The sequence below is a fragment of the Sus scrofa genome, chromosome 6 (genome assembly GCF_000003025.6).
Source record: "Sus scrofa isolate TJ Tabasco breed Duroc chromosome 6, Sscrofa11.1, whole genome shotgun sequence".
NCBI lineage: Eukaryota > Metazoa > Chordata > Mammalia > Artiodactyla > Suidae > Sus > Sus scrofa.
The window spans coordinates 78,409,209-78,479,621 of NC_010448.4; the positions used below are offsets into that span (position 1 = coordinate 78,409,209).

The 70,413-nt window shown below is 51.5% G+C and overlaps 3 protein-coding genes and 1 long non-coding RNA gene across 5 annotated transcripts; 3 read left to right on the forward strand and 1 right to left on the reverse strand.

Annotated features, from left to right (window-relative positions):
* On the forward strand, positions 4,251–14,103 carry PLA2G2F (phospholipase A2 group IIF). Its single transcript, NM_001244874.1, is given in 5 exon segments — positions 4,251–4,464; positions 5,138–5,190; positions 8,484–8,628; positions 9,508–9,617; positions 11,751–14,103. Coding segments are annotated over 5 exon segments (615 nt in total). The 5' UTR covers positions 4,251–4,369; the 3' UTR covers positions 11,963–14,103.
* Positions 20,576–27,804, forward strand: LOC102158352. The gene is made up of 3 exons (XR_002344932.1): positions 20,576–20,696; positions 23,842–23,934; positions 27,486–27,804. It is a non-coding gene; the product is annotated as an uncharacterized LOC102158352 (long non-coding RNA).
* On the reverse strand, positions 23,960–37,354 carry PLA2G2C (phospholipase A2 group IIC). The gene is given in 5 exon segments (XM_021095474.1): positions 23,960–25,316; positions 34,321–34,401; positions 34,437–34,453; positions 36,473–36,534; positions 36,536–37,354. Coding segments are annotated over 5 exon segments (561 nt in total). The 5' UTR covers positions 36,749–37,354; the 3' UTR covers positions 23,960–25,128.
* UBXN10 (UBX domain protein 10) lies at positions 46,219–54,917 on the forward strand. 2 transcript variants are annotated; one of them, XM_021095475.1, is made up of 2 exons: positions 46,219–46,520; positions 53,667–54,917. In XM_021095475.1, exon 2 carries the CDS (start codon positions 53,682–53,684, stop codon positions 54,522–54,524), a length of 843 nt encoding a protein of 280 aa, XP_020951134.1. In that variant the 5' UTR covers positions 46,219–46,520; positions 53,667–53,681; the 3' UTR covers positions 54,525–54,917. The 2 variants fall into 2 exon arrangements, with proteins under 2 accessions (XP_020951134.1, XP_003127717.1); XM_003127669.3 differs by lacking the exon at positions 46,219–46,520 and adding an exon at positions 47,626–47,844.

Here is a 70,413-nt window from a genome sequence, read left to right on the forward strand (position 1 = left end):
CCTATCATGTTTATTCAAATAGAGAACATCTTACTTCTTCTTTTCCAATCTGAATGCCTTTTACTTCTTTTCTTGTCTTATTGAACTGGCCAAAACCACCAGTACAATGTGGAATAAAATTTGTGAGAGTAGAGATTTTTGTCTTGGTCCTAATATTTGAGAAGACAGTAACCAGCCCTTTTCCATTAAATATGATATTTGCTGCAGGTTTTTTGTAAATGCCCCTTTTCAGGCTGAGGAAGTTCCCTTCTATTTCAGCTTACTGACAGTTTTGTTATTTTTTAATCAGGAAGAGATATCAGATTTTGTCAAATGGATGGGTTTTTTATTTTTTTGCATTTATAAGATGACTATAGTTTTTCCTTAGTCTGTTACTATGGTATATTACATTGATTGATTTTTAATATAAAATCAAACTCTCACCCCTAGGATAAACCTCGCTTGATCATTGTGTATTTTCCTTTTAATGTCTTTGTTTGCTAACATTTTATTAAAAATGTTTATATTTAAGTTCATGAGGGATATTAGTCTTTAGTTTTTTCTTGTAATGTCTTTACCTGATTTTGGTGTCAAAATAATAGTGACTTAATAGTATGAATTGGAAAGCATTTCCTCTACTTAAATTTTCTGTATTGGGAGTTCCTGTCATGGTTCAGTGGTAACGAACACGACTAGTATTCATGAGGACACGGGTTTGATCACTGGAGCCGCTCAGTGGGTTAAAGATCTGGTGTTGCCAGTGAGCTGCAGTGCGGAACATAGACGTGGCTTGGATCCCATGTTGCTGTGGTTGCAGCACAGGCTGGCAGCTGTAGCTCCAATTCGACCGCTAGCCTGGGAACTTCTATATGTCATGGGCGTGGCCCTAAAAAGACAAATAAATGAATGAATAAATAAATTAATTAAATTTCTGTATATAAACTGATTGTGTCCTCCCAAAATTCATAAGTTGAAACTAACCCCCCATATCTCGGAATGTGACTGTATTTGGAGAGAGGGTTTTAACTGAGTTTCAGTGAGGCCATTAGGGTGGTCCATCTGACTGGTCTTTATGAGAAGAGGAAATTCAGACACACAAAGAGACAGGAGGGATGTGCATGCAGAAAGGAAAGGCCCTGCGAGGACCCAGCAAGAAGGCGGCCATCTGCAAGCCCAGGAGAGAGCCCTCAGAATGAAACCAACTCTGACAACACTTTGATCTTGGACTTCTAGCTTCCAGAAGTGTGAGAAAATGAATTTCTGTTGTTTAAGCTACCCAGTCTATGGTACTTTGTTATGGCAGCCCTAAAAATCTAGTATAGTTGGTATTATTTCTTCCTTAAGTATTTGGTTACATTCACCTGTGACTTCATCTAGACCTGGACTTTATTTATGAAAAGGTTTTAAATTACATGCTCAATTTGTTTAATAGCTATAGGGACTGTTTCCAGTTGAGTGAGTTTGTGTCGTTCAAGGAAATTAACCAACTTAGTCATTGAATGCACTACCTTGCAACCACTTTAATACAAAGAAATTACAAATAAGACAATAAAACTACCAGTTATTCTACTGTTTAAAAATAACTATTGCTAGTGTTTTGTTGTATATCCTTCCAGATAATTTTTATGCATGTGCCCACTAACACCTCTTGCCCCCCCACCTTTTTTTACAAAATTGCTGTTACCCTTAATACCCAGGATTTTTGGCATTAAATCTTTGAAAAGGTAATTATGGATGGTTAATAATTTGCTTAATTAATTCCTTAAGGTGCTTCTGAGTCGGAGGGGGGAAGCACCTTAACGAATGCCCCAGTCACTATTGTGTTTCATCTGTCTCTGGGAACCATGAGTAGTTCTTCAGGGTTAGGGTTCGTATCTCGGTTTATAGTCCCAGAAGTGGAATTACTGGGTGGACCAGTTTATTATTGACATTGGTACTGAGCATCCTGTGCTTGGAGGAGGGGAGTGGGGGGGGAAGGAAGCACCAATCCACCCCTCAAGGGACCAGTCCAACCAGCACTGTCAGTGGGAATGTGTGATGAAAATATGGCACAAGGCTATTCCAAGGCTCTTAGAGCACCCTCTCACCCCACCCCCAGCCTCCTTGGCATTGATCTAAGTGGCTCCAGGTTACCTGTATATTGGTGGTTGTATTGTCAGTATGTGGACCTGGACTGGGCCTTATTTCCTGGTTCTTCCTCCTTTGGAGTGAGTGATAGCATTAAGAAGCATCTGCAAAAAATCAAGCAAGAACTGAAGCCAAGCTCTGCAAAGGCAAGTGAAGGCAGAGACCAGGCCTATCCTCCCATCATCATGCTCCATTGCCAGGGAGCTTTGAGTCTGACATGGTAAAGGCAGGCCCTGTCCCATGGGGAACCCCAGGTTTTGGGGAAGAAATTACAGTCCCCTATTCTCCAGGATCTCTGGTCTGAGGGCAGTGTCAAGACCCCCAGACCAAAACATGTACAGGTGCCTAGAAAGGACTGTATAAACGACTGCCAATCCACACCTTCCCTGTAAGGATGTGTGAACGGATGCAGAGGGGCTTTTCTAGGATAACTTTCTGGGAAAGAGAAGGGCCTGGACCACAGAGAGGAAGTTGGGCAGGGGAAATGTGGGTGCTGGGAAAGGGAAAATGGTACATGGGTTGTTGCCCAGCCAGTTGGTTTGGTAGAACCAGAAGTGGAAGCTGGAAAAGCTAGGGGTAGGAAGGAAAGCCCCAGGGCACTCTCTTTTGTCCCTTGTCAGAGAGTCTGGGGACATTGGTAGGGAAGGGCCAATGTGAAGTGGGGAGATGATTTGATGTTTTCATTTCCAGTGGTACTCTTCTCATCCCCTGCCTTGTTTCCCTCCCACCAGAGGGAGGAGAACAGGCCTCTGCTTGGTAACAAGCAGGTCTTTGGGCACCTGCTATGCCCCCACAGCACACAACACCTGTTATTACCTGTGAGCAAGACTTTCCTCAGTGATGCTGGTTTTATCCATCCTACCGCAGAGGCCAGAGGCCAGGGAAGGGGACTATCTTGCCAGGATCTCAGAGGCAAGAAATCAGGGTGCAGGATGTGCAACTGCCCACACAGCAAGGGGCTCCTGGGGCTCCTGCCCCCTCTACTTCTCCCCAGCCCCGTCTCTCCCCCACACATGCTACCCTCAACAAGAGGCAAACGGCACCTGCTCCCTGGCCACCAAGATCTCAACCAGAGGTGACTGCCTCCCACCCCCAGCCTCCGCCATGGCACATTTGACTATGTCTGGAGACATTTTTGGTCATCAAGTCAGTGAGGGTGGGAGGGAGGAGAAGCAGTGGGGAGCTCGGGGAGGGCGAGATCACTGGCACTCGTGGCATCTCTCGGGGAGGGATGCTGCCAAGGATGGCCCCCACCAGAGGCTGTCAGGTCACGTGACAGTGGTGCAGGGGCAGAGTATCCCCCCTATTCCAGATAGGCAGGCTCACCCTGCCAGATGTGAGTTGGGGGCTTCCTGCTGGATGCTTGTGTGTGGGTGTGTGCGTGTGCGAGTCCTAGCCAGGTGTGGGCACCAACAGCTTGCAGATGTGGGTAGAGAGTTCTCTGCAGATTCTAGAGAAAGCCTTCCTCTCCTTGATCCAACCCCACTCCGGCTCCTTGAACTCTTCTTCTCTTAGGCTCAGCCTCCCGGCTTCCATGTTCATCTCTGCATTGTCTAGATTAGCAAGTATCAGCCAGGATCCCTCAGCCTCGATATCTGATGGGGTTCCTCACCCCCCTCATCCCCAGGTGATGTCTGATCACCCTGCCTGCTTTCAGTAAGAATCTCACTAGGTGGGTTTAGTCGGAATCCCTTCCTACCCTTGATGTTTCCTCTTAGTAATTTCCCATCCACTGGCCCCACCCTGCACCTTGGCTATAAATTCCCACTTTTCTTTGTTCTATTTGGAGTTGAGTCTAATCCCTCCACCCCGCTGCAAGACCCCACTGCAGTACTTCCTACACGAGCCAACAGCCCCTTTGAATAAACAGTCTGCCTTGCTGTGCTTTAACAAGTATCTCCGAATAATTTTTTCTTTACAATCGCTTTCAGATGGGAAGAGAGGGAACTTTGGGCTAATTTTCCTTCAGATGCCTGGGGAAGGGCCAATTTCCGGTAAGGTGCACCAACCCCCACGCCCCCGGCGGCCCCGAGCACCCTTGGGTGGGACATCGCCAGGCAGCCGTGGGCAGGCGATGGGAGGGAGGGAGGAGGTGGAGCCTCCTTTTTCTAGGCCGTGTGTCACCAGCCTCCTGCCCAGGGGCATTGCCCCGGCACTACCCTGCCAGCGCGGCAGTGAGAAGCTGGGGCCTGTTCCCTGGAGCCTCTGGAGCGCATTTCAGGGCTTGCACGACCTATGTCGCTGGCTGCTCAAAACCCAGAATATGGCAGATGGGGCTCGGGCCAACCCCAAAGGGTTCAGGAAGAAGGCGCTGGTTAGGCGCCCCTCTGGGTGGAGAGGTCCTTCGAGAACCTCCAGGTACGTGGCTACTTTCCTGCGGGGAGGCCCTCGGTGGAGAGGAGCAGGGAAGGGGGTGGGGAACTGGCCCCTAGAATCCGTTTCTCCAAAAAGGAGTGCTCTGAGTCTCTGATGGTAGCTGAGACAGATCATTGCACTTTCAGCACTAGAAGGGCCCTGGGGATCATCCAGCCAAGCCTTGTAGGCCCTTGAGGCCCTGAGAGGCTAAGGAATCTGTTGGTGGTCACACAGCCTTTTAGACATTGAGCTCCAGTGAGAACCCAGAGACCAGGTCTCTTGGCTTTGGGTGTAAGAGCCCACCACCAGCTTGTCGCATGACTCCCCGATATGGGGAGGGAAAAGAATTGGTTCTGATTGGTGACAGTGGTCCAATCCAAGGAGACACGGAGCTCCCTGTCTTGGAAGCTGATTCCTGCCCAGGGCGGAAGGGCAGGAGCCTCGTGGTGCCTCCTGGCTCTGCCGTCTTGGGGCTGTTCCTCCGGGAGGTGCAGGCAGACGGGAGGTGCTCACATCTTCCTGGAGGAGGTAATCACAGGGCAGGGGCAGCAGGAAATGGGGCATCAAGGGACGGCCTTGACCTTGCCTGTAATGAGGCCCAGGAGGGAGCCGCCGGTCAGGAAGCGCAGGCAGGTGGAAGGGGCAGACTCAGGACTGGGGTGTCTTCCTTTCTCAGATCTGGCCTGGGGATGAAGAAGCTCCTTACCGTCACCCTCCTGGCCAGCAGCGGTGAGTGAAGGCGCTGGGAAACTCCTCCCCGCCCCATCCCAGCCTTTCTCCCGTGACCTACCCACTGACCGCTACACCTAGACCTCGGGGGCTGTCACTCCCCTCCCCGGGTCTCTGCTTCCGGGCTCAGCCCCTGTGGGGCTGCCTCTCTTCTTGGGGGCTGTTTACTTCTCCAGCCAACTTGTCAACACACCTGGGGTGCGAGGCATTTACTATTTACGAGCCTCAAGGGCGCAGGGCCTTTGGCTGAGCAAACATCATAAAGTGGTGCTGGGGGCGGGGCGTGGGCACACGGCCACGCGGGGGCTTTTGTGTGCACAGGCGCACATGTGGACCTGCAGACGTGAGCCAGGGAGCTTGCAGGTGGAGAGCCCCCGCGCATCTGTGTGTGGGTGTGTCGGAGCACGTGGTGATGGCTCTGTCTGTAACACACATCAGGAAGATGTGTCCGTGTGTGTTCCTGGAGTGTGTATGTGAAGTGTATGTGTGTAGCAGTGTCTGGCTGTGAGTTGTACCAGAAGATGATGGGGCAGATCCGGGGGCCTTCTTCCTTCTTTCTAGGGGGGCACCCCACCCCCACCCTCACCCCGGACTGCCAGCCAAGACTCCAGACACGCACACAGGTGTCCTGGTGGCAGCTGCCCTGTGTAGACAGAAGATGGGCTGAAGGTCTTGCTGGCATCCTGTCCACCTGTTCAGCATCCCCTGAACACAGCCAGGTGTGAGGCAAAGGAAAAAAAAAACACCAGAAATAAAATAACTTTAAATGTGGGACACAGATGTGAGAAACGGTCGGTTGAATTCAGGCAAAGTGATCTGTTATTTAGAAAATAATCTGTGCGCTCAGCCCAGACCATGGGCTGGGGAGGAGGCGGCAGCCTGAGTGAACACACAGTTTGTTTCTCCTGCTCAGAGTGTGAGTGTGGACGTGGGCACTCTGGGTGCTGCTCATGGGTGAGAATGTGTGTGTGCGTGTGCACATGCCTGTGCGTCTGGGTGTGGGGTGCATGTGTGAGCTTATGTGGTATGTGTGGGCATGTGTCTGCATGTGAGTGTGTACAGTTGTATGATGTAGGAGGAGAGTGTGCAGGGAGTGAGTGTGTGTTTATGTCTGTGTGTGTGTAAGAGTGCGAGTGCGTGCAGGCACCTTGAGTGTGTCCATCCTGCATGTGGATGGGTGAGTTTTAGGTGGGAGCTGAGGAGTGGGAGTTCTGGGACCTGTCCCCCCAGAGTAACCCCTTCAGGTCTGGGGGGGATGCAGCGAGGGGAGCCTTCAGGCTCAGGGGGGCGAGGAGGCCAGGACCTCACAGCGGGCGATCCACCCCCATGCCCTGTAGGGGAGTGTCTTTCTCAGCTGTCCTCAGATCTGGGAATCAAGGTCAAAGAGGCTACATAACCTGCCCCAGGCCCCACAGCGCTAATGGAGAAACCTGTTTGCAGAGCTGGGTCTGTCTGACCCCCGGGGCTGCCTGGCACATGTTTGATCCCAGCAAATAAGAACCCTGCAGAGTGGAAGGGTGGCAGAGAGCTAACGTGCAGGGACTGCTCCCCCACTCTCCCCTCCTCAGTGTACATCACGGCCAAACTTCCCACGTGTGGCTCTGGAGACAGACTCAGGCCCACAGGATGCAGGGCCCTTCGGCCCCTGCCCTGGGCCCAGCGTAGTTGTTCACAGGCTCTAAACCACCTCTTAGAATCACCTGCCATCTCTGCTTTATTTCCTCTCTCGTTTGCTGCTTACTCTCTGTAACGAAGAAAATCCCCAAGCCAATCGACAGGGAGACTCGGGTGCAGCAGGTGCCAGGTCAGCTCTGACGGGGAGGGGAGGGCAGGCCTGGCTCAGGAGCCCAGCAAGCCCTGAGAGGGGGCACCATGGTGGGGCGAGGGTCTGGTGGGTGCCAGGCCCCCAGCTGGGCTCTGGCCTGCCCCATCTCTGGAGATTGGGATTCTTATTCCCATTTCACAGATGGGGGAACAGGGCCCCAGGGAGCTTTAGTTCTGGGGCTGTATCTATCTGACTCCAAAGTCTGTGCTCTTCCCGTGGAGGCACACGGAGGTGGGAGGCCCCCGCTCTTACGGGCGATGCTGGCCCGCCACATCTCAAGAAGCAAGTCGTCTGGACCTTGGGATTCCGGCCAGCCTCTTGCTTCTGAACTTCTTGGCTTCCTCCCTCTCCCAGTGCATTTCCTCTTTCAGAACATGAGAGAGCAGCGGGCAGGGTGCTGCACAGGGCTCCTGGCCCTGGGCGTAGCTGGAGGAGCCGTGGGCGAGGGAGGCAAGCGGGAGTGGGAGCGGAGCTGGCGTCCCAGCTCTGGGGCACACAAACCTGAGTTCAGGTCTGGGCTGTGCCACTGCCAGGCTGCACGACCTGGGCAAACCCGCACGTTTTCGAGCCTCCATTTGCCCATTCATAAAATGGGGTGAGAGAGGCCCTCCTGCCTGTGTGGGGGTGGCTTCACTCAGGGAAGCACCCAATTGCAGGCTCGGGGTTGACTCTGCAGTGAAGAGATGCATCGAGGAGACTCAGAGGCACAGAAGCGGGGGTGGGGGGTGGAGGAGGGGGTTGTTGCTCGGGTGAGCAGCCTGAAGGATGCCAAGAAGCTGGTTTTGCAATTCTGCTGGTATTGGAAGGGTTGTTGCACTACCTGTGAGACAAGGACAGAAATGTGTGCGTGCGTGCGTGCGTGCGTGTGTGTTCACTGAATGTCCAGAGCAGCCAACTGTCTCTGGATTAATCCTGAGCTGCACCAGCGGTGGGGATGCTGAGTCCCTGCTGGGAGCAGAGGAGCCAGGCCAAGCCAGAAGGGCCTAGAATCATGTTTGGAAGAGCATCTGGCATTTGCAAAACCCCTAGGGGTGAACCAGGCACTGGGTCCTCAATGCCTGGGTCCAAATTCTGCTTCCACTGCTGTTCAACAATGTGTTGTTTGGCAAGTGACTAAATGCTCTGGGCCTCGGTCTCCTCATCTGTAAAATGGGGATAGTAGCAGCACCTGGCAGGGTCACGATGGGCCATTGATACGCTAATGCACGGAAGGGGCGTAGGGCAGTGCCTGGCAAGTACTATTATTATATTTCAGGGCCGTAGGGCTCTGTGTAAGGATGTGTGTCACTCACTGTCCCCATCCCTTTGTAGGTGGCTTCCTCCTCCCACTCTGCCTGCCCACCTGCCCTCCTTCTCCTGCTCCCCATCTCCTTGCCCCAGCCCTGGGGTGTTGGGAGGACAGCCGGTCAGACAGACGTGGTCTCGCACAGGGCGGGGAGCTCACGGCACCCCCTTGGTTCTCTTGCAGTCCTGCCCTTGGCCCAGAGCAGCCTGCTCAACCTCAAGTCCATGGTGGAAGCTATCACGGGGAGGAACGCCATCCTGTCATTCGTGGGCTACGGCTGCTACTGCGGGCTGGGGGGGCGCGGCCTGCCCATGGATGAGGTGGACTGGTAGGTCCCGGAGCATCTGGGCTGTGGTCAGAACCCGGGCGGGGCTGCAAAGCTCAGACTGTCTCCATCCCTGAGAGCGGGGAGGGCGCTCTGTCCCTAAAGGAGGAGTTGGTGGCCAGAAGCCTGACTTGGCACCTGTGTCCTCCTCAACCCTCTTGGACACTTCCTATTATCCATCTCCAAGCGCTTGGGTTTGGAGGCCTTGGAACTTCCATTCTCACCAGAGGGAACCTTTGACCTGCCCCCAGACACACAGGAGAGCAAGAGTCACACAGCTTGGGCTTGACAAAGGCAAGGGCTGTGATCCCTGCCCCCTCAGACCCGGGGCTCTGGGAGACAGAACTGGGCTTCCTCCATCAGACTGGGAGTTCCCAAAGGCATGGCTTAGCCTCTGCTCCCATCTCCCCCCAAAGTAGCCAGCACCAAGCCTGGTATCACTAGAGACTAATAAATGCATGTTAATTAATTGCCTGCCCTCTGCCAGAGGGGATAGGACAGCCACGCCACATCTGCTTCCTGTCCCTCACCCCCGGCCCCCCCAACCCTCCCATCCTCATGCACCGCCAGGTACAGCTGCTGCATCTAGCCTGTCTCCCTCTCTACTGTCTTAACCCAGGCCCCTCACTCCCATCCCGACCCCTCCCACAGCTGCGGCCAGGGCTCCAGGGGGCAAAGCCGGGGCTCTGGGCAGAGGACAAAGAGGTGGGATCACAGGCTTTGCCTGGCTGTGTGACCTCAGGCAAGTTACTGCCCTCTCTGGGCCTCCGTCTGAAGGTCTGACTCAGGAGGGAGGGGAACAGATGATCATGATAGGGGTCACTGCTGGTGGGAGAGGGGCCAGGCCTGGCTATGCCTACCTGCTCTCCTCTGCCCCCCTAGGTGCTGCCATGCCCATGACTGCTGCTACCAGAAGCTCTTTGACCTGGACTGCCACCCCTATGTGGACCACTATGACTATACCATTGAAAACAACACCAACCTTGTCTGCAGTGAGTCTCTACCCACCCGCATCACCCCCCAACTCCAAGACAGCCATGGACGGCCACCCCCCCAGCCGGTGCTGGGGCCCCGGGCAAGGTTGCCAGATGAAGTGCAGGATGCCCAGTTAAATTCTAATTTCAGATAAATGATGAAAAATGTTTTCATATAAGTATATCCTACATAGTGCATGGGACTACTTCTACTAAAAAGTAAAGAGTAGCATTCAATTTAAAATTAGCATAAGTATATCCCAATAGTTGGGATATACTTATACTAAAATATTTATTGTCTGAAATTCAGATTTAACCAGGCACCTTAGTTTTGTTTCCCTGTTTGTTTGCTAACCCTAAAAACCTGGCCATGGCTCTGAGTCTCCAATAATGAATCAGGACCCTGGTTTCCAGTCCTCAAGATTCTTAAAGTTTGGAGAGCTTAGGGAATAATCTTCATTCAGTGAATCAGTCTAGATGGGGCCCAGGACTCTCTGTTTGGAGAGTGTGGTTCTGAGATTTTGTGTCAGGCTAGCCTGGGAGTCAGGAGCCTTGGGTTGGAACCTGGTTCTGCCAGCATCTCCTCGCCATGTGATCCCGGGCAGGGTCTTTCCACACCTACCTGAGTCTCTTGCTGGGTACATGGACGGGTTTGGATCTCAGCAGACCCATTCCCTTCCAGTTTTGTCACTGGGACCCCAGCAGATGAGGCGGCCCCATCTTAGCCAGTGTTTCTAGGAATGCGAGGTGTTGGAGCCAGACCTGGCGGGTCCCCTCCTTTCCATTGACTCTCTGTGGTCATTCCCCGCCTGAGTGGCATGGCATCCACGGAGATGGCCCAGGTGTCCCTGCCCTGCCCCGCCCTTAGTGCCCCTCCCTGGGGCAGCAGGTGCCCCTGGGCCTGTCCCATGGGCAGTCCCAGGCTCCCTTTGCCGCCTCATCCTAACCAGGCCATGAGTTGTCCCTCCCTAATAACTCACAAGCCAGCCAGCCTTGCAAAGAAATTCAAGACTCCTGTTCTCTCGGAAAGAGTCTCAGGGTCTGGGGGGATCGGGGGGGGGGGCTGCACACTTCCAGGGCCTTGGCAGCCCAGGGCGGTGTGGGTCTTGTATTCTGCTGTCCAGATACGCGTGGAGGGGCTGGCTGGAGAGAGCAGCTCAGGAAGAGTCCAAAGCAGGTCAAGCAGGGGAATCTCCTTCCTCCACCCCTAAGACGGTAGACTAGCCCAAGCAGGTTCTCACGCTGGGTTCCAGGGATATCGGTGGGGGTGGGGTGGGGTGGGGGGCATCAGGTCAGCTACTGCAAGAGTGATGGTGGGATGGTGGGGGCAGGGACCCCTGAAGGGTCTAGCTGGCTCTTTAACCTATTTTATAGCTCTAGGGGCTTCTCTTTCAGCTATTTGATGTATTAGTCTTTTGCAAAGAGTTTCATTTCAGAGAAAGGATTCTGCTGATGGAAAGTTGAAAGTTTGCAAACCACTGGCCTAGCGGGTGGTTCTCAAAACGTGTTCCCTGAACCTGCAGCATCAGCATCACTTATTGGAACCTCGCGCCCCACCCAGACCTACTCAGTCGGAAGCTCTAGCGGTGGGGCCGGGTGGTCTTTGGTTTCACAAGCCCTCCCGCTGATTCTAATGCACACCTAATGCTAAGAAGTCTTGAGGTTGATGATTATTATTTCAATAATAATAACAGTCGGTACCAGGTATTAAGCATTTGCTCCGCGGGAGGCCCTGAGCTAAGCTTTTTACAAGCTTTTTCCTCACTCCAGCATGACCACGAACTCCCTCCAGGTTGGGTGTGCAGTGCTTGGAGGGCGGAGGCTGGAAGGGTAGAAAGTAATGCCCTTCCCCCGGGGAGGGGTCCTTCCTGACCCCTGAATTGTCCTCCCAGCTCTGCCTTGGCTTTGCTGGGTGACTTGGGTAAACCACACCCCTTCCTGGGCCTTGTCCTGTTGGGCTTCAGTGGTTCTCCGTTTAACCTGCACTCAGGGCGCCTGGAGGGCTGCGAATGCAAAGGCTGGGCCCCCGGCCTGGAGATTCAGAGCCAGCAGGCTCGGGGTGGGCCCGACGGAGGTCCTAGGGCTGCTGGCCCAGGATCACCTTTCAAGGTCCATTGTGTCCTCAGAGTCCATGCTCTCCATGCCCCACAGGCCAGCTCAACCAGACTGAGTGTGACAAACAGACGTGCGAGTGTGACAAGAGCCTGGTCCTGTGCTTCCAGAAGCAGATATACAGGGAAGAGCATCGCAACTACCTCAACATCTACTGCCAGGGCCCCACGCCCAACTGCAGCATCTATGAGCCGCCCCCAACAGCGGCAGGCTGCAGCCCTGGCTCCCCGGTGCCCCCCACGCCTCCCTAGCGTCCCCTGGCGGTCTGACAGAGAAGAGGGGTGGAAGTTTGAGCTCTGGGGACCAGATGGGTGGAGCAGGTGGAGGTGGGAGCAGATCGGGAGTCCTCAGGCTGCCCCGCTGCCTCCTCCCTGGAGCCCTCCAGCCAGACTGGCCCTCAGAGGACTCGGAAAAGCGTGGGCTCTCACTCTGGCCCCCGGGCTCCTCCGGCCCAGCCCTGGGTGTGGCTTTGTCCTGGACAGGGTAGGGAGCACGTGGCTTGGTGTGGGTCTCTGCTGAGTGTGGAAAGAAAGGCCTGAGAGAGACTGGGGGCCTCTGAGGGGGGCCTCTCACTGGCTCCAGCTTGACTTCCTTAGCCAGGCCCTCGAGGCTGGGCCCCAGGATCTACCCAGACCCAGAGCCACCAACACAGGCCCAGAGCTTGATGTGTCCTGAGATGTGGTTCCCTGGCAGACACAGTGCTGGTCACGAGGCCTGGGTTCTGGAGGCCCCTTGGCTGTGCCCACAGGCTGACTCAGGGTGATTCCTGTCTGGGGACCTTGCAGCTCTCAAGAGCCCCATTAAAGAGCAGTGGTCCCTTCCCGACTTTTGTCGAGGTGGCACAGGCGTCCTGGCCCAGACGCCACAGTATGGCCACAGGGTTTATGTCCCAACCCTAAAGTCTGTCCTCAGTCACCCAAAGTGTCACAGAGTAGATTTCTGGGCACCGACAGAACCAATGCACACACACACAGGGACCGGGAAGGGGGCAGGCTCCAACATGCCCCCAACTCGGGTCGTCCTTCCGACCCACACAGTGACCCACTCCCATAAGAGACACACTGGCCATGGCCCTGCCACACTGAACTGCCCTGAGCAGCACCCCAACCCCAGTTCCCTGGGTCCCTGACAAATAGGGAAGGGGGCGAGACCTGGGCCCTCCCCCTGTGCTTCCCATCCTTCAGCAGCCAGGCCAGGTGGTGGAAAGACCCAGAACCCTCCCCCCCGGCAAGGAGAGGCAAGGCTGCAGCCTCGCAACAGATGGGGAGGAAGTCAAGGGCTGGGACCTGCCTCAGTGAAGAAAGAGCAAAGGCAGGAGAGTGAGGGAAAGTTCCAGAAGGCAGTAGCGAAGGAGCAGGATGTGAAGAGGGAAGTGAGAGGAGAAGTGGGAGAGAGGTGAGACAAGGTGAGGACCAGAGAGGTCTTGGCAGGAGGATTGGGTAGAGGCGTCTTGGGGGGGGGCCGGCCCCCCTTGGGCCTGGGTTCCCTTTGGGCCCATGGGGCTATGGGCAGAGGAAGAGGAAGATCCGGCCAGCTCTCTGACTCCGCCCCAGCACTGTTGTTTCCCCAGGTGTGCCGCCCACTTCCTCGCCTCACCTCTTGACCTCCGGGTCAGCAGCCTCCAAGTAGCCAGTGTGTCCTGCCTCACCTCACCTTCTGCCCTCATCAGTCACCAACCCCAAGGACCTGCTGGTGCAGCACTATGACCTGCTGGGACACTGAGAACGTCCACCAGGAAGCTCAGCCTGCCCTGGGGCCCTGAAAGGCCACTGTCATGGGGGTGGGGAGAGGGACAGCCAAGAAGAGAGGTGCCCAGAGGGTTGTGGGGGTTGCAGAGAGCACGTCTACGGAAAAAACTGCAGGACTAGATGGAGCCCTGCCAAGCTGCAGCGTCTAGAACATCTGCATTGGGGCTGTGGATGAGGCTGCAGGCTGGAGTCGGCCGTCATGACCCTCCCACTGGCCCCCTCCTGCTGTCCTGCTGGCCACTGTGGCAGGACTGGACCTGCCTTGTCACTGAGATGGTCTCAGGAGCCCAGCTAACAAACCACCTTCTCCTCACCGTGCTGGGTTGAACCCCTCATCTCTGAGCTGGAGCCCCCAACCCCTGCCACCCACCAAGCAGGGGTGGAGCCAGGATGGGAGTCCCATGAAAGTAACCCTGCAGAGGCCTGGGCCTCTTAGCTGTGGGAGCCCAGGTTTCTGGCTCTGCCCCTCTGCAGGGGCACACACCTCCCCATCCAGAAATTTGGGGTATTTGGATGGGATTCTGCTGCTAAGGGGTCCTGCCTGCCCCCCACATCACCCCAGACTCCTCCAGATGCTGCAACCCCAGAGACGCTCTGCAGGACTTGGCACCCCTCTTCAAACTAATAAATGCCTCCTGTCCGAACTCTCCACTGCTGGGTCCTCCTTGGCACGGCGCCCACTGGCTAGGGTTAGGGAGGGCATAGTGACCCTGTCCCCTGGGGCTCCAGCTTCGGGGAAAGTGGGTCCCCTGACACCCAGCAGCTAGCAGGCCTGTCCCCTTCCTGCTCCCAGCCTGGGCGAAGCGGCCCTTCTCCAGCAGAGATGCAAAGCTTGGGAAGATTGGAAAGTGGACCTGTGGTCCACAGTCGGACAATGATAACAATGGCTGGGCTGAGTTCTTGCCAGGCATCGATCTCCACCACGCAATCCCTTCACCCCATCTTTTCCTATTGGTTAACCAAGGCCCAGAGGGAGAAAGTAACTTGCCCAAAGTCACACAGGTCATCAGTGTTGGGGGGTCAGAGCTGAACCCTCATCATCTGACCTTTAATGTCACCTCCCCACATCTTAATGATGACTCAGGCCGCTGGGGCCAGTGGGACAAGTGACAGAGTCCAGCAGGGCGTGAGGTCCTAGGTCCTGGCCTTGGTCCCTTCCCTGGGATGGGCTTCGGTTTCCCCATTTGCAGAGGGACCAGAGCAGCTCCTCAAAGCTGCGGGTTCCTGAGACGGCTCGAGGTAAACTCTGGGGAAGGGGAGGCTGAGCAGATGGGGGTCTGAGCCCCCATTCATTCTTCCATGAGCAACCCTGCTTTTCCTGTATTACCTCTGGAGCCTGCACATGCGCTGTCAGAAGAAAAGAGACTCTTGAGCTAAAATCTGGAAAACCCCTGGATGTGATTGTCCTTTGGTTCCTTCATTCAGCGGACCTGGATCCACATCCTCTCCTCTGGACCAGGAAGGAGGCTGGGCTTTGGGCTGGACGCCACTACTCAGACAGAGCCTCTGCCCACAGCCTGGGAGCAATGGGCAGACATGTGGACGGATAACCTTGACACATGGTGTTCAGGGGTGTTGGGACAGCACTGGAGGATGGAGCCCAAGAATGTCTGTGGCAGTCCAGTAAGCCCCCCACCCCGCCCTGCCCCGTCTCCCACCGAGGGAGTAGGGGTGGAGCTGGGATGGTGTTAGATGCCTCTGGCGGTAGGGAGGAGGGGTGGGGTCCCAGTTTTGGAGGAAGGGCTCTTTGCCTCTACAGTCTGCGTGGTCTTTCTCTCCTTAGGTTAGTGAGGTCTTTTATGCTAAAGCTTGAGGAGGGGGCTTGACCGGCTTTGGACGTGTCTGGGGGCAGCCCCTGACAAAGGCTGTCTCCCTAACTGAAATTTAGTCAGGCTCTTCTGAGACTTTTTCTGGGGTTCCATATTGCCCCATTTTAGCAAGAATCCTGCTGTATCAGTTTCATGAGACTCCCAACCCGGCCTCCATATCTGATCAAGTTCCTCAGCCTCCACGGAGGATATGTGACCATCCCAACCTATCTTTTGCAAGAATCCTGTTAGGTCAGTGTAGTACGGATTTCCTACCTTCTTATACCAATTTTCTGTCCCTTCCCCAACTCCCCCCGCCCTTCACCAACAAATCCCCACTTAAGAAAAGTGAGTATTCAAAATTATATTTGGAATTGAGCCCAATTCTCTACTAGCCCCTACTGCAATTGTTCTTGAAGAAAATCTATTTATTTATTTATTCTTTGCCTCTTCCAGTCGTTTAAACCAGTAGTTGCCGGGCGTTGTGCCTCAGGTGGAATCAGATTTGTCATGGTATCCCCCCCACCCCGCCAGACTTTGCCAGCTACAAATTTTCTCTGGTCCTCTGGTTGCATGAGCACGCAGTCCCTAAGCCTCTGCCGTGATTGGCGTTCCGCACTCCCTGAAAGGAGTTCAGGATGGAGGTGCAGAATGAGGTGCTCTGTGCTCTGGGAAAACTGGCAGAACAGGTCTTTAGAGAGGTAGATGTTTTCAGGAGGTTTTATGAGCCTAATTTCTTGCATCTTCTCATATCTAGAAAAACAATAAAATCGTTAATAGAGGCATCTGCTCCTCGTGACTAGCAGCAAAGCTTCTGCCAAAATGTGTGCGGGGGATGGCACACATCCACCTTCCCATCAGCAAAAACACATGTATACGGACCTCCCCCAGCGCTTACCTCTTCAGACCACGTCCTCAGAGCTATCTGAGAGGCTGTCTCCTGGGCTATAGTCCTCATTTCACCCCAAGTAAAACTTGACTCACAACTCTCACATTGTGCATTTATTTATCTATCTATTTATTTATTTATCTATTTTTGTCTTTTGTCCTTTTAGGGCTGCACCCGCGGCATATGGAGGTTCCCAGGCTAGGGGTCCAATCGGAGCTGTTGCTGCCGGCCTACGCCACAGCCACAGCAATGCCAAATCCAAGCCACATCTGCGACCTACACCACAGCTCACGGCTTCACCGGATCCTTAACCCACTGAGCGAGGCCAAGGATCGAACCCTAAACCTCATGGTTCCTAGTCGGATTCACCTCCACTGCACCACGAAGGGAACTCCAGTACATATTTTTATTTAATATAAGTATTTTAGAAATTACATGCAATTCACAGAAACGTTTCAATGCCTTGGGTATACATCACATGTCCTGGTATAATGTTATCCACCATAACTCCAGTTATTATCTTAATATGTTGTACGTCAATCGTATCATAATGAATTCTCACAGTCTTTGCAAGCATTTTGTCATCCACAGATAGTTGCTCTCTTCCTCGGATGCTTTCCTGAAAAATCATGCAATCAGCTTGTAGCTAAAATGCTTCATCTTCATCAGAAAAGACTGTTTCAGAGACGCCTGGAAAAGACTCTGACAAGTCCTCCAAGGAACAGGCTTCCGATGACATTGAACACATTGAGGTCATACCACTGGACTAAGTAAGGATTTCCAGAATAGTAGAGAATCTGACCATGATTCATAAGACTGCTAAACCCCCAAATCAAGCAGAATAAGAATCAATTACTTGGAACTGAATGAACTGATGAAGGATGATTACAGTTTTCTTTGGAACATTGCTCATTCTTTGCTATTCTATTTTCTTTTTGCTTTTTTTTTAGGGCTGCACCTGCGGCACATGGAGGGAGATTCCCAGGCTAGGGGTCCAATTGGAGCTACAGCTGCTGGCCTACGCCATAGCCACAGCAACGCCAGATCCAAGCCATGTCCTTGACCTACATACACCACAGCTCATGGCAACACCTGATGGTTAACCCACTAAGCGAGGCCAGGGATCGAACCCGCGACCTCATGGTTCCTAGTCAGATTCGTTTCTGCTGCGCCGCTCCAGGAACTCCTCTATTTTCTTAATTTAAGGAACTTCTTTCTCTTTTATCTTAAACTATCTATAACTCACGACATTTCAGTAGATTATGCTTTTGCAAACATAAGCTAATCTTCTTCCTGTCCGGTCCCTCTAGATTTTGGAAACTCTTATTGAGTATTCTTATTTTCATGGCAATATAATTACTTGTATTAGTTCAACTAAGAATCTGTTTCCCTTAACATAGTTGGAAACCCTGGTTATATCACCAAAGATTCGGTTGGAATGTCATATTAGAATAATGCACATAGAATCAGATATGACCAAACAGTTTTAAAGATATAAATTTAACTTTATGGAGCCAATGTTTACAAAGCTGTCCTGGAAAATCCAAGTTTTTCAAATTTTCTCTTGGAAAATCTCATATCTGGACTACAGGGTTCCCAGCTTTACAGGTGAGTAAGGAAAGTCAATTCCCAGTAAGCCCAGGAAGTTTAGGATGCCTTGGGGACCTCAGGAAGAGAGGATGTCACTCAAATATCTAGGAAATACAAGAAAAATCTGGTGGCAAGTTTCTGCTAGGCTTCTAGTCTTGGGAGGCTTTCAAAATCTAGTCTGACAGATACCATATGATATCACTTACATCTGGAATTTAATATATGGCACAAATGAAACTTTCCACAGAAAAGAAACTCATGGGCATGGAGAACAGACTTGTGGTTGCCAAGGGCGAGGGGAGGGAGGGGGATGGATCGGGAGCTTGGGGTTCATAGATGCAGACGATTGCCTTTGGAATGGATTAGCAACGAGATCCTGCTGTACAGCACTGGGAACTATATCTACCCACTTATGATGGTGCATGATAATGTGAGAAAAAGAATGTATATATGTATGTGTGACTGGGTCACCTTGCTATACAGTAGAAAACTGACAGAACACTGTAAACCAGCTATGATGGGGAAGAAAAAGCATTAAAAAACAAAAGCAAAATCTAGTCTGAGACTTCTTATTAAAGGTTCCAGCAAAGCAAACTCCAAAAGTTCTATGTGATCAATTACCAGTTTTGCTGTCATCACGTTAAGAATCATGCCAAATCCAATGAGATCAGATTCATTTGGTAGACAGGAGTCAAGAAAGGGGGGGTGTGTGACTACAAAGGTGTATTTTCAATGTCTCCATGGGAAACTATCGTACAGCCTCTTGGGTTACTAAATTAGAGTCCTGTTGATTATCTTTGAGCTATTTTTCACCTCTTGGTTGGACTCCATTTTCTTCTCTGCTTTGTAAACTGGAACAGATCCTGACATCTTGCACATTTTGTTAATCTTCTAGTTTGCTCCAAAATCTGGCTGCAACCCTTCAAATTAATGTTTCCAATTTTCCTCCCACGCTCCTGACTTGGAGTCACTGAGAACTAAAAAAATCTGACTACCCAGATCCTTATTGGGACTACCTCTTGAAGCTCTCTGAGCTGAAGCTGGATGCTTCCATGCTGTCTCCAAGTAACAAACATTGACTGTGACACCGACATATCAGTGCCATCACTGAAGACGATGCAGACTCCAAACCAGAAGACTGCTGGATTGCCACTGCTATCCATCTAATGATGCTTCAAGCTCCACATCTAGAAATCTCAACTGGCTGCCCTCTGGACTCAGGAACTGGGTTTAGTTGCTCCTGTCGTTAATCTCTGTTTTTCTTTTTTCCATAGACATCCCCCTGATTTAAATGCCTGCGGGTTCACACCATCCAGAAAATACACTTTACCACCATGTCTTGGCAGATGGTTCTACTGGTCACTAATGAACAAAAAAATGACCAAACAAGAAACAATTCATATTGTTCAGAGGAAAGAAGTCTTCTTCTTTCCTTGAACAAGAGTGGAGACTGGCAAAAACTCTTCTCCACCAGACATTAGTCAGGCGCCTCTGAGACCTTTTCTCAAGTCCACCTTAACCTTTGGGCTTCTAGGTTTACCTGTGCATCATCTAGATTTAGCGAGCTCAGTTTAGTGAGAATATTCACTTGCCTGCAAAATCTGATTAAATTTCTCACCCCCCACCAGCCCCAGGTGATCGTTGATCACCAGGGCATGCCTCCATCAACAAGAATCCTGTTCAGTTTAGCAAGAAGACCCTACCCTCTTGGCAATTTTCCATCCACTGACCCCAGCTCCCCCCTGCTCCTTCAATCCCAACGTTTCTTTGTTCTATTAAGAATTGAACCCAGTTCTATACTGTCTCCCCCCACCCCATTGCAATAGTTCTTGAATAAAATCTATCGCTTTAACCTCTGCCCAGTCCTGGTTTTCTACAGCACCACCTCTGCCCAGACCTAAGTCAGTCTTTCATTCTTGGAGAATCACACCTCCCTCCCCTCCCCCCACCCCCGCCCCCATTCGTCAGACCCTTCTAGTGGCTGCCCACCCTTTTAAGAACTTGGGCGACACCTAGTGATCATGAGAGGTCGCTACTCATGCTTTGCTCCACACACCTGCCCCCTGGATCTGAGCCCACGTCAGAGACTGTGTCTCAGGCTAGCAATGCCCAGGAGAGCACTAGGAAACCATCCTTGTCACCTCCACCTTATCACTGCCATCTATGCTGCCTCTCCAACAGAGCAGACTGGGTGCAACCCTGGTTCTGCCGCTCGCGGGTCACGTGGCCTTGGGTGAGTGGCCTCACCCCTTCCATCTCCATCACCCCCTCTGTAAAATGTGGGTAATAATGAGGAACACATGGTGGGGTCCGAGGACTCCAGGAGGCACAGAAGAGAAGGCCCCAGCACCGCGCCTGGTGTAGGCAATGGACCATCATTGCTGGAGGCTGGGGCCCCCTTGGCTACAGGTTGGGCAGACGTCCTCGGGGCCAGATCAGAAAACAGCAATAGGTGGAAGGGAAGGCAATGTGGATGGATGTGTAGGGTCTGCGACATTCGCCCTTAAATGGAAACCTGGCAGAGCAAAGCTGTGGTTTAGCGAGAAAATCTGGCTGTCTGCACATGGATGTTGGGAGAGGCAGAAGGAGAAGGGGAGGGGGCCACCTTAGTGCCCCAACCCCACAGCCAGACACCTAGGGCCTGCTGGGCCCTGGTCTCAGCTGGGCCTGGGAGTGAGCACTCCACCCGCTCAGGGCCCCCTGTGAATGCACGGAGGCTGCCCTGTCCTCCCCAGAGGTTGGCATGGCAACGCTGCTGCCAGCTTCCCCAGCTGTGTCTTCTAACACGTAGCCGATGCCACTAACTATGACAACAAGTAGGCTGGGGCATCAGGAGGCAGGGGTGCTCAGTATAAAGTCACGGGAGGACACGAGGTCCTGCCAGAGACAAACCGGCTGGACGCCCTGCTGCCTGGGCTGGCGGTTCAGGATCTCAGGATGTCAGGACTCGGTGAGTAGAGAAAAATTTATTAAGCACTGACCCTGTGCCAAGCATTGGGCTCAGAGCTCTGTGTGTGCCGTCTCAGTTAACCTCCTAGCAACCCTACAAGGTGGGGCTATCAATAGCTTTGTTTGTAAAAGGAGGAAACTGACGCCCAGACAAGCCCAGTAAGTTACTCAAGGTCATGCAACAGAAGCCAGGTTTGAACCCCAACTCCAGAGCCTTAGCCTCAGAGAGCATCGCATCAGCCCCCTCACTTTGAGAAATGGGGCGGGAAACAAGAGATTTAGAACCAAAAGACATGGGTTCCCACTCCAGCCCCACCTGCCCTCAAAGACCCTCTCTCTTCTCATTTATGAAATGGGTGTGAATAATTCCTGTGATCCTGCTGATGAGCAACAAGAGAATGGGGGAGAAAGAGCCTGAGGGAGTTCCTGTTGTGTGTGCTGGAAATTAATCCGACTAGTATCCATGAGGTTGTGGGTTCAATCCCTGGCCTCACTCAGTGGGTTGGGGATCTGGCATTGCCATGAGCTTTGGTGTGGGTTGAAGATACGGCTCAGATCCCACTGCTGTGGCTGGCTGGCAGCTGTAGCTCTGATTTGGCCCTTAACCTGGGAACTTCCATATGCCGCAGGTGTGGCTCTAAAAAGCAAAAAAAAAAAAGGGGGGGGGAGAGTCTCAGGAAGGGTCAGAGTATACAAGCACCGTTTTGGGTTTTTTTTCTTTTTTTGGGGGGGGGTGCCGTACCCGTGGCACATGGAGTTTCCCAGGCTAGAGGTCGAATGAGAGCTGCAGCTGTCAGCCTACACCACAGCTCATGGCAACGCCGGATCCTTAATCCACTGAGTAAGGCCAGGGATCGAACCTGCATCCTCATGAATGCTAGTCAGGTTCATTTCCACTGAGCCACAACAGGAACTCCCTGGCTTTTCATCATGATGAGGAACCTGGGGCCCAAGTGGAGGGGTATGTGTGAGGTGGTCCTCACTCCACCTTCCTTCTCTCCAGCCTCCCGGCTGCCTTCCAGCCCCCTCCGGCTCTACCCGGCTCACTCTCCTCCCTGCCGCTGCCCTCCCCAACACCAGCCTCCCTCTTGGCTTTTGCTCAGGCCATTCAGGGCCCAGGGCGCTCTCCCTCCGCTCTGCCTTCCTGGACTGCCTCCCGCCTAACCTTCAGGTCTGGAAGCCTCCACAGACCAGCAGGTCTGGATGGGGCCCCCCAGGCGTGCCTCCATCTGGACTCCCTATTCCTCGCTGTCCTGTTGTCACCTGCTTACCAGTCTGTCTCTAGCTCGGCCGTGAACTTTAGGCGGCAGGGGGTGCTCTCCTCCCCGACTGAACCCCCAGTGCCCAGCCCAGCCTCGGGCACACTGGGTATTTGTACAGTGGGTGAATGAATGAATGATGAATGAATGAAACCACACAAGGATTTAGTGGCTTGGCCAGGACCAGAACCTAGGCCTCCCCCCAGGGCAAATATTTAAACCCCTGCAACAGCTTCCTCAATGCCCCCTCCCCCAAGCCTCCCCAGCACTGGACTCCTTCTGCCCCGAGCCTGCAGAGGGAAACCTTAGGGCAAGGAGAGTCAGCTTGGGCTCAGGTCCCTGCTCTGCCATGTGTTAGCCATGTGGCCTTGAACCTCAGTAAATTGGGGATTGAACAGCACATGCCCTGTGCCCAGACACAGTGAGCCTCGGTACCTGGAGGCTGCTCTGTCCAGCAAGCAAGACTTGGAGGGCACTTCCAGATCCCCCCTCTCTCCACTCAGGACCCCTTCCCCCAGCTCTCTGTTCTCCCACTGGACGTGATTCCACTTCCTGATGAGCTCAGTCACGTCTGGCCCCTCCCAGGAGCCAAGAGCCAGCCCCTGTACTCACTGACCCAGGAACCCAGTCACCTGATGCCCCCCCACTCCCAACCTGCCACCCCTCATCTGGCTGCCTCACTCCAGGCCCACAGCCATGCCCATGCTGCCTTATGCCCGCTCCCCACATCTGCTCATCTCCATGCCATTCACAGCTTCACAGACACCCAGGGAGTGGGGGTAGGTGACATGTACATAGTCACCCCAAAGCAGTGGCCAGATTACCCCAGGGGGATCCTGAGCCCAAAGCCTGCCATTGATGGAGGGTGCATCCAGACAACAGGAAATGGGGCCGAGGAAGTTCTGCAGACAGACAGCCATGGTAAAAATGCATCTCCACTCCAAGTCTGTCTCCTGTGAGGCAGGGCGCTGGCTCCTGTTGGTACTCCTACAACAGTGCCAAGTGGGAAAGCAATGAACACCACCGTGGGTGTCCCCATGATCGCCATGCAGCCCTGGCACCTTAGTTAGCATGCACTCTGGTCTTAGGCATCCCATTTTGCTCTGGAGGACACCGAGTGGCCCGAGTTCTCCCAGGTGAAAAATGGTGATGGCTCAGAACACTGGACCTCCCTCCGCTTCCAGGATCAAGCCCAGATTTCTCAGAGCAGCCACGGGCTGCCCTTGACCAGGCCCTGCCCTCCTCGTCACTCTCACTCACTCTAAAATCCACCCCCACACTCCATGCTCCCCACTCTGAGCTAAGGCAACCCCTTCACATTCCACATTCTGTCTTGACCTCACGATGTTCCGCAGAGACATCAGTGATAAAAGAGGGCACGGATCCTTGCCTTTAGGAGCTCATCTCCAGTGGGGGAGGCAGACAATGGAGAGTACATACGTGAGTGTACACTGCATCAGGAGGCAGAGGAGAGAAGACGACTGAGGAGATGGGGAAGGCCAGGAGGGTGGGCAGTATTAGACGGGGTGGTCAGCCTAAGCTTTATTAGGAAGTTGAGATTCCAGCAAAGCAGGAGATAGAGGGTGAGGCATGCAGGACATGCCTTCCAGGCAGAAGGAACCCCCAGGGGCAGGGTCCCCAGCTCCCTGCTGTGGTTGTAATTAATACGCACGTAGGGCAGGTGGGAAGAATTGACCTGTTCATCGTGTGACCTGCCAGCTGAGCCAGGCAGAGCCCCTGAGCACTGGTTCCCAGACCCCCTGCTGACCACCTGCCTCTGGCTTCTCTTTCTGTCTTCACACCAAGTGACAGCATCACTCAATCCAGACTTTAAGTGTCTGAACTTGAACTTCTAAAAGCTGCTGTGATTCTCGATATTCTTCCCAGGATATGTGGGCAAGACCACGTCCATGCTGTTCCCATGGCCTCCACGTGTGGCTCAGTGCTGACAGCCTTGGAGAATAAAGACCAAGTCCATCAGTGAGTTATAGCATGTGACGAACCACACCGCCACTTAGTGACATAAAACAGCCTTTATTGAGCTTGCACTTCTGCAAAGAGCTGGTTTAGCTGGGGCTCAGCTGGGCAGTTGTTCTGGTCTCAGCAGGTTCTCTCCTATCTGTGCTCAGCCCTGAGCTGGCTTTGCTGATCCTTGTCAAGTGCTGTCACAGGTCTAAGGTCTCAGCCAAACAGCTGGGCTGTCACCCCGATCCCTGGGGCTCCGTCCTCAGGCAGGCTGAGCCAGGCTTTTTCCATGGCAGTGATGGGTATATTGAGAGAGAGGATGAGCACTGGGCGCCCTGAGGGTTAGGCTTGGGAGCTGATGAACCATCTCTTCATTGACCACGGTAAGGGACAAGCCTGGTTCAGAGTTCACAGGGGTGGGGAAACAGATTTCTATTCTCTTGGGAAAAGCTGAGCCTTACATTGTGAGAGGTGAGGATACGAAGAAGGAAGAATAATGGTGGCCATTTTTCGCGATTTACCTTATGCGTTGGGCATCAGAACCACCAGACTCCACGCGGATTAGATCACTTTAATATTTCTTAGAATTTACGTCTTATAACCAAAGGCTTCTAAATGCGGATATAAATCTTGGATACCTCCGCTTCCCTCTCCCATGCCCTCTTTCTCCATTTCTTTGACATCTTCTGGGCCAGGACATCCAGGTGGCAGCCATGAGTGCCAATGTTCTCATGCTGTCTCCTAACGGGTGAAAATGGCACTGATTTTTTTTTTTTCCTACCTCAGGGTTTTCAGAAGGCAGACCTCAAGCAAATGAGAAGCACAGAGTCCAAGTGTGTCTCTCTGGTCCTTGGAGGGTGGCCAATACCTTCTTTTCCAGGATCTCTGCTTGACTCTGGCTGGATCAGGGTTGTGGGCCTGGTTCCAAAGTCCACCTGCATCCTAATTTTGAAGTGGGGGTGGAGGGAGGGTTTCAGGCAGGTCCTTGGGCCTTGCCTCTTCTGAAAGCTTCCTGGGATAGGGATAAGGGACAAACTGCCACTCTGTCCCCACGTTTTATTGCTTACTGCTTTTGGAATGTATCATCTATTTATGTGTATATTTATGGTCTGTCTCCCTCCATCAAAGGTCAGGATTTTATCTTTTCCACTGTTGGTCTCCAGCCCTCTGATGCCAAGTGACAAAGGAGTGACTCAGCCAGTCCAAGGGTTAAGGGACCCCTTGGCGTTCCTGGCATTGGAGCTTGTGCCTGCCACAACAGGCCCGGCCAGAGAAGTGCTTGAAGTTTTTCTCGTAGGTGGGCAGGTTCTCTTTGAAGCAGTAGGCATACTGCTTGTCACACTCACAGGCCCTCCACCCACAGAGGCAGCTAGCACCAGGACTAAGGGCACATTCACCTGCAGAGAGACAGAGGGTCATGGGGGCGCTTCCAGCCATCCCCAGGGTTTGGATCTAAGGTTGGGGAGAATGGGGAGTGTGCTGCAAGGGGTCAAGGGTTGAAAACAGAAAGGAGGAGCTCCTGCTGTGGCTCAGCAGGTTAAGGACCTGATGTAGTCTCTGCGAGGATGCAGGTTTGATCCCCGGCCTTGCTCAGTGGGTTAAGGATGCGATATTGCCACAAACTGTGGCTTAGGTTGCAGATGCAGCTCAGGTCCAGTGTGGTGGTGGCTCTGGCATAGGCCTCAGCTGCAGCTCCAATTTGACCTCTGGCCCGGGAACTTCCATATGCCTCAGGTATGGCCCTAAAAATAGAGAGAGAGAGAAACAGAAGATAAAGGAAACAGAAAGGAAAGGAGTCCTTTTCCTTTGTCCCCAAAGCCTTCCCTACCACACCTGGACGTGCCGGGAGGAGATGCCTGCAAGGAAACGAGAGAAGGGGCTGCACAGAGGGGCCCCGGGTCAGTGCCCTTGGACAGTAGACAGGCCAAGGACATGGGACCCATTTTCTCAGATCTCATCTCCCATTTCCAACAGCTCACCTGGCATCTCACTTGAGCATCGCAGGCGTCTTCCCAAAGGAGGCTCTTGATCTAAGTGCTCCCTCCAGCAGCCAAGCCAGTCCTTCACCCACACTCTTTGGCTCCTCCCAGAAAACTAGCAGCCAATCTTGATTCCTCCCCTCCTTTGCCCTTCACATTCTGTCCACCCAAAGCTCCACTGATGTCTCTATGTTTAAAATCATTCATGGTCTGACCTCTTTTCTCCATCTTCCTGGCCATGACCCCAATCCTGTCATCACCAGCTTTTCCTCCCTAATGAAAGGAAATAGACATGGCCCTTTTTAAAGGCAAATTGACCAGGTTCACAATCCTGCTGAAAGCCCTGCTGTGGTTTCCCACTATGTGGGGAAGACACCCCAAATCCTTGCCATGGGCTCCAAAGCAGGGCAGCCTCTCCATCCTCTCAGTCCTCCACTCTCTTACCTTCACTTTGCTCCAGGAATGCTGGACTCGTTATGTCACATGTCTTGCTCAGTCTTTTTTTCTTCTTTTCTTTTTACGGCTACATCTGCAGCATATGGGTTTCCAGCCCAGGGGTCTAATCAGAGGTGCAGCTGCCGGTCTACACCACCACCATAGCAACACCACATCTGTGAACTGCACCACAGCTTGCAACAATACCAGATCCTTAACCCACTAAGAAAGGCCATGGATCGGACCTGAATCCTCGTGGGACTTCTCTTGCTCAGTCTTGTCGCAGGGCTTTTGCTTTTGCTATTTTCTTTGTCTAAAACTCTTCTTTCCATGATCTTCAAGTGTCTGAATCCATCTCACCCTTGGGTCTTGGCCAAATTTAAATCTTTAGAGAGGCTCTCTCTGACCACCTGAGCTAAAGCTGTCTTCAGCCACTCTCTCTCTCTCATATCCCTGTTTGTTTGAGTCATTGAACTTTTCACAGCTTTTCTCATGTTTGTTTACTTGCTTGTTTCTGTCTCTCATCGACAAAGCATGAGCTCTGTAAGGCTGGAAATTTGTCTGTCTTGTCCCTCCCAGTATTCCAGCATGCAGAATAGATGCTGGCACATAGTATGTGCTCAACAAACCATCATTGAATAAATGCATGAAGGCTCCATGGGCCTTCGGGACTGAGTGTCTGCACTGTGGCTAAGTGACCACTAGATGGGGATCTTTTTATTTAGCAGTCAGAGCTATAGTACCTGTGTGTGTGGTGGTGGTGGGGGGGGGGAATGTCTTTTGAGGGTTGGGGGTGAACAAGCGAGGGAGCCAGACTCCCTAGTGTGTTGACCTTGGGCAAGTTAGCTTCAGCATCTCTTATAAAATGGTGATCAATGTTGTGTTAGTTTCGACTAACACAACATTGTAAATCAACCCTAACTTCAATTTTAAAAAATCAATACTGTCAAAAATAAATGATGATGTCTACTTCACAGGATTGTTGTAAGGATTTCATTGTTTCAGATGGAGTGGTCAGGATGTGTCTGGCACATAAATGCTTATTGTTATGACCATGCACCCTTAGCTTCACATGATGGAAAAAGAAGGGCCCTTTTAAGTTGGACCCGTGCTGCCTACAGTCTGTTTGTTTGCCTCTCTCCCTCTCTGAAGTCCGCAATGCCTGCAGGAAGCTGTCCTCCCACATCTCGCTGGAGCCTGGATTTCTCAAGACGCGTTGACACCCACCCTACGCCTCAGCTGTACCTCTCCACTCACTCTCAGGAAATGTGCCAGGGATGGTGCCTGCACCTCCCACTGTTCCTGGCACCTGGGTCACCTTTGCCCTCCCTCTCCTCTGTCAGTGAAAATTCTTCAAGACCTATCAGCCGTGGTTATCAAAAGATTAGCTCTGAAATCCATGAGATCGTTTCTGTTTTATAAATAAGTTCTTATGGGCACCATAGGTGAAACTGTCTGGGGGGAGGGAAGAATTGGGAGCATGGGAATAACATATACTCAACTACTGTATAAAACAGATGATTGGAGTTCCCGCCGTGGCTCGGTGGTAATGAACCTGACTAGCATCCATGAGGACGCAGGTTCAATCCCTGGCCTCGCTCGGTGGGTTAAGGATCTGGCATTGCTGTGAGCTGCAGTGTAGTTTGCAGATGTGGCTTGGATCTGGTGTTGCTGTGGCTGTGGCGTAGGCCGGCAGCTGCAGCTCCCATTCAGACCCCTAGCCTGTGAACTTCCATATGTTGTGGGTGTGGTCATATAAAGCAAAAATAAATAAAATAAATTAAATTAAATAGATGATTAATGAGAACCTAATGGAAAATCTACACAATACTTTTTAATAATCTATATGGGAAAAAAGAATGGATATATTTACATACTGATTCACCTTGCTGTACAACTAAAACTAATACAACATTGTAAGTCAACTATAATCCAATAAAATTATGTTTAAAAAAGACCCATCTTAAATAAATAAATAATAAAAATAAAACATCCAAAAAAAGAAGAAAAAAAAAAGACCCATGAGGGAGTTCCCATCGGGCTCAGTGGTAATGAACCTGACTAGTTTCCCGAGGTCATGGGTTCGATCCCTGGCCCCCTTCATTGGGTTATGTATCCAGCGTTGCCATGATCTATAGGGTAGGTCCCAGATTCGGCTTGGATCCCACGTTGCTGTGGCTGTCATGTAGGCCAGCAGCTGAGGCTCTGATTCGCCCCCTAGCCTGGGAACCTCCATATGCCTCGGTTGTGGCCCTAAAAAGCAAAGTAAAATAAGACCATCAGGCCCTAGCTCCCCCAGGGACGCTCTGAGAGCCCCTGTCCCACCTGTTCCAGGTCTCTCACCTATGCTGTGCCCAGCAGGCCCCTTCCTTTCCTCCCGGGGCAGCCATGGTCTGCAGGGGCCAGTGCTCTTGGGGGTGGTGGGGGCGGTGGGGGGTAGTGCCCACAGCTACCTAGGGGCAGGGTATGGGCCCACCCAACCTCACTTTCCTCCCAAAGGGCCTGGCGCCTCAGGCTGCCTCTCTGGAGACCGGAAGTGGGACCTTCTCACCCTCTCCTCTTTCTGGTCCTCCTCTCTCTCTGTTTATCTCTCTGTTCCTCTCTCCTCCTCCTCCATCAGTTCCTTCTTCCTCTCACATCATCAAACCTCCTTCTTCCTTTCACTCCTCCCTTTCTCACTTTGTCTTCTCGTCCCTTCCAAAGTGTGGAGTATAATTCTCTCCCGATGTTTATTTTACATCTAAGCACCTGCCCAGGCCCCAGGGCTTCAGGAGATCTGGAGCAGTGGTCGGTGGTAGTGGACGTCCCTCAGCCATGGTAGAATCAGCCGGAGGTGGAAAAAGAGGCAGCCCTGGCCAGAGAAACGCCATGATTGGAAGTCCTCGTGTAAAAATCAGCCCCAAATCAGATCCTGCACCCTCTAGTTTGGTGATGGGGAAACTGAGACCCGGAGAGTGGAATTGACAGCTTCAGGCTATTCTTTCTCATTCCATGAAATAGCCTTCCCCTAAGGGAACAAACCAGGTCTCTGTCCCTGCCTGGGCCAACCCAGACCACCCTCCAGGCCTCCAGCCGCCTGCACCCCCTCCCCCGCTTCTGTCCTGGTCTCTAAACCCTCTCCTTGGGGGCTCTCATTTAATCTCAGGGTTCTAAATACCGTCTGAGCACCAAGGGCTCTCCAGTTCCCACCCCAGCCCAGACGGCTCCCTTAAGCTCTAGAAGTCCGTCTGCTTGTGTTCACCTGACTCCCCCTTGGTTGTCAGATATGCATCCCAAGCCCAACATGACTCAGGCTGGGCTCTTGCTGTGTCTTCAGAGTCTGCTCTGCCCACTCTGCACAGGCGCCTAGAGGCACCCTTATCCATGGCTGCTTAGACCATAAATGCCAGCCTCAGCCTCCCTTTCCCTCAAAGCCCACATCTCATTCATCGGCAGGTCCCATCAACTTACCTCCTAGACCCAGCCAGCTGTCTGACACTTCCCCCCACCCCCACCAATCCACGCAATGGTAGCTTCTCCCTAGCGTGACCGGAACACCCCACTCATGGCTCCCCCTCTTTCTTCCCTGGCTCCCCAACTTCTCTGTTCAGGGGCCAGAGCGATCGATCTATCACTTCCTGCTTTAACCTGCAATTGAAGGGGGGCCCTTACCCCACCACCAGGCCCCATCAAACTCATTTCTGGTGCAATGTCCAGTCTCTGCTCCCCTCCCTCCTGCCTCTACAGCGATGGCTAATGGCCGTTTCCTTAGAGAGGCCTTCCCTGGCCACATAAAGTAGCCATCCTCCCTTCTCGCTGCCACCCCACCCTTTAGGTCCTTGCCTTATTTTAGATGCGTAGAGCACTTGTCACTACCTGAGTGCCCTTCTTTCTGAATATTTTATTAGCCACCTCTTCCCTTCTCACAAGTTCCTATCAGGAACTCGCATTCTAGTTGAGGGAAGAGTCGATGCCCAAGATAACAGCGAAGTAAACGAGGTGTTGTCAGGTAGAGACAGATGCTGGGAGAGGAAAAGGGTGACGTGTCAGCGAGCAGAAGTGTTGTTGTCAGGAATAAACTCAGTGGCAAAGGAGAGAGATCTTTGCAAGCTACAAATTCCAGGGGTTACCTTGTTCACCCTCACCCTCTGGCAGAGGCAGAAGTCACAGGCTCAGTGATGGACGTGAGAGCGGTGCCTGTGGCTGGAACCCAGGCTCTGCTGCCCTCCTGCCAGGCTCCTCCCTGCACGCATTTGTGGGTGGAGGGGTCAACACCACTAGTGGATCTTAAAGTCCCTTGCAGATGCCAGGTACTTATGGAAGAGGGGTAACCACCTCCCTGGTTGCCCGAGGGCAGCCTTCGCCACTCGGCAAATCGGCCCCAGGGCTTGGGTTCCAGGCCTTCCTGTGCACTGATCTCGCAGTGACATTTAGAAGCGGGGACAAACCAACTTGTTTTTCTGCTTTTCCTTCTCTGCTCACACCAACTGCATCCCAGAGCAGCTGCTGGTTGCTAGGCAACCTGGGACCAGGCTTGGGTGCAGGATTCCAGAACTGAAGGCTGGGGAGGTAGTTAACCCTTGCAAGGCAGCTCTTTGAACTGCAGTAAAACTAGGGCAGGGGAGCTTTGATCCTCTAAAGGGTTCATGACATTAGCTCAAGGGGAAGCGAATGCAGAGGCGATGCTTCCAAGCAATCTCAACTTCTAGAAGGAATGGCATTAACAAAGCACCTGCTCTGGGTCAGACCTCTGAGTTGGGTTACTTGAGTCAATCCCCAGGATGATCTTATGAAGTGCTGGTAAGTGTCTCCATTTTACAGATGAGGAGACTACGGCCCAGGGTGGTTGTGCAATTATCCAGCTAAAAAACAAAAGGGAAGCTGGGATCCAGGCCCAGCTATGCCTGACTCCAAAGCATGAGCTCTCTCTGGGCCTCTTCGCAAGGAGCATAGAACAGAAAGATCTGGGGCATGACAGAGGGGCAAGCTCCTTCTGCTTTTCTTTGCCCTGGGGGCCAGGGCTGAACATTCTGACATGGAAGCTATAGATAATCACACCGTGTGGCCCCTCAGTCAAGCACATCCCCATGGCCCTCCTGGCAGCCCCATGCCACGGGGGAGGGTGGTGTGAGGCGGGAGCTCTGGCTGGGGTCAGATGACCTGAGTCTGAAACCCAGCTCTTCTTTCCCTGGCTGTGTGATCTTGGCCTTTTCAGTTAACCCCTCTGAGCCTCAGGGTCCTTCTCGATAATGGGAAGAAGAGTGCCCACTGCAAAGGTGCCAAGTGTAAAGCAGCTGTCAGATGCTAAGGAACTCAGTTTTTACTGCACCTATTTGATGAATGAAGAAACTGAGGCCCAGACAACTCCAGCCAGCAGAGTGTTCCAGAGCACTGGGAAGTCTTGAGACACATGGGCTTTCATCTTGCCTATTACTTGGATCAAACCCTTCCCCTCCCTGGGCCTCAGTCTCCCCATTGCTATAGTGAGGGGATGGCTTGGATGATGTCCAAGGGCTCCTCCAGCTCTGGGGAACGCCAGGACAGCAGGGCCTGGGGCTGCTTTGTGCTGTGTCCCTGGTCCTGGCACAGCGCTGGCCCTGGATGGGTACCCAGTGGGTGCTCAGTTGGTACTAGGCAAGCAGATGGATGTGTATAGGCTCATGGGGGTCTCAGCACATATCAGCAGCAGATGCAGGATTAGACACCGGGTCATCCAGCTTCCAGCCCTGTTCCTGGAGACGGGGGCTTGGCAGAGTGGGGGTGGGGATGACAGAGGGTCAGCCTGGCACTCACTGGCTGGGTCAGCTGAGGAGGGGGACACTGGTGGCCTGGTGAGGATGGGGAAGCCAACTCCCTAAGCAAGGTGCTGGACTTGGTGGCCTTGGTCAAGCTTCAGGTGCCACTGCTGCTTGGCTTGGCAAGGGGACAGCATCTGCCCAAAGCACGGCCCAGGTCACAGATTTTCCAGTCCAGCTCCCAGTCCCTGCCCACACCTCCACCACCCAGCATGATGTGCCAAGCAAAGGACACTTCCTGCGCCAGCTCCTGGGGTTCCAGCCTCTGCCCCCAGGTCACTCTCCTCCAACTCCTGGGGTCCCGCCTAGGCTGTGGCTCTGGTCCCCATGTGGGAGGTGGAAGAGGGCTGATAAGGAAGGTTCTCCAGGGGCAAAGTGCCCAGACCAGATGCCCCAGGAATAAGGCTTGCCCACAGGAGCAGTGGAAGAAGGATGGGTCTGGGCCTGGGACCACAGAGCAGGAAGGTCCTTTGTACCTACTGAAATTCCACTTGTCTCCTTTGGTACCATTTGCCCCTTTCCTCGGTCCCTGGACTTTGTGGGGCATCAAAGGAGAAAGCTCTTTCAGTATATTTTCTCTAAAAGTCATGCCGTTTCAATCATTTTAAGGCTACTCTTGACATGACAGATACTGAGATCAAGATAAAAAGAGGTGAGAAGAAACCAAGCAAAAGCGAAACAGGGAGCCTGGGCTGTGAAGAGTCAGGGGGCTCTTTTCTGCATGCCCTTCCCCCACCAACCAGCAGCCAGGCTCGCCCCCTGCCCCCCACCAGGTCGGGCCAACCAGGATGGGAGGAGGCGGTCGGAAGGCATCATGTGCCCAAGCAAACAACACTCTGGGGACAACCTCCTCCGGTGCCTCTCTCCTGCTCCTCCTCTAGACCTTGACCCCTTCCTAGCTCCTGGATGTGGCTTTGGGGGCCTCACAGAAAAGACACCTTGCGTTGGGCCTGAGGGTGGTCACGCCCAGGGAGCTCCAGCACATGGGCAAAGGGGGTTCCCTTTAGCAGACCCTGCTAAAGCCTCCCCCCCACAACCCCGTCTGCAGGGGTCCGAGCCATTGGCCCACCCCGTTTCAGCGCTCACCCTGGAACCACGGAACCTGCTTCATCCTAACTCTGGGAGTGTCTGGAGCCAGAGCCCTGGGTTGGGGCGCTGGGAGATGAGTGGGAGGGAGGAGGTCCCCTGACCTGGGAGGACACAGGTGGTCTCCAGGACACACTGAGCACTGTGAGTAAAACACAAAGGGAGCATAATGGGTGGTGTAACTCCACAGGGCCAAGCAGAAGGTAAGTCACACGCTCCAAGCAGCATTCAAACCCCCAGCCCTGCTGAATTAATTAATGTCCTTCCGGAGAAGGCAGTGGTCCAGCACCTGTAAACGAATTTGCACTTTAGACCAAACTCGCCCTGTGCACCCCCCTGACCCCAGCAGCCCCAGAACGTGCTCTGGGATACCGGGAGCTCTCCATCTGCTGGACACTAGTCCTTGCCACCCCCTGTCCTTTGCCTCTCTCCTTGAATGGCCTCGATGACACGTGGGTTCCCTTCCCCCGTCCCCTCCTGTTTACTTCGGTGTCCCCCACAGCACCTCTCCCAGTGCTTGGCATGCAGTTACCCTGCCCAAATATTTGATAAACTGAAAGACAGCCAAGCTGCTTTGTTAGCACACGGCAGACATCAGGAAGAATGTTCTCAACAGCAACAGCTGCCAAGCGAAGCTGCAAAACTCAATGTTATCTCGAGTCAACAACTATTGATTGAGTATGTGCAATATCCTGGCCAGGTGCTGTGCTCTGTGCCCCGCACCCCGCACTCCAGAGGCTGCTGGAGGCACCACAGCGAGCAGGGAAGACCAGGCAGGGACAGAGCCGGGACCCCCAAGAAAATCTGATTCTGGGAATAGCCACTCTGCATCCCAAAGCACTTGGGAAAAATCTCATTTCCCCAAAGTTCTCTGGGCCCACAAAGCTGATCTCAAAGAAAAGCCCAGCTTCAGGAGTTCCCACTGTGGTACAGTGGGTTAAGAATTTGACTGCAGCAGGGGCACGGGTTCGATTCCCAGCCAGGTGCAGGTGTTTCTGCAGCTGCAGCTTGGATACAATCCCTAGAGAACTTCCATATGCTGTGGATGCAGCCATAAATTAATACGGAAGGAAGGAGGGAAGGCAGACCCAGGTTCAAAGACATTCTTTACAGAGAAGGCAACTCACAGACCACGGTCCGGCTGACTATGTGGAATTGGTAGCCGTTCAACACGGGCTGGCAGCCGAGCTGTTTCAGCCTCTCATAGCAGCAGTCATGGGCCAGGCAGCACCTGGGGGCCAGACGGAGGGAGGTGAGGGGCTTTCCTGAGTGTGGCCCCGGGGAAGCAGCTGGAACGGACCCCCTGGCCTCCTCCCCAGGGTGAGAAGGTGCAGAAGGCAGGCAGGGAAATGCCTGATAAGATGAAGAATCGTAAAAAGCCCCTTCTGTACCCACTGCTATCTCCTGAGCGCCTCGCAGTAACCCTGTGATGTGCAATCGTTGTCCCCATTTTATTCCTTGTCCCCATTTTACAGAGGAGGAGATGACACGCTGAGGTGAATTTCCCCAAATCAAAGGGCTGGTAAATGACAGTCAGGACACATCTGGGTCCCGGGGACTCAGTCATTCATGTAAGGGCTTTCGACTGAGCCCTGACTCTGTGCCCTACCCTGGGAGAGGCTCTGAGGGGACAAGGGTCAGCACATCACACGTGACCCTTCTGTCCTTGCTCTCTCGATGCTCAGAGGTGGCCAGGAGGCTGGGGGGAGGGGAGGACACATGGCAGGAGAGCAAACAGCTGGGGGACCGCCTTGGCCCACTTTCTCAACCAAGTTGGAGTGTCAGGAACACACAGACCGGGGACCGGAATCTAAGATATAAAAAGGAGCGGCCTCTGGCCAGTGCCCTGGGCTGGACGCCCAGTCTTCCTCGCTCACCAACCCCATCCCCATCCGCATGTGGGCTCTTGGCCACTTGTCATCTCTGGCACATAGTGTTGAAATTCTCATCAGCCTTAGGACTTGGGAGGAGAGGCACAGAGCGTCAAAGGGCCTGGACTTTGAAAAAGCAAGTCCTAGGAGTTCCCATCGTGGCTCAGTGGTTAACGAATCCAGCTAGGAACCATGAGGTTGCGGGTTCGGTCCCTGCCCTTGCTCAGTGGGTTAACGATCTGGCGTTGCCGTGAGCTGTGGTGTAGGTTGCAGAGGCGGCTCGGATCCCGCATTGCTGCGGCTCTGGCGTAGGCTGGCGGCTACAGCTCCAATTAGACCCCTAGCCTGGGAACTTCCACATGCCATGGATGTGGCCCTAGAAAAGGCAAAAAGATAAAAAATAAATAAATAAATAAAACAAGCAAGTCCTGGTTCAAATGCTGACCCTGTCACGCAGGGGCTGTGTGGCTTTGGGCTCTGTCTGTTTGTTTAGTGGGTCCTCCCCCTCATTGCCGTATGGGGATGATGGCATGGCCTTGGCCTTGGAGGATGAAACAATCCCAGGGCTCAGCACATGACAGGCATCTCATCATCGTCAGGTCCCTTCCAGGGCCCCGGGGTCCTTCCAGCTGGAATATTCTGTGGTCTCGTAAGCGCAACCCAGAGGAGTCAAGCTCTGGGGGTGATACTCAGGCCCCGCGGTGGGGGCGTGTTTATCCAGACTACGGCGAGAGTGGCCAAGAACATCTTGCTTCTTGTTTCTTCAAATAAAACAGACACACAAAGCATCCTGTTTCCTACGTCCCCGTTCCCTCCCCGATTATACCAATCTCCACTTTTTCTGGGCACTCACACTCCCCCACCCCCATCCTTAGACGGACGCCCTGGCAGCCGAGTTTGTGCCATGTGTCCTCATGCAGATGGACAATGCTTCCAAACCGGGCCACTCAGATTCTCTCTCCTGGAATACGGAATTAGAACTGGGTGACAGCGGGTCAGTCGTGCCGCACCTGTAATCCTAAGACCTTGGGGGGCTGAGAGAAGAAGGCTGTGTTTGCCATGAGGGATGAGAACCAAAAACCTTTCTAGAGCTCTGAGCAGGGCTGACCACATGCTCTGCAAAGCCTGGTGCCACACGAAAACGCAGGGCTCCCTGTTCAAACATTACGAAGCATTTCCAGATGGTGCCTGCAGAGCAGTCAACCACAGGCGGGGCCTGAGGAACGTGGCCCTAGGCAGCCCCAGTTGCTCCAGGCCTCCTCTCTCTCCCATCCGTTTCTTTCTGGTGCTCAGGCTCACCAGAATTGGTTTCGGGTCTTTGCAATGCAAGTCCTAACACCCCCTCTCTCTCCAAGCCTGGATTTCAACACAAGTCAAAGGTCAGGAGGCTGGGAGCCGTGGCAGTCACCTGTCAGTGTCATCCACAGGGGTCCCTTTGCCCCCAAGCCCACAGTAGCAGCCATATCCATATCATTCCGTAATATGAGAAGAGGGCACTCCACCCTGTGATGTGTTTGACCATCCTTTGAAACTGCCAGAAGCTGCTCTGGGTGGGGGCCAGCACTGCCAAGGAGAAAATAAGGGGAAGAAGAGAAGGCACGATGAGAACGATGCTGCTTCTGGTCTCCGCACCAGAGCGCTGAGCATTCGGAACGAGGAGACCCCTGAATGAGTGCCTGGGCATAGCCCCTTTAATGCGGGAGAAGACCGGTTCAGAGCTGCCACTTCACACGGCTAGCTTCTTGCCGGCCCAGGATGAGAACCCAGCTTCCAGGATATTCAGGACAATACTGTCAACTCCAGTCTTCCCCTCAAGGTAAAAAACCACCATTCCAGGAAGGTCTGATGTGAAACAGGAATGAGAAGCGTTCAAAGCCAGAAATGCCAGTCCCTGCAAATGTATTGGGCATTTACAATCTCACAGGAGAAAAAATTACTTCTGAGGTAGAAAAGGTTGCCCTCTATCCACTCTTTTATTTTAATGGCAAGTAATGCTTAGGTAAGTGAAGAGAAACACACACACAGATGTTTGCTGCAGCATTATTTGTGATATCAAAAAATTGGAAACTACCCACATGCCCACTGACAGGGAGATAATAACTAAATGATATCTTGAAAACATACTACTTTTAATAGCAATATCACTAGGCAATGACATTGAGGAAGTAGGTGGAGGGAAAAAAAACAGGCAACATTTATTTTAAATACTTTATGCTGTCTGATATATATATTTTTACAATGCACATGTATGACTTTTCTACTGGAATTTTTTTTTGTTCCTGCCCACAGCATGTGGACGTTCCCAGGCCAGGAACTGAACCTGCACCACAGCAGAGACCCAAGTCACTGCAGTGACAACACTGGATCCTTAACCTACTGCACCACAAGGGAACTCCGTCTATTGGAATGATTGACATATAGGTGTGTAAAGATCTGGAAGAATGTATATCAAATTCTTAAAGAGTGGTTATATCATGGTGTAGGAAAAAGATTAGGGTTTGGGAAGGATAAGATGGGGCTTTATCTCGTGACTCTGCACTTAGTTGTTTTACTTTTTAATTATAAGCATATATTAATTTTACAATAAAATATGAATTTGCAGAAGAATACCAAAGATGGGGGATTGGGAAAAATTTCCCAGGAGGCTTCCCATCTTGTACTGTGATTTTGGATGCCTCGTGGTCACAAAGCACCATAGAGAAGGCTGAAGTGGGGGTGGGGGTGGTCTCTGCTGCCCAAGCAGCCCCTGGGGAGAGGTGGGACTACACTCAGCCATTGCTCTTGGGGTACACTGTGGGGGCTACAGAAGTGGCCCTTTCTATATATGGGTCCCACCTCTAACACCATGATCTTGAAAACTGTAAATTTCATCACTAAGGGAACTGGGAACCCCATTTTTGTCATTTTGACTTAGGGATCCAAAAGTTATTGCTTCACAGCTGAGACAGATAGAACAATGGATTTGAGCAAATCTCTACGCAACAAATCAAACCAAAGAGTCAAAGAGTTTTCCAACGGACCCAACACTGTTTCCTGGTAAGCTCTTTTTTACTTTGCAGAGGTATGTAATCTGATCTCCTGGTAGCGTTGACTTATAATTACTAATTATTCCATCAGTCACCTTAAGGATGCCCTTCTGATGAGAATCAATCATTCCTAGGTTAGCTAGACATATGGCCGTGTTTTGTTCTAGAACCCACACGACTTTAAATAAAGGCAACTAGCATCCAAAGGAAAAAAAAAGACTCCTAAATGGTATGAGTGATGAACAGTCAATTGCCCTCTCTCTCGGCAAATGATTAGCAACCTCTGATTTCCTAGACGTCCTATGAGATCCCAGGCTCAGGATCAACCCATTTTGCAGAAGAATCAGAAGCTGGAGGACTCTGGCTGGGACCTGTTCCCCTGCTGATGCTGTTTTGAGGGACACCCGACTTGCCTCCCCCCCTCCCACCATGCCACCTGAAGAGGGGCCACGGACACACAGACAGGAGGACAGGGGCTTGGAGCTCTCACAGCTGTTACTGCTTACGACAGGAGGCAAAGACCACGAGAACCCCAAAGACCTTCATTCCCGGGGAGACCAGGGGGTCCAAGGCAGTATAATCACGCCTTCCTCTGCTTTCAAGGGCTCTGCCAGCTGAACTTCTGCGTGGGGAGAAATAACCAGAATGAGGGTGTGAAACCATCCACCATCCACCAACCACCATGGATGTGAGAAACCCCCAGCCACAGCACAAGCCTTCAAAAACCCTCAGGGGAGGGCTCAGCGCAAAGAGATCTTTTTCAAACCTAATTACCTCTGCATAGGATACCCCCTCGGGTATTTAGGCCTAAATATAAAGATAAGAGGCGTTCAATTGTTGGAAAAATGCAAGTTGGTTGTTGTTTTAATTTCTTTCTTTGGCAACACGGTCCCTTCATTTTTTTCTTTTTTTTTTTTCCTCTTTTGAGGAGTCAGTATTTCCTCTGTTCCCAAGTTCACAGGCAAATGCTATGTGGTTCGTGACGGAAACGCAACGAGGGAAAGTCTAACCATTTTCAAGGCACTCCCCTTTGTTTTCTCTCCCTGTTACTCTGGAACCTTATGCATAAACTGAACTCCTCTAAATCTCTGTTTCCTTTCCTGAAGAGTGAGACTAAAACTGCCTATCAGTAATTTCAACTATTTATTAAGAAATTAGTTGGAATCTAGGGGAAACAAAAGATACAAATGAACTTATTTACAAAACAGAAAAAGAGTCACAGACATAGAAAACAAATTTATGGTTACCAAAGAGGAAGGCGGGGGAAGGACAAATTTGGAGTTGGGGATTAACAGATACATGCTCCTATATATAAAATAGATAAATGACAAGGCATAGCACAGAGAACCATAGTTAATATCTTGTAATAACCTAAAACAGAAAAGAATCTGAAAAAGAATATATATATGTGTGTGTATATAACTGAATCACTTTGCTGTACACCTGCAACTAACATTATAAATCAATTACCCTTCAATTTTTTTAAAAAAAAGAAAAAAAACCACTTAGCAGATCACTGCATCCCAAGAATTTATTTTAATTAATTTATTTATTTATATATTTTTCTATTTAGAGCCTAGGGTTGATAGATGGAAGTTCCCAGTCTAGGGGTCGAATCAGAGCTGTAGCTGCCAGGCTACACCAACAGCCACAGCAATGCAGGATCTGAACTGCACCTTTGACCTACACCACAGCTCACAGCAACGCTGGATCCTTAACCCACTGAGTGAGGCCAGGGATCGAACCCGCATCCTCATAGTTAGATTCGTTAACTGCTGAGCCACAACGGGAGTTCCTAATTTTATTTCTAATAAAGTAAATTCTTTGCTAAAAAAAAAAAAAAAAAAAGAAATGAGTAAATGTCAGGTGCAATTTTCTTTAAGGGCTTCATGAGTGTGACATTATTTCATTCTCCCAATAACTTGAGAGGCTCTTTTCATCAGTTTAGAGGTGAAGAAGCTGAGGCCCAGAGAGTTTGGATAACTTCCTCCTGCTCACACAGTCCCCTGCTGCACAGACTTGTAGGGACCCACTGAAATAATGCAAGTAAAACTGCTGGGCACTATAACATGCTGTCCAGGAGAACACACCCTTCGTATCAGCAATAGCAATGGGAATGGCGTATGTAGCACACACACTTCCCACAGGACAGCAAAAGGTAACGTGGCTTCAGGGTCCCACACCTTATGTGGAACCCCCACTGACTGGTCAACTGCTGTCTTTAAATACAAGGGGTTTTTAATGTTCCTCCTCAAAAATCAGGCTAAATCTGATAACGCCAGGACTTGGTGAATGAACAATAGCTCAATGGAGCCTAGAGGGTTTGGCAGGTAGAGAGCTTCAGCTAGAAAATTTCCAGGAAAATTGCAAAATGAGGGTCCTGCTGCAGCATCCTAGGAGGGGTCATCAGGTGCCTTTGCTATTTTTGCCCTCCCTGGCAAGATTCTGGTGGATGCTGCGAGGCTGAGCCCTGACCAGGCCTGGTCCCAGACAGCTTTCACTTCAGATGCTGCAAGGGATGTTTTTAAATGAGGTTCCATCTTTCCAGGCTGGCTTTCTTTTTCTCTTTTGAGTGTGAAAAAATAACCATGATGGTTTTGCCCAATGATGAAGGGACTCATATCTTTCAAAAGAGTAGGGGATGACACTTTGGAGAGACAAAGAAAGGGACCTGGGTACAGTACCAGTAATGAGCTAGCACAGACTCTTACGAAACACCAACTGTATGTTTTTCTAATGAGACAAGATCCCGGCCTGGGGACAGACTCCAAGCTGGGTGGAGAGACCAAATAGGTAAATTTAGACCATATATAGATTAAAAGCCCCATGTGCATAGCAATTCTATGTTTGGCTCTCCTTGTTTCCTGAATGCTGGGCAAAGTCTCTAGCAGGTCCCCTTTAAGGGATGGGACATCAGCTGTTCCTGACACTCACTCACCTGAAATTGCCTCTGCTGCAGGGACTGTCTGGTCAAAGGAAGTGACCTTGCTGGGGGGATGGCAGGGGTCGGGGTGGAGAGTGAGTAGCCCCTGGCCGAGGTGGCGACTTAAAGGGCCACCCCCAGGATGTTGAGAAAAGGGGTCTCTTGTGAACTGTTGGTGGGAATGTAAATTGGTACAGCCACTGTGGAAAACCATATGGTGTTTCCTCAAAAAATTCAAAGAAGAACTACCATATGATTCAACAATTCCACTTCTGGGTATTTATCCAAAGAAAACAAAACTCTCATTCAGAAAGACATAGGGACCCCTATATCCACTGCAGCATTATTTATAATAGCCAAGATATGAAAGCAAACTAAGCGTCCACTGACAATAAAGATGTGAGATATATATACAATTAAATATATATTCTGTGGAATATTACTCAGCCATAAAGAATACAGTTTTGCCATTTGCAACAACATGGATGAGCCCAATGGGTATTATGCCAAGTGAAATAAGTCATACAGAGAAAGACAAATACCATATGAGTTCACTTAAAGGTGATAGCTAAAAAAACAAAACAAACAAATAAAACAGAAATGGAGTCACAGATATAGAGGACAAACAGGTGGTTGCCAGAGGGGAGGAGGGGAGGGAGGGGTCTGATGAAATAGGTGAAGGGGATTAAGAGGTACAGATTACCAGTTATAAAATAAGTCATGGGCTAGGAACCATGAGGTCGCGGGTTCAAGCTCTGGCCTTGCTCAGTGGGTTAAGGATCTGGCGTTGCCATGAGCTGTAGTGTAGGTCACAGACGCAGCTCGGATCCTGCGTTGCTATGGCTGTGCATAGGCCGGTGGCTACAGCTCTGATTCAACCCCTAGCCTGGGAACCTCCATATGTCACGGATGCGGCCCTCAAAAGACAAAAGACAACAACAACAAAAAAGTCATTGGTCTGCAATATACAGCATAAGGAATGTTGTTAGTAATGCTGTAATAATTTTGTATAGTGACAGATGGTTAATGGCCTTATGTGGTGCTTGTTTCATAGTATATTTTGTCACTCACTATGGTGTACACTTGAAGTTCACATGTCAATTATACTTCAATTAAAAAAAAGATAAAGGGCCACCAGCCCCCCTTGCCTTGTCAAGACAGCTCTGAAAGGCCATCCCAGGTCCAGAGCTTCCTGGGGGACCAGATGTGGCCTCAGCAACTGCCTCTGTGTGTCGGCTTCTCCCTCTCCCCCGTCTTGCATTGTTCACGTCCCACAGGTGTCTCTCCAGGGAGCCTCTGGCGACGCACTTCTCTATCTCAGAGTCTGTGTCCTGGGAGGCCAAGCTAAGTCCGTGAAGAGTGACAAGCATTGCTCTACTGGTCGTGCCAATCAATGCCTTTGAGCTCAGAGGAAGGAGCAGTGGACTCATCTCCAAAAAGAAGGAAGCATGTGAGGGGGGCCTGAATGACCTGGCCGGGGTCCCAGCCCAGATCTCTTGCCTGTGTGGCATTTGAAGGTTACTCAGCTTTTTCACAGACACTGACCTACATAGCTGTGACTTAGGCAAGGCAGACATGGTTCTCTCCTTTTGACTAATTGCTCGTGGGAGCTTTGGCACAGGCTGAATCAAAGCCAAGAGGACAGGGCAGAGGCCGGAGACTTGATGAGGGGGAGACACGCTAGGGGGCAAGGCCATGACTCCTACGTCAGCCTCTAGGACAGCAGCCAACAAGTTGGCAGGTCCGTAAGAGCTCCTTTCTCAGACCCACGCATTCATCTTCCGTGGACAGTGATGAAGCGTCGATTGGCTTTTTTCCTCATGGAGAAAATAAGCAGCCAAGAGCCTGCAAGATCCACGAGTCAGGAAGGTCATTCTATGTTGTTCACCTCAAGTCTAAGCAGCACACTGCCTGGTACAAACTAGCACTAAAGACAATGACGTTTGGTAAGATGTGTATCACATGTATACTCTACCGTGCACAGTTTCTGGGCACGTCACATATACTCACTAAGTTCTCATATCCCCCAGCTAGATAAGTACTGCTATGATCCTCCTTTTGTAGATAAAGAGAACTAGGCATGGAGAGAGAGGCAGGAGTAAATATTTGAGGAATGAAGGAATGATTAGAGTCCTATCATGCTTCAAGTCGCAGAAATGAACACAAAACTACAATGCCTGGAGGACCAGAATGGGGTTAAGCATGGTGCATGGACAACCACCTTGAATCCTCTTTGAATCCTCCCAAAGAGGCAGAGATGATCAAGCCCAGGTCATGGTTGAGGGACTAGAGACTGGCAGAGGTTAGGTACTTTGCCCTGCAAATTGACAGAGCCAGGACTTAGTCCAGGTGCGTCTGACTCCAAGACAGCAACCCCTAACCCCTCACCACTTCTCTTGCTTACCTGTGGGTTGGTGTGACAAGCATCTTAGTTACCCAAAACACAGCTGGGGAAACGAAAGCAAAGATGACCCCAAGCCTCCAGACACATGTTTGTATGCTCTTATTTTAGACGAAATTCTAGCAAGGTATCAACCTCTTTTTCTCAGACCTGGAAGTTGAACAGGTCTGAAAAAAGAGTGGCTGCTCTTAGTAGGAAGGTGAGGGAGAGAGGGGACCGATTGAAATGGTAGCAAGCGGTGGAGTGCTGGGCAGATGGCTCCAGCGCAGGGACTGACCTCTGGGCACTGAGAAAAGGTTGCATTGTGCAGAGACGGCCACTTCCTGGCAGAGCCACTGTTGTTCCCTGAGCCTTTGTGTTTTCATCTGGAGGTGGAGGCAATAATCCTGCCCCCACCACCACCACCCCCACGGATTGCCAGCAAGATTCAACAAGTCCCTGATGGCGAAAGCTCTTGATCAACAGTAGCCAAGGTGAGTTACTATGTTTGATATGTTTCACTGAAGGACACTGGGAAGTTGGCAATACACTTCTGGAGGTTTTCCAATAATATGGGGAAATAATTTTTTTTTTAATTGCTGTACTTCGAGGGGTGAATTTCATTATCTGGAAACTTCTCTCCTGCACTCCTCTCAAGAAGCTGATTCGTTAAGCGGCATGACGAACTGTGCCAGCCTTTTGGCCTCTTTACCAGAGGATCCACCCAGCTTACCTTTTCCCTGAAGGTTATCCATGATCGCAATTGACAGGTCTAATGGGACTGAGGGCCAACACAGTAGGACATGGGGACTCCGAAATCTATAAGTTGCTAGTTCAAAAAGAGGCTAATTGTTCTTTGGGGATAAGCTGCTAAGAAACTGAAGCTCCTGCCTTCAGCCCAGCCCTCGGAGAGGCCATTTAGACTTCAAGCCACATACCCTTGGAGGGTACCAGTTGGCAGCTTGCAGGATCTCTCATGGACAATCCAGCTGTGCCATCCACATCACCATTATCATTAATTCTCACCTGCTAAGCACCTACCACATAGCAGGCACAGTGTGGACCAAGCAGGAGACTCAGACACAGGCAAGCTCCTGCCCACAGGGAGCTCATAACCTACTGAAGGAGATGTGCACTGTGAGATGAGAACAGTAGGACAATGAACTTCACCGTCACCACGCACTTACTAGGCACTCCGCTAAGACCTTTAGGTGTCATCCACCCTCACAACCATCCAATCCCTATCATCTCCATTCTACAGATGTGGAAACCGAGGTCTGGAGAAGTTATAGCAGTTACTCAGGGTCTTCAGCCAGCAAGTGGTGGAGCTGGGATTCAAACTCAAGTCCTGACTCCAGACGTCATGCCTGCAGCCCCATGACCAGCGCAAGAGGCAGGTACAGGTCAAGTGCCAGGTGGGAATGCCGGGGTGGGAGATGGGGCACTGGGGTCCAGGGTGGGCTTTGGAATCAGTGGGACTGGGGTTCTCAAACTGCTCTGCTGCTCATTAAGCTGGAGAGCCCTGAGGTTCAATATACTCTACAACTGCACTGGCAAGGAGGAGAGTCATGAAGATTCGAGAAACTGACGGAGTGAGAATCCACGGTGCCATCTTGGGCACGTTCCACTAGACCAAAAGGGGTCAGATAAAGCACACGAGTGAGTGTGTGTGTGTGCGCGCGCGCGCGTATGTGCACGCGCACACGGGGGGGGGGGCGGTGAGGTGGTGAGTATGGTCAGGAAGACCTTCAAGAAAGTGGTGATTTTTAAGATGGGCTTTCAAGAATCAGTAAGTTGGGATTAACTGCAAGGAAGGGAGCAGGATCTGGCGGGCATGTGCAAAGACCCTGGAAATGAAAAAACTGAGAGCCTATTTGGAGAACAAGCTGGCTGGACCCCAGGGAGAGAACTGGGGAGTAGAGAAAGACATATGCCTAGAAAGAAAGTGAGTCCACATTTAAGGTGGCAGGCCAGTGACCTCTAGCCACATTTACTTAGAATCTACTTTGTACGTGTGCCAGCGACTTGGCATTACAGGGATCATCCTTTAAAAGACATCCTCTTTGAAGAAGGAGGGAAGACAAAGGCAGCAGAGCCCGCTCTCTCTATAAAGAGCAGGCAGGTGCAGCCATCCCCTGGCCGGCTTCCTCTCTTTCCCTCCAGCTTCCCCTTAGGGCTGTGCATTCCACAGTACGTGGGAGCCAAAGGCACACGCTGCTGAATATTAAACAGACCCTAGCATAAGCATCGTGTCACTGTGTGCCTACATCGGGACGCGGCCACGCACACAAACACACTCACACACACCAACGGGGTGAGAAGCCGATTTGATTTTTCCAAAAGATTGCATAATTCTTAGGTGATATTAAAATAGCTGACAAAGAATCCACTTTAATCTTTTCGGGGTGGGCGTTAAAGAGCTGAGGAGCATTGCTTAGATATTCCTGACAGAGTCATTTACAAGCAAGGAAGCCGCCAGCTCAGAGCTGCAAAACCAGCAGCTTCTAAAACCTCTACCTCCTGCACCTTCTTGGGTCCTTAGATGCCTCCCTAGATGTCCAGGGTGGGTGAGGGGGTGACCCCAGCAGGAGGCCTGCCCAGCCCAGGCCCTCACCAGCAGCTTCCACCGATCAGAAACACTGCTGCTGAAACCACTCCCTCTGTCCCTGGCCTCCAGAGACCTCCCTGTCCCTACCAATCACTTGGCACATAATCACGTCCAGCCTGAGCTGCTGTTCCGCCCTGGGTTCAAACTGTACTGAAAAGAATCTGATGGGTAATTCCTTAGGCTCATGTGACTTGTCCTCTCAGCCAATCATGAGCATCCTGCAGGAGGGTCCGAACTGTGCTCTATTACGATCCTGTGTCCATGTGTCAGGATAGACAAGAGAGCAAATATTTTGCCACCATGCTAGGTAGTGATTCTGAATTCTTTCCTCTGATGACCTGGTTCTTGAATGTCTGCTAACATCATCTTCTACTGATGCAGTCCCTCATTATGCCTCTGCAAATTCCAAGGGTCTAGAACAGTGCCCGGCAGATAAAGGGTCCAGTTAGGACTCCTTCTGAAGCTACCTTAATTCCATCTTGGAAGAAAATGCTCATCTATTAAGTTGGGATCTGAAGGGTAAGTGGGCGTTAGGCAAAGAGAAGGGGCTGAGGGGTTGGGGGAGGGGAGAAGAATCTTCTAGGCAGAGTAAACAGGGGGAACAAAGGTCCTGGAGTATGACGAGGGTGTGTACACGTGTGAGCCCATGGCAGGGAACAGGCTTCAGGGCCACCCTGGAGCAGCAGTCAATCTTGGACAGAACAGAGAGGATGGATCCCCTCCCGTTAGAATAGGAGGGAGGAAGGAAAGCAAGGAGACACAGGTAGGCAGGTTTGAAGAGCAGAAAGCTGAGAAAGTTTCCCTATGATAGCTTCTATTTCCTCTTGGAAGAGGGAAGTAAGGGCATCTTCTGAGCAGCAGGAGAAACCAGGACAGGTGAGAGATTTCAGGAGAGAGGACAAGGTTTGCAATAGACACCGAGGAGAAAGGAGTCAAAACTGAGCTGGGGAAAGTGGAAGGATTTCTGTGTGGGGTTGAGGGTCCAATTGAAGTTGGAGACCACATGTTTCCACTACATCAGTACCTTGGTGTAGGTGGGCTGGTTGGGGTTTCATCAGGTAGAGGGGGTGATAGAAAGACAGCAAGACAAGGAAAGGATTATTGCAAGAGAACAGTTGAGCTAATGGAGCTAGGACTTAACAGAGCAGGGAAGAAGTAGGTTAACAGGTAGAGAGAAAGGACAGAGGGCAGTGGACAGCCACTGGAAGGTGTTGGAAGAAAAACATGGTTGAAATGGCTGGAGTTGCTGGAAGTAGAAGAGGGCCTGGTCAGGAGGGTCAAAGCAGGGGCAGATGTCGTTGATGACTAGGTTTCCGATGTGGCTCTGGAGTGGGGGGCTGATGTGGAAATGAGGGGAACTGGTGCAGAAGGGTTGCACCGAGGGCAGAGGAGAAGTCCCCGACCCAAACAGCTGCCCTACAAGCAGCCACTCAGATTCCCAGGTTTGCGAGCATCAGTCAGTCCAGGAGCTTCATCTGAAAATTCAGGGACACTGAGAGGGTCAGGGCTTGACCCAAGGTCACAAGAGACAAAAGGGGTTGGAGACACCCCCTCCCCCCAGTCCCCAGGGCTTGCCTCCCCCTGGAGGCCCTCTGTCCCAGGAGACAGGGATCGAGGCAGGCGAGTGGAGGAGACGAGGAGGATGGCGAGGTCAGACCCCGGTTCCCTTCTCCTCCTAAGGCCCCCGCCCCCAGCCCCGGGCCCAGCCCCCACCCACCGCAGCCTGGCCGGTTCCGGTCAGACCGGAAGCACCCCCGGCGCGGTTGCCCGGGAGACCTGGGCTGTTTACCAGCGGGACTGAACCCAGCTACGGTGGCGGTGGCGGATGGAGCATTGCTGCGAGGTGAGCGTGGCCGCTGCCCGCGGGTCCTGTCCTTGGCCTCCCGGGGTCCTGGGAGGGCCCGAGAGAGGCCAGACCCTAATCCTGTGTCACGTCGCCCCGACGGGCCTCCCCTGGGGGCGAACCCCTGCAGACGGTCCAGGGGCCTGGAGGGAAGCGGCTAATCCCCAGGGGCAAACCCAGCCCGGCCAGAGCTCACCGTTGCCAGAGTGGGACAAGAACAACTCCCGGGCTCTGCGGAAGCCGAGGAGCCTAGGAAAGCGCTGGGCCGTGACCTCCTGGCTGGCAGTACAGACCGGACAGAGACCGAGAGGGTCAAGGGGACGTCCCATCACACAGAGAGACCAGAGACCAGAACCAGAGCGGAGCCTCTCCCAGACCAGTGATCTTTCACCCAAGTCAACTCACTTTCTAGAGGCTCTTTCTTGCCCCTCCTCCCACCTCCCTCCTCCTGCCTGAGCTTGCTTCCTTCTAGAGCTGCCAGTACCTCTCCCAGCCCCTCCCCGCTGCTGTTGGAATCATCCCCAGTTCCTTTTCCAAACCTTTGATCACTTGGTGGCTTGTGATCCAATTTCTCCACTCCCCGGAACTCAGCACAGGACAGTGTATGTTCTAATCATTAGTCCTGGGTACAACCGGGAATGGTACCAAAGTTTTCTCATTCTCAGGCCAACTAACATCTTGGTTCTTCAGAGCATCTTCATCCTAAAAGCCTCACAAGGAGGGGAGGTGATGGGCAGGGGATATATTAACTGATAAACATTTTTAAAAGACCAATTCAAATGTAAGCATTCTTGGTAGGTACCAGCAGATGGTATGTGGGTGGTTATATTTTCTTGCATTTCTTGTAGGTTTAGATTTGGGTTGTGAGTGAAATGGGGGGGGACAGAGTCTGACCCCATGGTGGGAGGCGAGCGCCTTTGGAAAGCGGGAATATATGGCTTTCGCTTCTGCTATCACATTCTCCTTTTTCCCAGTTGATCTGGCAATTAATCTTAAGGAATGGGCACCTGCCCTTTTGGCAGTTCCTTGGGAACAGTTATCCGTGTTTGTTTCCTGACTCCTGGCAGGCCTCTGGGGTGCAGCCATTATGTTTAAGTAAACAGGCCACTTGCCTATTCAACTGGCAGCTTGATGGAAGCCTACGCCCAAATCTTGTCAAATCACTTTGCAAATCACTTTGCGGTTGAGCATCTGCCAGGCCTAAAGGTGGCAGGATGAGCCGGGCAGGGATGCTACTGGGCGCGGCAGAAGCCTTCCTCGGCTGAGGCCGGCAGGAAGAGTTCGAGACCCAAGGTGTTAAGATAAAGGCGCAGCTGGCTCAGGTCCCCACACACCTGTTCCCCGCCCCACCCCCCATGGGAGCGTCGGTGCGCCCTGCATGTAACAGATGGTCCCTGCACTCAGGAGGAGGTAGCGGGTTATGAAAGCAGGTTCGATGGAACGCTTTTACCTGAAGGAGGTGTTAGTCTCTAAATAACCATGAGTGGGCTTAGCGGAATTAGTCATAATTGAGGTTTTTCTCTGAGATGGTTCGCAGTCATGTTATCTTATGATCAGGGTGCCTTGAATGTGACACCCCCCGAACACGGATAATTATATAGTACCAAAAGGTATGGAAAGTGCATGCACATACTCGATTTTTCCTGTTAAAAATAATCCAGCAGAGAGCCGGGGAGAACACATGACTTTCCTCATCAAAGTTGTTGAGGAAGAGGTTTCTAAGTTACCAAACTTACTGACAGTTAAACCTTCCCCAGGCATGTGTGGGAGTTAGGAGCCAAGTCTGTGATAATTCTGTCGAAGCTGTGGCGAATTAATAGTCTGTTCCTTGAGGGGGAAGGGTGGGCAGAGAGGGGGAGGTGGTTTACCAGCTGAGCTTCTCTTTGGCAGAACAGTTGGACAGTTGGGACCTGGGTGCCACCCTGAGTTCTAGGGCGGAGCTGCTTCATGACAAGTGCAAGACTTGAGAACGAGACGAAAATTCCAGGGGGGAACATAGCCCCACATTCCTCACAGTTGATCAGAAAATAGCTTAAATCAACAAGGAGCTGGGCAGGCTTTTTTGATGCCAGGGAGAAGGCTCCTGAGGAGAAGGCTCCCGGACTCCCAGCAGCCAGACTGGATGTGAAAGACTCGACTGGGGGAACGGGAGTGTGGAAAGACTCGGCCTGTGAGCAGAACGGAGCCAACACGGAGGCCTTTCAGTTGAGAGGGCAGACTTTGAACTGAGGAGGGCTTCCGGAATCCACAGGGGTATTGTGTTTGGTTGAGGTTGTAGTGGTGAGGAGAGAGATACACTCTAAAATTCGGCAATAATGGTGTTCCCGTTGTGGCACAGTGGAAACAAATCTGACTCATATCCCCGAGGATGCCAGTTCAATCCCTGGCCTCGCTCAGTAGGTTAAGGATCCGGCATTGCCATGAGCTGTGGTGTAGGTCGCAGATGCGGCTTGGATCCTGTGCTGCTGTGGCTGTGGTATAGGCCGGCGGCTACAGCTCCGATTCGACCCCTAGCCTGGGAACCTCCATATGCCAGGGGTGCGGCCCTAAAAAGACAAAAATAAATACATAGATTAAATTAAATTAGGTAATAATGATAATATGTGCAGAATGGGCATCTTTGCACAGGGAGCCGAGGGGCTGGAATTGCATTGCTCAGGATGGCGCAATGAAGGCGGCTTGGAGCCAGTAAATGTGAGGCAAATGTGAGATGAATGTGTGGGGTTAGAAGGACTGTATTAGCATTTGCTGAGACCGTGTCATAGGCAGGAGCTCATTGGCGTCAACCTTCCAGCATTTCCGTGCACCGGGCCAGGCAGGTGTGTGTTCGATGGTTAGAGGTAACCCACCGCAGACACACTGGGGAAACGCTCTGAAGCAACAGGTGAGACCTTGGGGCCTAAAATTACTGAAAGCACTAAACAAACAGACAACCAAAACCAAAAATCAGAAAAACCTTGACCATTGAATTAAGCCTTTCCTCTGCACCAAGCCCGGTGCTTCCGGCTCTCCTACATCATTTCCTGTTACTAGCCTCACGTTGCAGGTAAGGAGACTGATGCTGAGAGGTAGTTAAATAATGTTTTCCCAGTCATACAGCTAATTCTGTTTTTTTTGTGTTTTTTTGTTTTGTTTTGTTTCTGTTTTTTTCCTTTTGTAGGGCCGCTCCCGCGGCATATGGAGGTTCCCAGGCTAGGGGTCTAATCGGAGCTGTAGCCACCGGCCTACGCCAGAGCCACAGCAATGCCAGGTCCAAGCCGCATCTGTGACCTACACCACAGCTCACGGCAACGCCGGATTCTTAACCCGCTGAGCAAGGCCAGGGATCGAACCTGCAACCTCATGGTTCCTAGTCAGATTCGTTAACCACTGCGCCATGACAGGAACTCCCATACAGCTCATTCTGTAGATGAGGAAAGTGATGAACCAGTAAGGTGGATTGACTACCCCAGGGGCCCCGCTGGAACTCAGCAGGACCTGAAATAGAACCCAGGTCTTACAACACTGGGTCTTGTGTCCTTTGCTCCCAAACATGCTGCCTTTGGGGGCCCACAAGGCTCTGGGAAGCTATTGGTCAGGCTGCCAGGGGGAGAGTCATCGTCACAGCGGTGGTCAGGATTCAGAGGGAGGCACGGAGCCCAGGACGTTGCAGTATCCTGGGAAGGCCGAAACCAGGGGCTGGGAAGAAGAGGTAACAGTAATGCTGTTGGAGTCTTCGCTGTGGCCGAGCAGGTTACAGACCCAAAGCTGTCTCTGTGAGGATGTGTGTGGGATCCCTGGCCTCGCTCAGTGGGTTAAGGATCCAGTGTTGCTGCAGGCTGCTGCACAGGTGCACGTGGGCTCAGATCCGACGTTGCTGTGGCTGTGGTTGAGGCCAGCAGCTGCAAGCTCTGATTCAACCCCTACCTGGGCATGTCCATATGCTGTAGGTGTGGTCGCAAAAAAGAAAAAAAGAAAAAAATTTAAAAGATAGTAACCATGTTCATGAGGAGGCCAGGAAAAGGAGGGGACTGGTTTGGCAGCTCCAGGCCTGCAGGAGACTCGCTCATGCCTCTCGCTCTGCTTCAGAACGTGGCTTCTGTGTGACCTCATTAGCACGCAGAGCTCCCCAGCACAGCGAGTGGGGGATCCAAACACAGGGGCCCTTAGCATGTTTACAGGGTGATGGGAAGACACATGTCAACAGCTAAAGCAGAGGGAGGGAGGTGCTGACGGGGAAGCCAAGCCTGGTCCTGAGAACCTGGGTTCTCTTCCGGCTCTGCTCTTGGCTGGCTTGGTGGCCTTGGGCATTGGCTCTGCCCTTCTGGCTCACACACCTGTAGAATTAGTGAGTGCCCAGAGTCCCCTTTGGGGTTGGCCTAGGATGGGGTTTGGTAAACCATGGCCCACAGGCCAGATCACACTACCATTTCTGCGTGGCTCGTGAGTAACAATAGCTTTTACACTTTTTATGGTTGAAAAAAATAAAAAGAGGAAGAGTACTTTGTGCCCCATGAAAATGATGTGAAATTCAACTGTCAGTGTCCACGAGGGACGTTTTCTGGGCACACAGCCACCCCTGTTCGCTTATACACTCGCATCACATGGGTGGAGGAGAGTCGTAGGGACAGACGCAGCCGAAGATAGGTGTTGTCTGGCCATTGACAGGGAGGGACTGCGGGCCCCCAGCCTAGAAGCCAGGTGCCTGCCTGTGCGTTCTAGCTGGGCTGGGAACAGGCGGGATCAGCAGTGGGGTCCTGCTCCCTCTGCCCCCCACCCGATGACAAAGTGAGGGCAGTGGAGGGGTCTTGCATGAAGAGATTTGAGCAGAGCAACTAGCGAGGTTGCATGAAAAGATGGTGAAGAGGAAAAAAAAGCAAGGGCCGGCTACGGGTGATGTGAAAAGAGGAAGGACAGGCTGGAGGGAGCAAGGGAACCTGGGGTTCACCGAGGGGGCCTCGTCCCCTGATTCCAGGGCCCAGCCGTCTGCTGTCTGTGGCGGGAAGCTCTGGAGCCGAGGGCAAGTGAGTGGTGGGCCTACCTCTCAGCTCTCAAGTGAAGCTTGGCTTCCCTGCCCAGTGACCACGGGGTGACTCTTGTGCTTTTGAGATAATCTTTTGATCGTAGGGTGGCAGAGGCCCCCCCTGGGGAGGGCTCCCCACACTGTGGCCCAGCAGATTCCTGCCTGGGACCCGCCCTGGCTCTTCCCTCACCAGGAAGCTTTCCTCCTAGTCAAGGAGGGGCAAACCTGGCCCACCCTGTCTTTGTAAAGAAAGTTGCATGGGCACACAGCCGCCCTCCTCTGTTCACCTATTGTCTGCATGTCTGTCTTATGCTGCAGGGGCGGGTTGAGTGGTTGGATCAGAGAGCAGGTGGCTCCCAAAGCCACAACTGTTTCTACAAAAAGTTAGCTGACCCCTGCTCTCAATCGTAACAGGGCTTATTCCTGCTCATCTTTCTGGTCTCTCGGCTTAAAGCAACCTCCCACCTTTAAGAATAAGAAATTGTTCCCTCCCCTGGTCACCCTCTGGTGTAATATTTTATTTTCCTTAGAGCAGTTATTGCTCTTTGAAATTATCTATTTACATGTGGATGGAATGCCAGGGTTTCCTCACTGTAATCATTTCAGTTGCAAGGGCTTATATTCCAATGCCTGAAATGAATGAATGAATTGTAATGAGGACCCTTCTCCAGATGCCAGAAATCCAAAGAGAAGCCCCCCTTGCCCACGTTTCCCACGTCGTGTCCAGTCCTGATTCTGGCCCCCTGGGGAGTAAATGGCTCAGAATCAGAAGGTCCCAGAAAGTCTAACCGTGGCCTCCTCTTTTCTCCTGCTTCCTTAGGGGTCTTGAGAAGCAATGGCCACAGAAGCCCCTGTGAACATAGCCCCCCCCGAATGCAGCACTGCAGTCAGCACAGCAGTTGACGGCTTCCTTTGGCAGCGGGACTCGCTCAACATGCATGTCATAAGGCCCAAGTCCGCCAAGGGCCGCACCCGGCCCAGTCTGCCCAGACCCCAGGGCCCGGAGGTGTGCTCCAGCCGTGCGCCGTCTCCGCCTCCAGCCATTCCCTGTGAGTCACCAAGCAGCCAGAAACCAGGAGCCTGCACACCCAAGTCTCCCAACCAGTGGGCTCCCGATGAGATCCCGGAGCTGCTGCAGCAGATGCCCATTGGGTCCTCCTCTTCCCTCAATAAATACCCCGTCCTCCCTTCCATCAAGAGGAAGAGCCTGGCGCAGGGGGCCCTGGAAACAACCTCGAAAAAGACTAGTGCCCTGCAGCGGAGCAGCCTCCAAGGTCTTTACCCCAAGGAGACAGGCACCCTGAGGATGAGCGGAGAAGATGCCAGAGCTCGGCCTTGTTCCCTGGAGAGGAAGTTCGTGATGCAGCCCAAGAAGCAAAGCTCCTATGGGGCTGGAGATCTGGAGGAACCGTCAGATCAAGAGCCAAGGCTGCTGCTTGCCGTCAGGTCACCGTCAGGCCGCAGGTTCGTTCGCCACTTCCGGCCAACCGATGACTTGCAAACTGTCGTCACTGTGGCCGAACACAAGAACAAGGCCACTTACCGACACTGCAGCATTGAAACGATGGAGGTGCCCCGGAGACGCTTCTCTGACCTCACCAAGTCCCTGCAGGAGTGTGGAATCGCCCACAGGTCGGCGCTGGGCATCGCCCGGGAAGACAGGGAGGGATGGCCCTGAGTCCGCTGCTGCCCAGCCAGGGTCCTGGGTCTCTGAGCAAGGAGTATCCTTGGGTGCCACGGCCTCCAGGGCGCCTTGGTTCCAAGTGCCACGTGAGCCTGGGGAAGCTGTGCCTCTTGAGACGCTCACCCTCAGAGCATCTTCTTTGAAGCAGTGAAATCTACACATGTGCCCAGTGCCTTAAGAAAATTCTCTCCCAGTTGGCAAATTCTCTCCACCGCCAGAGTGAACTGGCAAGTGACCAGCTGGAACAGCTGTGACTAGGCCGCCTTCTCCTTTTCTCCTCGGGTCCTTTCTGAAGCACCTGCTAGCCTTTACAATGAATTTGCACTCTCCTGAAGCCAGTGGTTTGCCTTTCTGTATTTGATGCAGGATTAAACACTTCCCAGAGAAGATTCTGGTCTGGTAAATAACCAGGGTTCAGGAACTGTTGTGCTGGCGTTTGCGTCTCCGGCAGGCATTTTTAAGAAACAGGCGGCTGGCCTTATCTTGGGAGCAGCCCCTTGGCCAAGCTCAAGTGACTCGAGTTTTTCGGGGATTAGGGTTTGTGCAAGGTGGTTTCAGAGGAAAGAATGAGTCTTTAGCTAATGCAAATCCCCAGTCCGCCACCCTTTCTAAAGGAATGCAGGAGCTGGAAAGTAAATCCTTTCCACAAGCACAGATGAGCCAGTAGCTACTTTATTTTTAATGGAGATTGAAAAGGTTTATGATTTTTTGGTAGCTGCTGTCTGTGCTACAAAATGTGTCCCAAACTGAGGAAAGCCAGTGCCATCAATCAGATGTCCTTTGCTTTTGTCCGTAATGGAATCTTTTGTTTTTAAATGGCACAAACCTCCCGCTGGCTTATTTGGGTGTGGGTCTGTGGTTTTACCCCCAGTTCCAGTGTCTCCTTGGAGCACTGAGGCTCCCCTATAAGGATGGTGGCACCCCTCTTCTCTGATCTGGGATCCTCTGGAAAGAGAGGGTGCCTCACTCTGGTGTCACTTTGATGTGCCTGCGCTGGGACCCGAGGCCCGGTCGTCCGGCCGGTCACTGCGATACTTGCAGCTGGTGCAGACCACACAGTCTTGTTCTTCCAACTCTCAAGTGGCGACGTGGATATTTGCCAATGTTCCCTTGTGCTGTGAGTTCAGCATGACTCCCACGTCTCATCCGGTCCCCTTGTGGCCAAATCACCATTCAGAGCAGGGGACCCTTGTCTTCCCAGAGCTCGGTCACCACAGAGCCCTGGGGACTGATATGCAGCCCTGCTGGCTGGGTCCTCAGAGGAGGCAGGAGTTCGAGACGCCTATTGATGTGGCTCCCCTGGCCCATAAGCGCGTCTCGCACACAGATCAGGTCTGTGCTTGGAAAGGTGACTCCCAGCAAATCAATACGGGGCCCCGGAGATAAATACCCACACTGTTTCCTCTGAAGAAGGCTCACCTTGTCCTAACTGCATCCCACACCACCCAGATCATTCTGGAATAGCTTATGTGGGAATATTCTGCAAGATTTCTTAATACCATTGAGTCAGCTGCTCCCTTGACCGCAAAGGCCAGCCCAGGCTGGCGGTGCCCCGGGCAGGCCCACGCCGCTGGCCACATCCCCTCTGCTGCTGACCCCACAGGAGGGACTGGCGACTAGAGCCTGGTCCTCCCAGTCCGGGAGTTTCACCTCCTACCCAGGACTCGGGCACATAAATCTGCCTCTGATCCAGGAGGTGGAGAAGAGCCTCCCACCAGCTCCCACCTACTCTGTGGTAAGAATAAAATGCCACCCACCTGGGGCTTGGTAATATCTCCAGGCAGGCGATTTTTAGAAAAATCTCAGCAAAATGAAGGAGTTAGAATGTTCTGCACTTTAGGGGTTTGCTTCAGCAAAGATTTAGCTTCGAATTCTGGGGTGGTAGAAGAAAGTGGAACGCACAAAGCATAGAAATATTTTAGGATATTTTGGCTTAGGTGAACAAGGCTAGATTCAAAACACCTTAATAAACTTTTTTTTTTTTTTTTTGGCTGGGGAAAAAGTTGATACTAACAATAAAAATTGATTTGTGTGAAACTGAGTCAGTGGAGAAGCGCCTCTTCTTACCTCAGCCCAAGCCCTCGGCCACCACCCGCCAGCGGGCAGAGGGCTTGGGCAACCCAGCCTTAGCTTTTCTCTTTGGCAAAGCACATGGCTTTGCTGTGAGATCCAGGCCCTCGTCCCAGGGCCTCCAGACACTGACTTTCCTGGAGCTCTCGCTTCAGCTTATCTCAGAGCACTAAGCTTATCTGCACTGGAAGAGACCCCTAAATTTCTCCCCCCAAACCATCCCACGCACACAACCATCCACGCACACTCCTTTTGAGGTTGGTGGGAACAGACAGTATCAAAATTCCAGAATGCTTGGCTCTGTCTGTGTCACTGAAGCCAGGCCCCCTGGCCTGATGGGCTAAGCTGGCTGGACACCACGCTTGGTGGCCCTGGTAGGTCTGAAGTTGGCTCACTCCGTGGTCACTGACTTGAGTCATTCATGTCACTGGTCATCACAGAGGGCCCACCCTGTGCCACATTGGCGCCCGGGCAAGAGCGCATTGGCGAGAAAAAGTGGAAGCACTTCTAGACTCCACTCAAACCAGCTGAAGGCAGCCACTATAGCTTTATCTGGAAGGACCCTAGAGGGAAGCCTAGGCTAGATGGCTGCAGGTCTCCCCACCCGCCTCCAGCAGATGCAGAAGAAACCCTTCCCTGCCCCCTCTAGTGGTGGCACCAGGGGGTTCACTCGTGAGGGTAGGAACGTTGTATGGGACAAAGCTTCACGACAGGTTACCCCACGGTGTCCGCGGATACAAAGTCCAGTAGGTAAATGAGTCCTGCCCACAGAAGGAAAAGCAGGAAAAATAATGACTCATCATTTAGAATCCAAAAAATTTTCACCCATAGATGGCAGGTGGTTTTAACGCCACAGTCATCACCCGGAAAGTACCTGGGGACCCAGTCATCAGCCGTCCATCCAGGGCAGTCCTGATGAAGAGGTGAGGTGAATGGGACCCTAGGCCAGCAGTGCCCCAGACCCCCGCCCCCAGAAAATCCTTCACAAAGAAACTAAGACAAGCCTTGAGGCTTCCATTCCAATTAAAAATTGTAAAGACTAGTGACAGATCCCTCTATCCGGCATTACGATGTTAAGGCATTCTGGACTTGGCTCTTATCACCATTTGAAAGGGGTGTCTAACATCAAATAAAGCCACCCTTCCCAAGAGGCAAAATAGTTTCTCTTTACACAGCTTTTTATTAACAGCTTCATAATAAGTCAAGATAAAAAGGTACACAGTTTCCTGTGGTTGGGGTCTATTTTATCTTTTTATTTTATTTTATTTTTTGCTTTTTAGGGCTGCACCTGTGGCATATGGAAGTTCCCAGGCTAGGGCTCGAATCAGAGCTACAGCTGCCAGCCTACACCACAGCCACAGCCACATCAGATCCAAGCCGCATCTGCGACCTACACTGCAGCTCACGGCAATGCCGAATCCTTAACCCGCTGAGCAAGGCCAGGGAATTGAACCTGCAACCTCATAGTTCCTAGTTGGATTGGTTTCTGCTGTGCTGTGCCGGGAACTCCTTGGGGTCTATTTTAGATGAGACTTTTATAAGGTCAGAGGATCTACCTTTATGTCTTTTAAATAGAATTGCAAAGAAAACTAGATTATTTTATTTCAGCATTAGTTTGAAAATCACTCTGAGAATTAAGCAGGAATATCTGTTCTTTTAATCCACGGAGGCAACACAGCACAATAAAGTTAAAACTCTGAGCATGTTTACCCTTGTCCGGAAACCAGCACGGACCAAAAGCCCACCTGAGAAGCAGAGAGGTCGGAGGCCCCTGCGGAGGAGTTAGCAAGCCCATCAGAGCAGACTTCTGGTGACTCACTCACCAACACACAAGACATATAAAAATAAAATTGGGTTTTTATTTTGCATCTACCCTGGTGATGTGACACTTTCCTTTCCTGATGAGGGCAGTTTCTCCTAGCCTTTTCTGACATCCCTGTGTGCCTCCACCATCAGTTTCGGAAACAGCAGCAATCCAGAACAGCTGATGGACAGGCACAGATCTCTGGAAGTATTTAAATCCTGTCCCAAGACGCTGAGCAACTGATGTGACCACAGCCAAAAGGTGCCATGAGGGGAGCCTCATTCCCACAGTCCTGCTCAGAGAAGCGCTCTGGCTGCTGTGTTGAAAGTTGACTCTAGGCATCAAGGTGGAAGATGGGGAAGACCAACTACTGGATCTTGACCATAAGCATAACCGGGGGAGAGACGGTGGCGGCCCTGGCCGGGTTGGTTGCCATAGACGTCCTGAGAGATGGTCAGATTCTGGACATGGACTCCATTTTAAGGAATAAGAAAATGCAAGTTGGGATTTAACCAAGCAGCCTTAGCTGGACTGTTTCACCCATGCGGACTGTTTCGGCAAAAACAAACATCACGGCGACAGCACCAACACGTGGTAGGCGAGGAAAGCACTGACCAGCAGCAGCGCTCATAGGAAAGAAATGCATGGAGGTTTTTGGACAAAGTGTGTAGAGACTTTCAAAGCTGTTAATTGTTCTAAGAGATGCAACCGAAGGAGTTCCCACTGTGGCGTAACAGGATTGGCAGTGTCTTGGGAGTGCTGGGATGCAGCTTCAATTCCCAGCCTGGCACAGTGGGTTAAAGATCCAGCATTGTCACAGCTACAGTGTAGGTTGAACCTGCAGCTTGGATCTGATCCCTGGTCCAAGCCTCAGGGTAGCCAAAAAAACAAAAATAAAAGAGAGAGAGAGAGAGAGAGGGGGGAGTTCCCATTATGGCACGGTGGAAATGAATCCTACTAGTATCCATAAGGATTGCAGGTTCGATCCCTGGCCTTTCTCAGCGAGTTGGGGATCCGGCATTGCTGTGAGCTGTGGTGTAGTTTGCAGATTTAGCTCAGATCCTGCGTTGCTGTGGCTGTGGCGTAGACCAGAGGCTACAGCTCCAATTCGACCCCTAGCATGAGAACCTCCATATGCCACTGGTGCAGCCTGAAAAAAAGAGAGATATGCAACCTAAAAAGGTCGCTATTTCACTTAATGTATAGATTAAATCAGTTACCATCTAATGGCTGGGGTATGATTACTGGCCAGGGTTACTTTATAAGAAATCCTTGTTCCAGGAAAATAACCCATTTTTATCTCTCTCCTTCCTTCCCACCCTCTCTGGCTCCCTTCATTCCATTCATTCAAATCAGCAGCTGATTTGGGATGCATTTCCTCTTGGGAAGGCAAATAAAACCGCCGTCCTTTAGTGCAATGAACAAAACCCCTAGTTTCATAGTTTCCTTGCCCACCTATTCTTCTTTACAATGAGGAGATCTATGCATCGGGTCTTAGTGGTTTGTGACCAGCTGAGAGCTGCACCTTCTGACACCTGCCCTCTAGCAGAAAGGCGGAGATCATGGGTCCACTCTGGTGGTGAGGAGCACCAACGGACACCCTGGGTATGCTCCAGCCCCAGCCCACGGTTAACAAGAGTGGCAGCCACCTGCAAGCAGACCGTGGGAGAATGGCAGTAACTCTCATCCTTCCTGGGAAGAACAGTCTGGAAATCTCCTGCTGCCCCCACTCCACCCTGCATCCAGCCCTGGGAAGCTACAGTGTCAACGACAGTGTCAACCCAGACCAGATTTAGGCTGTGTCCCAAAGACTCTGGATCCAGACCCTGTAGAGGTGTGTTCGTTTCCCTAACCCAGGTCTGAGCCTCGGCCCTTTTTCCTTTGTGTGTGTGTGGTGTGTGTGTGTGGTGTGTTGTGTGTGTGTGTGTCTTTTTAGAGCCATATCCTCAGCATATGGAAGTTCCCAGGCTAGGGGTCAAATTGGAGCTGAGGCTGTTGGCCTGCAGCACAGCCACAGCAACGCCAGATCTGAGCTGCCTCTGCAACCTACACCACAGCTCATGGCAACACCAGATCCTTAACCCACTGAGCAAGGCCAGGGATCGAACCCCCATCTTCAGGATACTCATCAGGTTTGTTACGCTGAGCCATGATGGGAACTCCCCCTTTTTCCTTCTTAATGGAGTTCTTAGCAGAAACTCATCTTATTCAAATTTGCTGTAACAAATTAATTCCAAAGGTATCTATAGGCACTTATATGCCTGTCAGGCCAAATTCCCTGCCCTTAGGGAGCTTACCTTCTAATGCCTGAAGACAGAAAAGAAGTAATATACATAATAAATAATATAGTACGCTAGAAAAAGGATACATGTGATGGGAAATGGAACGCAGAGAAGGGTGAGGGGGATTTGGAGAGCATGGAGGATATAGAGGATGAGATCTTCCATGGGGAGGTCTAGGCAGACGTCACAGACAAGACAACTTCTGAGCCAAGAACTTGAAGACCAGAGAATCAGCCACGCTCCTGGGGGTGGGGCAGAAGGTGTGGGGGGGTAGGCTCTTGGCAGGAAAGATGCACAAGTCCTGAGATGGGAGCACATCTAGTCTGTTAGAGGGAAGGGCTGCCAGACAGCTGGAGCCAGGAAGGGGTATTGCTATCAGAGATGGGGATGGAGAGACCCACTACACGGGACCTTTTCAGCACTGTCACTCTGGGTCAACCCGGAGCCACTGCAGGGAGCTGGGCAGAGCAGTCTACCTGTCACACTTGTTTGAATTGGCACTCCGGCTGCTGTGCTGAGACCAGACAAGGATAGAAGCTGGAGGGCCAAGAAGAAGCTTCTACAATCCAAGCTAGAGGTGAAGACCAGAGAGGTAGCCACAGATGTCAGGAGAAGTGGTTAACTTCTGGGTATCTAATCCATTGACTTTCAAAAGAAGTACTACTTAACTTTATTGTAAAAAGAGTGTACTAAAATAAATGCTAACCAATAATATTCATCAGCATCAGAAATTATTTTTCCAAGCAGAAGAGGCTTACTCTACAGAGTCAATTACACACTGGCCCCCAAAAGAAAATGCCTTTTTTTTTTTAAATAATGGGAAACTTGAAAAAATAGAAAAGATTGAAGAGGACATTGAAAATAGTCCACGCTCCTTTAAGTCAGAGATAACCATTGTTAATATTTTGGTATATATTATCTCCTTCTTAAAGGTTAAAATTTTTTTGCACATTTCTTGCCTGTAGACATGCAGGCATATTTTTAACACTTGTAATCCTAGCAAAAACAGCAGTTTTATATTCTTTTTTCCAAATGTCTATAATCCTCATATTTATTATGACTTAGTAATATTTCAGCATGTTGATGTATTATAATTTATTAAGCTAGTTTCCCTTTGGAGGAACATTTACATATTTCCAGGTTTTTTTTTTTTTGTGCTATAGAAGTCAATGTTGGAATCTTTATTTATGTAGCTTTTTGTACCTTTCAAATTATTTCTTTGGGGCAAATTTGCAGGAATAGGCTGTATACATCAAATTATATTTAGAAAATACATGGATTCTGCTTTGCTTTTGAAAGGATTATATAATAAGCACCTAACAGTTTCATTGCAGCAGCTTCAGTTCTTTGTTGCTGTTGTTGTTGTTGCTTTTTAGGGCCACACCTGAGGTATATGGAAGTTCCCAGGCTAGGGATCCAGCTGGAGTTACAGCCACCAGCCTACACCACAACCACAGCAACGCCAGATCCAAGCTGCATCTGCAAACTACACCACAGCTCGTGGTGTCAAGTCTGAGGACCTGGGCTACCCAGCCACAGTCTTCTAACATCTTTTCGGATCCTTAAGCCACTGAGCGAGGCCAGGGATTGAACCCCCATCCTCAGGGATACTTGTCAGATTTGTTACCACTGAGCCACAGGGGAACTCCACATCTTCTGTTTTGAGGTTACTGCTTTCTATACTGCACTTTTGTTGAAAATAGAACCTAACATTTAAATTTTTTTCAGGTCTTTTATTAATATTAAATATTAATATTTCTTAACCTGTTTTTCAAAATATTTTAATGTGAAAAACTCAAGATGCAGTTAATTTGTTGTCATAAACTGGGACTCTCTCCTGCAGTAAAGCCAAGGCAAGTGGGGACTGGAGGGGGAGGGGAAGAGAGAACTTTGTTCTCGACCTTCTAGTTTGTTGATACATGCATCATGGTTGATACGAGCATTATCCTTTTCAAAACAGAGTTAGGAGCTGGAACTGTACACGGCTGCGATTTTTATGAATCAAATCTTATTTAAATACATATCTTTTCATTAAGCCAACAAACCAGACATGTCCATGCACCAGACATGAGGCATAAAGATGAATCAGGCGGGTCTCATTTGACAATAGTCTGGAAGCACCTAAGCACCATGGTGGCTGAAAAAAATTCCTCTTCATCCACACAAATAGTCTTGGATGGAGGTCTGAATGCTCAGCTGTCCGGGAGCCTGGCCAAAGCCACGAATGTCAAGTCTGAGGACCTGGGCTACCCAGCCACAGTCTTCTAACATCTTTTCATTTGGATTTAAAAAGAAAGTGGAGGAGGAGCTAGAGGCAGATTGATGCAAAGGCCCATGTGGGAGTGCAGGAAATCAGTTCACTCTGCAGACAGCATTTGCCCCCACGACCATCTGCCCTGGACAGCAGTCATCGGGGAGACGTTCCTGGGACTTACTGAAAATGCTCTTGGACTTGGTCCTGGCTGTTCAGGCTGCTCCCTCAGGCCTCCAACCATGCCCCCAAGGCCGGGCCAGTCACGGCATCCAGCACCAACCAGTCTAGACTTCTCCGTTCGTCTTGCAGGAAGTTCAAGTGTGAGCCTCATGCTCAAGACAGAACAAATCAACACACACATCACACACTTTGCAGTCGACCCTGGAAGTTGCCCCTTCATCTGCAGGCACAGGAATGGGAAGACCAGGGGGTGGGGAGTACAGCTGGCAGACAAGGGCTGGGCTGCAAGCCTTGGGAAAAATTCAGACCAACCTCAACAAACCTTTGGCTCAGCATAGCCACACTTCCCAAACATCTTTGGAACATGAAGATTATGCCCAACAGGCAAAAATTGAAGAATGGATTATTTATTTATTTGTTTGTTTGTTTGGCTGCAGCATGAAGTGGCTTGATATGGGATCTCGGTTCTCAGACCCAGGTTGAACCTGGACTGCAGAGGTGAAAGTGCTAAATCCTAACCACTGGACCACCAGGGAACTCCCAAAGCATGGATTTTATTTATTTTATGTTTTTATTTTTATTTTTGTCTTTTTGCCATTTCTTGGGCCGCTCCCACGGCATATGGGAGGTTCCCAGGCTAGGGGTCTAATCGGAGCTATAGCTGCCAGCCTACACCAGAGCCACAGCAATAAGGGATCCGAGCCACATCTGCGACCTACACCACAGCTCACAGCAATGCCAGATCCTTAACCCACTGAGCAAGGGCAGGGATGGAACCCACAACCTCATGGTTCCTAGTCGGATTCGTTAACCACTGCGCCATGATGGGAACTCCCTCCAAAGCATGGATTTTAAAAGGGGACCTCGGCACCCCAAAGGCTCTGGAGACTTTTTTTAAGAGATTTGCCCCAATCTTCTGACTTAAAGAGCCTGGGAACCGCCCTTTTGGCACAGCCCTCCCCCCGCCCCCCGGGAAAGACTAAGGGCCCCCAAGCTAGGAACTGCAGGGCTGGGCTAGGTCACTTCAAGGTCCCTTCCAACATCTACAGTCTATGATTCTCTTCATCCCTGTCTCAGGGGGCCAGACCAGTGATGGGGCTCGAAACCTGCCCTGGGCTGTCCTGCTCTCGGTTCTCTGTTTGGGTGTCCTCCTTCCCAACCCCCGCTGCACTGGTCAGGAGCTGCCTCTTCCTGATGCTCTCCCGGGGAGTGGCCTCTCCCTTCCCTGGGTTTCCCTGGCCGAATATCCCCCCAGGTTATTGCAGAAGAAACACTCCTCCATGGAGTGGAAAGAACACAGCATTTGGCCATATTTTGCCCACGCCTCCACCCTCCCACCCGCAAATGGAAGTGATTGCTTCCCAAGGGTGGTCATGAGGAATCAGATGAGGTAATGTTTACTGAGAACGTTTTGAGTCCCATAAAAATATGCACAAAGGTTCATTTTATTTTAGTAACTACCCATCTTGTATTGTTGTCAGTTTTCTCCTCGTGGGTTCCACAGACATGGATGGAGCCGCTGCCTTGGGCCAGGGGCTGGGGACACCAGAGGGAAGAGGTGCTCACGGCTCTCAAGGAGCTCCCCTGCAGCGAGGGAGGCCGACTGGTGCACAGAAAATGATAATGTCACCAGTTTAGCGCGACTGTCTAAGCAGTGCCTGGCACACAGTAGGTGCCCGACAAGTGTTTGGGGGGATTCGTGAATACATTAAGGCCTATTATGGAAGCACAGATGGAGGATGGGGGACTCTTCTGGAGGCTCCAAGGGCGGAGAAAACCAGCCAAGGGAGGAGCCATGTCCAAGGACCAGAGCACAGCTGGTTTTTTCTAAGAGACTACGAGGCCCTTCACACCTGCCATGACTCGGTCACCCTGTGCTCCTCTGAGTGCCTAGTAATGGGGCTGCATGTGGCAGGTGCCAACATCCCCCAGATAAACCTGTTCAAGATCCTGCTTACAGCACTAAGAGTCAGCCTTGTATAAAATAGATAAGCAACAAGTTTATATTGTACAGCACAGGGAATTATAACCTTGAATGGAGAATAATCTATACATATACTGATCAGGATGCCGTATCCTTGAAACGAATACAATATTGTAACTCAAACACACAAAACACATTGTCATTCTCGAAGGCCTAAAACTGACTTAGGTCATCTGAGTCACCCAACCCCTTCAGCCAGTTCACAGTGACATGTCTCAATGATGCCACCCTCGGTGAACTTGGCATGGTTTCCAAGTCCCTGCAGTGTTCTGGGTAGCGCTGGCAAACAGATTAATTCCATCCATCTGCCTTGGTCCCCGTCCATGGATGTCAGAGCGTGTCTCTCATCACCTTAATCAAGATAATATTCTTAGCGGTGAGGGGACCATGAAGACAAGGGGCTTCTGTTCTCTAAATGCTTCTGATTTTCACAAGGACAGAAGCCCCGTCTGCAGGAGAGAAAGCCACTGGATAAGAAATCAAAGAGTCTCATGGGCCTCACTTGGGTCCCTTTCAGAGACCACGATTCTGAATGAAAACACGGGGACCTGGGCTCAGAGCTGTAATCTTGAAGCCTTGGGGTGAGGGCAGCCGGAGGTCCCTCCATGATCTCTGACCCTGGATACATTCAGGAAGAGAAAGAGGCTGAGCAATCTCTCAGGACCCTTTCAGTTCTACGGCTCTGCAGCCCACCAGGGGCTGGCTCTTAATCACTCGCTGGAGATTTGGCCGAAAGCAAGCACTACTGCCAAGTTGGAAACATGAACAGGCTCCTTCCTGCAAAGCCCTCAAAACTGAAGTTCAAGTTCAACAATGGCCATAGAGCCCTCGGACACGGGCAGCTATCCAGCCTGAATGGGTTTGCTTTCTGCACCACACACCTGGGGCCAGGTGAGCCAGCGAGGTGTGCAGACGGCCCACCTGAGCGCCCGAACCTCCAGCTCTTGGAGAGTCAGTCTTCCCTTGTTTACCGCGGAGCCTGGGCCTAAACTGATGCTTCCACAAGAGAGGCAGATTGTTGGAGTGGGTGTTTGATAGAGGTTGCTGGGCAATCCGATGACATTTTCTTTGCCTGAAGGGGACCAGGCCATTAGGAAATGTGCAATTCAGACATCATTCAGGATGAGCTGAATGATCCCTCTTCTGCCTCCCACCTCCTCCAGTCCTCGTTGTTCCATCTCTACCGCCATCTACCTACTGTTACTCCCCTTCCTTTTTTATTATTGCCTGAAATTTTCTTATTTATGGATTTACTCATCAGCTGTTTTCCCAACACCAATATGAAGTCCACGAGGAGTTCCTGCTGTGGCCCAGTGGGTGGCTTGGAGATTTGGGTTTGCTCCCGGCTTGGGCACAGTGGGTCAAAGGATTCAGTGTTTGCCATAGCTGTGGCTTAAGGTGGAGCTGCGACTTGGATCCAGTCCCTGGCCCAGGAACTTCCTTATGCTGAGGGTGCAGCCATAAAGTAAAATTAAAGTCTGTAACAGAACACTGTAAACCAGCTAGAATGGAAAAAATAAAAATCACTTTTTAAAAAAAGAAAAATTATTCACAACCATATTCTAAGAAAATAGCTAAAAATAGTCTGTGAAATGAAAAAAAAATGTCCAGAGTCGACAGTAAGTCTATTAATGTGAACCAAAGTTGATTTTAAAAATAATAAAATAAATGAAAATAAAGTCCCTGAGAACCGGGACCTATGAGAACCTTGCCTGTCTATACCCCTGGCACCCCGGCTGATAAACGTGAATTGAACAAGTGGATGAAAGCCCCACAGCCCCAAGAGCACATCGCAGGTACACTGGGTTTGGGCCTCTTGGAAATGGTGACCTGAATGTACACTGTCCAAAAGGAAGTGGAATCTTCAGCTTCCTGAAGTATCTTCTCGAAGCCAGAGCTGCTGATTTAACCTTAAACCACTGGAAATAACCTGAGCTATAGGACATGCTGCTGGGGCAAACCAGCTGTTTGCATAAGGGGGCCACACCATCCGGGCTCAACCCCAGGCCTCCCACCTGCCAGCCAGGTCACCTGGGACACGTTATTTAGCCTCTCTGGGCCTCAGCTGCCCAGTGTTTTTAGTTAGGGTCATTAGTTAGTGTGCTTCGCTCCCAGGGTTGTGAGAATTAAACTGGTCAATACACACCAAGCACTTAAAATCTGGTGCATGGTGACCACTCCTGACATAAGCTCTGCAAGGAACACGGATGGAGGTGCTCTTGCATCTGTTCAATGAGTCAGAGGAATATTCTTGAGCTGGTGGGCCACCAGGGTCTCTCCTGCACCTGGGCATAGCCTGGGAGGGCTGCTGCTCCTTCTCCAGTCCCTCCCTTCAGGCCCTTCGGTTACTCCACAGCGCCACCTGGTGTGCTTCCCGGAAGAGCACCTCAGCTGTTTGCAGGCCAATGGATACCCCAGTGGTAAAATCCTGGGGACACGTGGGGCACCGGCCCGAAATGGTGCAGTGAAGGGGCCACTTCTGCAACTTGTATGTGATCGCAGACGTGAGTTAACACCTATGGAATTCCGTTCCGTGAAGCATCTATGCACAGAGCTTTTCCCTAAGAGTAGAAAGAAAAGGAAAACAAACTGCGTCAACAAAAAAAAAAAAAAAAAAAAAAAAAAAGAAGAAGAAGAAGAAGAACGGGAGTTCCCTTGTGGTGCAGTGGGTTAAGGATCAGTGTTGTCACTGTAGTGGCTTGGGTTGCTGCTGCGGTGAGGGTTCAGTCCCTGGCCTGGAAACTTCCATATGATCTGGATGCAGCAAAAACAGGAAAGAAAGAAAGAAAGAAAGAGAGAGAGAGAGAGAGAGAGAAAGAAAGAAAGAAAGAAAGAAAGAAAGAAAGAAAGAAGGGAGGGAGGGAGGAAAAGAAAGGCAGGCAGGCAGAAAGTAAAGGGCCCTCATTTTGCCCCGGGTCTCCCACCCTCTAGTCCCACCTGTCTCTCTGTGCCACAGCCAAGGACTCCCTTCTGTGGCTGTCTGCAGAAGCCCGGGGCAAATTTCTAGCTGAAGTGAGGAAGGCACAGAAGAATGGGACTAACTTGTTTTTAGCGTCTACTAAGAACCCAATAGATAGATTCTCACTTGATCGCCAGGGTCTTCCTCTGAGGCCAATGTCATCCCCTCCTTCTTATAGAAAGCATGACTGTCCAGCACACGGGTGACTCTGATGCTCAGGATTGAGGCAGATCAGAGGGGGCAAAGGGGTGGGTGGACTCGAGGTGAGGGGCAGGGCACAGGGCACCAGCATCCAACCTGTATGAGAAAAGCCGTGGGTGACTCTGAAATACCCATCCCCAGCTGAGAACTCCTGCGAGAGCACAGAGCATATTTCAACAGTAGGTCCCGGCACTTCGCAAAAATGATGACACGTTTTAATGGTATTTAATATGCCCTAATCTTCAGTTACACGATTTCCATGTCCAGGACAATTTCTGGGATGGGTGTTTATCCTAGGTCTCCCAAGGAGGCTGGAAGGGAGAGCATTAATGAGTCTGGAAGAATGTTTCCCAAGGCCAGGCTGCACCATTGAATGGCACCCAAGCCCGGTGCAGAGGTGGGGGGTGGGGATGGGAGGGGCTGGGTCTTGAATAACAAGAAACAACTTGGCCTTCAGCAGGCAGGGGGTTCCTGCTCACCCAGGCATGGGAGAAAGTCAGAAGAGGCCACGTAGAGGGGGTCACCCTGCAGTGGAGTCTTAAATGATGACACAGGAGGTTGCCTAGCAGAGAAGGGGGGAGGGGACCTCCTCCTGGGCAGGGGGATGAGCATGGGGCCAGAAAGGGCCTGCCCTGCCTTGAATGACAGGTGCAGAGTGCCTGGAATGTGTCCTTCTGGGGAAGCGTTAGGTGGGGCCATTGTCAAGGGCTCTGAGGACCAGGTTAAGGACGATGTGCTTGATCCTGAAAGCGAAAGGGAGCCCACAGCGATTTTTTGAACAAGAGTGTGTGCCAGGACCAAAGTCGGAAGTTGGTGCTAGGAGTTCCCACTGTGGCTCAGCAGTAACGAGCCTGACTAGTATCCATGAGGACACCGATTCGACCCTGGCCTTGCTCCATGGATTAAGGATCCGGCATGGCCGTGAGCTTCGGTGTAGGTCAAAGTCACCGCTCGGATCTGGTGTGGCTGTGGCTGTGGCTGTGGCCGGCAGCTGCAGCTCCATTTCTCTTCGACCCCTAGACTGGGAACTTCCATATATTGCAGGTGTGGCCCTAAAAAAGAAGAAGGAGAAGAAGGAGGAGGAGGAGAAAAAGGTGGTTCTAGAAAGGCCTCTTGGTGGCCATGTGAAAGGTAAAGGGGGGATGAGACCAGGAGATCAGTTTGGGGCACCTGAGCTAAGGCTGTCACAGCATAAAGCACAGCTCACCCCAAGCCACTTGGCAACTGACAAGGTTCTTTACAGAGGACCGTGTGGAGCTTATCTATTTAATGCTGGTGGGTCAGGATGGCTGTCTGAGCACAACCCAGGTTGCCAGTGTACACGGAAGGAGGGCTGGGCCGTGCTGAACAGACCCCAGCTGGCGGCCCACCGCCCCGCAGGCTGGGCTTTCTCCCACACTGTGGCTGCTGTCAGACAGGGCCTGACACACAAGGCAGAGGCAGCTGAGACCCTCCGAAGGGGCTGTGGGTGGCAGCTGCTCCCCCCATTCCTGCCTCCCCTTCCCCCTTTACACAGAGGGACGCATCTCCTCCCCGAATGATGTTGTCGTGAATCACCTAGGCAACAAAGACCCTAAGCACTGGCAAGGACAAGCTCTCTGTGGATTCTCTCTCTCTCAACATTTTTAAATTTTATTTATTTATGTATTTATTTGTCTTTTTGCCTTTTCTAGGGCCACTCCCAGGGCATATGCAGGTTCCCAGGCTAGGCGTCTAATTGGAGCTGTAGCCGAAGGTCTACGCCAGAGCCACAGCAACGCGGGATCCGGGCCACATCTGCGACCTACACCACAGCTCACAGCAATGCCAGATCGTTAACCCACTGAGCAAGGCCAGGGATCGAACCCACAACCTCATAGTTCCTAGTCCACTGTGCCATGACGGGAACTCCTAAAATTTTTTTTTAATGTATTTTTATTTTTTTGCTTTTTAGGGCTGCACCTGTGGCATATGGAAGTTCCCAGGCTGGGGTCCAATCCAAGCTGTAGCTGCCAGCCTATGCCACAGCCACAGCAACGTCAGATCCTTAACCCACTGAGCGAGGCCAGGGATCAAACCTGCATCCTCATGGGTGCTAGTCCAGTTCTCAACCATCTGAGCCACAGCAGAACTCTGATTCTCTCTTTTAACCTCCCAAGAACCCCAGGGG

What these genes read in the sequence shown, in the direction of transcription:
- UBXN10 (XM_021095475.1), top strand. Translation starts at nt 53,682, where the DNA reads ATGGCCACAGAAGCCCCTGTGAACATAGCCCCCCCCGAATGCAGCACT.